The 63,289-nt window shown below is 38.6% G+C and overlaps 2 protein-coding genes and 1 pseudogene across 3 annotated transcripts; 1 reads left to right on the top strand and 2 right to left on the bottom strand.

The window, feature by feature from the left end:
- Positions 1 to 15,953: 15,953 nt before the first annotated feature.
- On the top strand, positions 15,954 to 21,960 carry LOC114775163 (elongation factor Ts, mitochondrial-like). 2 transcript variants are annotated; one of them, XM_028966454.1, is made up of 6 exons: positions 15,955 to 16,135; positions 17,060 to 17,197; positions 17,296 to 17,424; positions 17,940 to 18,059; positions 19,256 to 19,337; positions 21,192 to 21,960. In XM_028966454.1, the coding sequence occupies exons 1-6, from the start codon at positions 15,968 to 15,970 to the stop codon at positions 21,560 to 21,562; spliced, it is 1,008 nt and encodes a 335-aa protein (XP_028822287.1). In that variant the 5' UTR covers positions 15,955 to 15,967; the 3' UTR covers positions 21,563 to 21,960. The 2 variants fall into 2 exon arrangements, with proteins under 2 accessions (XP_028822289.1, XP_028822287.1); XM_028966456.1 differs by lacking the exon at positions 17,296 to 17,424 and having other exon boundaries at positions 15,954 to 16,135.
- A 3,586-nt stretch (positions 21,961 to 25,546) lies between these two features.
- On the bottom strand, positions 25,547 to 60,609 carry LOC114775164 (SWI/SNF complex subunit SMARCC2-like). Its single transcript, XM_028966457.1, has 10 exons — positions 60,547 to 60,609; positions 58,853 to 59,108; positions 54,524 to 54,685; positions 54,362 to 54,423; positions 52,610 to 52,715; positions 48,696 to 48,859; positions 40,662 to 40,796; positions 39,692 to 39,962; positions 31,209 to 31,289; positions 25,547 to 26,244 (listed from the first exon to the last, which is right to left on the bottom strand). Exons 2-9 carry the CDS (start codon positions 59,097 to 59,099, stop codon positions 31,231 to 31,233), a joined length of 1,206 nt encoding a protein of 401 aa, XP_028822290.1. The 5' UTR covers positions 59,100 to 59,108; positions 60,547 to 60,609; the 3' UTR covers positions 25,547 to 26,244; positions 31,209 to 31,230.
- On the bottom strand, positions 32,689 to 32,808 carry LOC114775165 (uncharacterized; annotated as a pseudogene).
- Positions 60,610 to 63,289: the final 2,680 nt, after the last annotated feature.

The following is a 63,289-nucleotide window of genomic DNA, read 5'->3' on the forward strand; positions in this document are numbered from 1 at the left end:
CTTTTGTGGAACTGTGATGGTATCCCTGTTTTCAAGAGTCACTGAATGGCCCATTCAGTGTCAGATTATTGAACTGAACCCAAAAGATCGGAAAAGTAATGTTTGCATACCATGTATTTGGTGTGGTGAGGTGAAACCCAACATGACAACTCTGTTAACTCCATTTGTTGATCAGCTACAAGAATTGGAGGAAAATGGAATAAAATGGATAGACACACAGAACCAACAGCATTCATCTAAAGTGCATGCCCTGATCTGTAGTTCAGATTCAGTGGCTCGTGCTCAAATTCGTAACACAAAACAGTTCAACGGAGAATATGGCTGTGACTCGTAATATTCTCGTAGTTTAGATGATAAGCGTGTAAAACGTAAAGCAAGAAAGTCGTAAAGGTTAGAAATTCTTTGCAGTTACAATCTTTAGTTCAGATATCCACAATGACATTCTTCCCGTCCACAATTTTCGTCATTTTGTTTGCAGAGAACTTTAAGGAAGTTGTAGAGAAAAAAACTAAATGACTAAACGTAATGTTTAGGGCTGCAACAACGAATCGATTGAATCGATAAAAATCGATTACTAAAAGAGTTGGCAACGAATTTCCTAATCGATGTGTTATGTTGCGCGGCGCGGAGACGTTTGATTATTAAAAAAAAAAAAACTTTATTTGAGCGCGGGGCGGAGTGAACACACTCGGTCTCTCTCGTGCACAGATACTAGCAGAGTTTGGCGCCTCATAGACAGCGCGGAGCAAAAATAAAAAAAAAAACGAGCGGAGGTAGAGGACAGATACATGGCGGAGGCAGAGAAATCTGCGCGAAAATATACAAAAGCGACATGGCACGGGAGCACCACGGCAATGATCCAGCGCCTGAAACGCGTGTTTGATGAGGAGGAAGGGAGTTCAGCAGCAGGGTAAGTCGCTACAGAATCCTACTTTTGTTCCGTTTTGAAGTGAGGAACGTAATGTCCCTGGTGCTGGTGTTTACTCGTTATCCAGCTTGACAGGCATGACAAGTTAGCGTTAGCGCGTTAATAACAGTAGTAAAGCAGGGGTGCTATAGTTACTTTGCATTAAAAGATTAAAGACATGTTTTTATTCACTAGCCGTTTTTGGACCATTCATTTTTCAATCTGTTGTCATGTATAGCTACACTGCCAAAAAAAAGCTTTTCTTAACTAGTAATTTTGTCTCGTTTCCAGTCCAAATATCTAAAAAATCTTAAATCAAGATTACTGGCATGAGACAAGAAAAGACAAGAAAAATGGCATGAGAAAATTAAGTGATGCTGTCATGATCCGGACCGGCAGGGGTTACTCCGGATCCGGAGTTCGGACCGGAGTTTCATGTTCGTCCTGTGTAATGTCCTGTTGTCTATTTATATAATTGTATAAAACTATCCTGTTCGTGTCTGTTCGCCGTCGGGTCATTGTGCGTGTTGATGTTCCCTTGTCTCGTGTAGTTTGTATTAAACCCCTGTCGTGTGAAATTGTGCGAATGCGTCCTCCTTCATCGCCATGTCCAGCCCACCCGTGACAGGTGCTTAAAACTTCTGTTTGAGATTATATCTCATTAAGATTAGTTTTCTTACCCCATTGGCAGATAATTTTGCTTGTTTTAAGCAATCACTTAATTTTGAGATGTTTTTTCAGAAAACAAGACAATTTCTTATGCTATTTCATGTGTCTAGTGAATGTATCTTGATTTAAGATTTTTTACATATTTGGACTGAAAACAGGAAAAGTTTAGAAAAGCATTTTTTGCAGTGGATATTCTGTGCTTTGTCCCATATAGGTTATTATTGATAAATATATTTGTGTGTTGTACTTTTTAATTTAATTTTAAAGTTATTTTATAGCACTTGGTCATCTTAAGATGTGTTTAAATGTGGTGTATAAATGAACCTTGCACTTACTACATTGATGGTAATAATTTAATGAATAAGCTTCAAGTGAGCTTGAGAGAGAGAGATAGAGAGTGTGTGTGTGTGTGTGTGTGTGTATGTGTGAGAGTTTGTGAGTGTGTGCGTCTGCGAGTGTGTGCATCTGCAGTGTAGCGTAGAGAACAAGTTCTGACATTCAAACAAATCCTGTTAAATTTTCTGATTTGTATTCTTTATTTTTTTATAAATGATTTATCGTTCTGGCAGCTCAGGTGGAACTTTATTTAAAAAAAAAGTCTATATTTGGCAGATGTAAAGCATACATGTGTATGTTTTTTGTGTTAGTCCATTTTTATTTTATTTTATTATTATTATAACAGCTCAAGGAGCAACATGTTTGTGCACTTTCTAAAGATTTTGGTTCTGTTATTGAATAAAGGGTTGGAAATTAATGCTTTTCTGTTTTTTTGTTGTTTATCCGATTCTGTGATTAATCAAAAAAAGAATCGACAGATGAATCGATTATTAAAATAATCGTTAGTTGCAGCCCTAGTAATGTTATGAAATTAATGTTAACAGGGAAGCAGTTGAGTCCATGAGACATGCACATAGCATGTAGCTGCATAAGCATATATTGAATAGGTACAGAGCGGATGCGGGGTGACAGTTGTAGAACATGGACTCTTTCAAACAAAGCAAGAGAAGTAGATGACTGGAGGAATTCCATGGTGTAGAGAGAGAACTTCAGGTTAGAGGTTAGACACCACCTGCATTACATTCCATTTACAGAGTCCTTCGCTGACTCCTTGTCATTCAAGTCAATGATGAGGACGGCAGAATTTATGTGAGAGAGACAAAAATCTTCGAAAGTATGTGAAAGTGAAGCTAGGGAGTAGGATTGGAAGGTACACACCAAACCAGTGAAGATTGGTGATGGTGACTTGACCAAATTGGTTTTATTTGATTCGGGCAAAGAACCCTTAAAGAAGGTAAATGGAGCATTTCCAGATTTGCTTGGTGGGGATTTCATCTGAGCTAATACTAAGATAGGTGAAACCATGTCAAACTACATTTTGAGGTGCACTTGTTGTAATCTCTAGTGGTGAGGTGTGTCCTGACCCATCTTCAGCAAGGAGAGGTCTCTGTCTGGAATGCCTGATACCACTTGGAGATGTTGGGTGCCTAATTCATTGAAATGCTGATGAAAATAGGTCCCTGCTTGAAAAAAAAAACAGTGAAATAATCAGCTTGTTTATTGCTGTAACTGGATTTTGTTGTTTTGGAATTTTGGTTAGGCTGTCATTGTATTTAGCTGTTGTGTATCCTGTTCTGTGAAGAAAGGATTTTATGTTCCTATAGGACAACAGTCACTATCCATTTGTGCATTGTAGTGATGGTAAAAGGAATTGGTTTCTGTGAATTCTGCAACAGAAAATACAATAAAATTCTTGTTTTGTGTAACAAAAAGTAAAAAAAAAATGTAACTTTAATTTATACAGGAATCAGGCACTAGAAAACATAGACAGGCACCAGGAAGTGATGGATGCATTAAAAGGTATCTGTAATGAAAAGAAACGTTCTATATATTTGTGTATGTTTCATTTAGATTACATGATATATGTATTTGGTAATTAGAAAGTTGTCAGATATCTATGGCTGATGTCTTTTTTTACTTTTATACAGAAATACCCACCCTTATCAATTGTGTTAAGGAACTTACGACCACTATGAAGCGATTGCTACCTTCTTTCGACAGTGATACAAGTTCAGCGTCCTCCAGTCCTGCTCCAGAAATGGTATGTTGGGCTGTGCTTTCCTTTCTAAAAGAATGACTTGTTTTTACTATAGGCAGTATCTTATGCCATAAAATGAGCCCATGATTCCAAACAAGATGATGCTCAATTATGCTTCCTTGGCAAATATCTGCTACCAAGACAATGTAGTTCTGAGCATTGTATGCTTTGACAATTGCTGTTTCGTTTCATATTGTTATTTTTTGTCTTCACAATGTTATTTTTAGCTTTTGGTTACCGGACTCTACTTTGTATAGTAATCTGAGTATTTAATTTTCCAATCACAGGTTTCCTTGGGCTACTCGGCAGTTGTGGTGAACCGAAGATGTTTTAAAAGATTGAACAGAACAAGGATGTCCCTTTTTTGTCCCAGGATTTAGCTGTTCTACTCTTTGGTCGCAACATTTTAGCTTCCTCAAGCCTTACAGGCAATGGAATCCCTTAGATTCTGAAAAGTTGAATGCTCTTGTTGGTATGTATTGAATATATCATATATTTCATTATTATCTATGGATTTTACGTCTTTGTCATGACCGACGTTCAAGGATTGTGAGTGTGTAAACTGACTAGTGAGTTAAAATAATGCATTAATTTAAAACAATACATTTGCCTATGCTTCTGTCTAAGTTCTAAGTTCTGTCTAAGTAAGTGGCAAACTCAGATGTTACTGTATCTGTAGGGAAAAATAAAACACATTTGTGTTTTATTTTTCCCTACAGATACAGTAACATCTGAGTTCCCAGGAACAAGTGTGTCTGAAGTGAGAGCTGTCATAAGACGAAATTTTGTTTCAAAGAAGAAGATGTAGGTTAGATTGTGATTGTGTTTTGTTTTCACTCAAACACACACACAGATCAGACCAGTGTGCACCAGTGTTTACATGCATGTTAGGCATGTTACATGTTACTACCTCACATATATATATATATTTTTGTTTGCCCATTATTTTCCAACTAATGGGCCTTGCCTACTTTTCACTTTTGTCATTTGCGGTTGTTCTTTAGTCAGTAGAGTCACAATGAAAGTGTGTAAGATTATTTTGATTGTGTTTGGTAGCAGTTGTTAAAGAATACACTAAAGTAAGAGTTTAAGAACATTTTAAACAGTCTAAAGGTTTTTCTGTTTAGTGATAAATGTACTTAAAACATGCTATTTTGATACACTGATAAAAAATGTAGTTTGCCATTAAGTGCTAATAAAAACATGTTAAGATTTGATTGTGAACAAATTGTGTATTGTAGCAATATTTTGAGACACCAATAAAATACGCTTAAATATACTAAAGTTGAGCTAATGTGTTTCTTTTTATGTCATTTTAAATGTATTTAAAGTGAAATATGATAAAGGCTACATTTTAGTGCAATAAAGATACTATTAGTTGTTCCATTTTAACACAAATTAGTGTATTTAATTTTAAATTAAGTTGTGCTTAAGAATTTCTTAAAATGCACTTAATATACTAATAGCTGTTCCAAAATAGCACATTTAAGTTTGCACTTCTACAGCATGCTAAAAGTTCAATAAGTATAAGGCAAAAAAATACAACTAAAGTACATTTCTTTTTGACCTGGGTAAGTAACTACTAATATGACACTTAGCATTTTAATCCCTATATCTGATGAGGATATGTATCCTGTTCCACTTTAATTTAGTAAATATAAGTGATTATGGTTATACGCATAGTAAGGCAAATGCTGTGTCTTTTTAAAATGTTAAAAGAAACTGTGTGTGGCTTGAGTCAGAGGATGTGTGCGCTTTGGAAATGTCCTTTCCACACTACAAGCAGATGTCCTTCTTCTGGTGCATACACAGTAACATTTTTGTTACTTACATTAGTACTCTCACTGCCTAGCTGCGGCCTTCTCCCTTGGTGGGGAGCCATTGTTGCATTTGCAAAGTGACCAGTTCTAATGACAGCTCTTCCACAAACCGTTGAGATGCTTCTATAATGCCTTGGTTACAGCTCAAATACACATTTAGCCACACCAAAAACTAGGTGAAAGCAAAGACATGCAGAATGAGAACATGTCAAGGACCACTGCCTGGTCTTGTGAGAGAGCTGTAAAATGCAGTTTTGGCCTGACCAGTCAAAGAGCCATCCAGTTCTCCCTCTTCCAAGGAAGACTGCTAGTGGCCTCTGACATAATTTTGCTCTATCCTGTATGACTGCTTTCAATTAATTTGTCCTAGGGAGCCAATCTGGAACCAGGGCAAACTGGACAAGAACCAACTGTTTGGAAAGCTGAAAAAAAAAACAGCTTGCCTCCACATTGCATAGTAACCCTTTTGAATGTCCCTGCAGGATGCCGATGCTGATATTAGGAGGGAGTGTGTCCTTAAATCTCTTATCATCTACCTTGGAGAACGTGTTGAGGACCTGATAAAAGAATACATGGTATGTGTCCAGATCTTTTCTGTCTCTACATGAGATGCAACTTAGTTTTGGGTAAACTTGTCAGCTTTGCTATTGGATGCAGTGATTAATCAGTTCAGTTCAGTACTTTATTGTTCCACAAGGGGAGCCATGGCACAATTCACACATAAACAGTGCAAAAAATAATAAATAAGTTAAAATTGTAACGAATAAAAACATGAAAATCATTCATCTACATTAAAATGTGGCAAATTTGGTCAGAGTTGATTAAGAGCTTTGATTGCACTTGGGACAAAGGAATATTTGTACCGAACCATCAGCGTTTTATCAATGCTTAAATGATTCAGTCATCTTAAAAAATAGTTGTTGCTGGCCCTTCTTGCAGATCACTGCAGTGTTTTGATTGACGCTGAGAGCATTGTCTATAATGGTTCCCAGGTACTTGTAACTGTCCACAGTATCCACCACAGATCCCCTGATAGTTGTTGGTACAGCAGGGTGGGGAGTTTTCCTGAAGTCTGTACTGAACGATTAATTGACTAAACAATGACTAATCAAGTATTGAATTTATGGACCAGTAATTTGATGATCTATTATTTTTTTTGAGTCTCTTTTTTCTGCAAAGAATGAAAAGTCAAAATTCTATGAATTCCAGTGTCTTCAATATGATTATTTTCTGGCTTCTGTAGTCTATGATAAGAAAGTGGATATCTTTGGATTCTGGGCTGTTGGTTTTGTCTTCTTGGACTTCTTTACAGACTAAAGGCCAACCACAATAATCACTTTAATTTGACTTTTTTTGTGTCAGTAGCAGCCTAATATTGGCCGCAAAGTTGATTAAAATATGTCATTTTCAATGAAGTAACAATCTTTCCTGTATTTTGTATTTATGTGCACATAATTAAAGCAACAAATATAAAAGTAATTGAATGATTATGCAATTTAAAACGAATTTAGTCAAACAATTAGAGTCTGTAACTAATCAACTTTCAAAATAGTCGTTAGTTGTAGTCCTAGATTTATCAGGTGTGCCAGACTGCAGTTGTTCACTTACACATTTTGTCCCATTTTACCTCAAGATGTCTCAGAAAGATGAAGCAGAGCAAGAGCTGGAGAGAACCACTATGGCGATCTTCATATTCAGAGAGAACTCGAGCCTTCTACATCAGCCCCAAGACATCGGGATCATCATCAAGTCCTAAATGAGTTGCCTTCTGTGGCTGCTGGAGTGGCAATGCTCTTTGGACTCTGTTATGCTCTTAACATGAAATATCCACAGGGATTCCGTTTCACCTTTGAGGCTCTTCATAAGATCCTTATGGAGCTTGATTGCAACAAGATGACCGTCAAGATTCGTAAACTGATTTGTGAGCTCCACACTGCACAATAGTATGTATGGCATGCTTGTGTGAGATTGTTTGCTCGTGTGTATTTAAGTATCCTGTAGTTCTGACAGGCTCCTAGCCAGCATTTTAAGAGAGAGAGAACCTCATTGGCACTTAGTGCACTTTTCCAAGTGGTACTATAGCCATTTAAGACTTTTCTGCGTTGTTTGGCCTTGAGTTAATTGGCCTTAAGTTTTTGTATTTGTTTTTATTTGGTCTTATAGGGACATCACTGATTCCAGAAAGCAACATTTCATTTATAGTTTGGATTGGCTAGAGCATGCATGTATTTAGACTTAGTACTTAGACTTAGCTTGGAAGGCAATAAATTTTTTATTTGTCTTGCATATAAATATGCATTTATATATTTGTCTTAAGTTTATATCTGTGTTGAAAACACTACAGCAGATTCAAAGTTCAAAGACAATTTTTGATAACAAATGTTTATTTTAAAGGGAGACTTCAGTTGCCATTAGGTGATACAAATGAAGTTTTTCACATTGTATGGGCACTGTGTATTAAAATGTTTAGAAACAATAAACAATTTTGAAATAATCTATTGGCCAGTCTTGTTTTTTTAAGGAAAATGCTAATTATTTTTGAGGTACAGTAAAATTAAAAAGTGAAAAATATAGTTTTAATATATCTAAATAAATTAACTGGTGTCAAATAAAAATTAATTCATGTTAATTTTGTTGAATGTAAAAACATTAGGTTGGGTCAATTTCAAAATATTAGTTTGGTCCAATAACTACAATATGGTTGTATGTGAAGAAATTTATTTGGATCAAGTAAAAAAATTAAGGTTCGGTCAAGTGCAGTAATATGATTTACAAAAAATCAAGTCATCTTAAGTGATTCAATTTAGTTTCTCTGAAGTCAAATATTTTAGATGTGAAAATGGGACATCAATTTTTTTAGTTTTAGCACAGTTATTCTTTTTACAGTGAAGGTCAAACACAGTTTTGCAGAAACAAAGCTAAAAACATATAAAAAACATTTTTTTATTTTCTTTAAGGACACTATTAGTTTATGATGTTCTTAAGTATTTCAAAGTGTTAGATGTTGAACATGTTGATGGGAAAGTGTTTTTCCAAAAGAAAGTCACTTTTTCAAGGTCAAACATGTTTTTGGAGAAAACTGGCTGAAAACACATGAGACATGCTGATTTCTATGTTTTAAGATAGTTGTTTAAGAAAGTTGTAAAAAGATTTGAATGCGCTGTTCGGGATCAACTTTTTCATGTTTGGCCTTTCTCATGCTCATAATTAATTTAAAGCACTAAGTTCAAGTTCAAACATAGTTTTAGAGAAACAAAGCTCAAAACACTTGAAATTTCAAATTTTCTTTAAGGATACTGTTAGGAATTATGTTCTTAAGTATTCAAAGTGTTAGATGGTTAAAATGTTTTTTAAAAGAAAGTCACATTTTCAATTGAAACGTATTTTTGCAGAAAACAAGCTGGCTGAAAACACATGAGACATGTCAATTTTTTCAACGGTTTGTTGCTACTGGTCCATTTGAAAATCCCTTAAGCTTTAGTTGCTACAGTGGTGGTGGCTGAGGTGACCCTCTGGTTCATTTCATGCTAAGTCATCATTTAGTAGTTGCCAGGAACCAGGATTTATCTGCTGGTCTATTCACTTTGTCTCTGTAAAAACACATTTGACCTTGAAAAACATAGTTTCTCTTGAAACAACTTTTTCTCATCAACATATTATGTCTAACATTGTCAAACACTTAAGAACAGGATAACTGAAGAAAAAAATGTATGTCAAATCTTTTGGGCTTCTATCACCAAGTGTTCTAAAGTGATTTTCAGGGCGTAAAACGGCCAAACATGAAACAGTTGCTTTCAGAAAGCTCACTGTAAACGTTTTACAACTTTCTCTTTCTTACAACACAGAAATGTAATTTCCTACGCAGAAAGCTGAAGAAATCAGCATGTCTCATGTGTTTCTTTGGAAAAACAAGTTTGACCTTATATTTTTTGTCATACAACACTTTTCCATTAACATGTTACAAATCTAACACTTTGAAAGACTTAAGAACAACTTATCTAACAGTTTCCCTGAAGAAAATTTGAAATATCATGTGTATATTCAGCGTGTGTAAGACCCAAACTTGGAAAAGATCTTTCCGAACAGTGCACTCTAATCTTTTTACAATTTTTTCTTTCTTACAACATAGAAACTTAATTTCCAAAACAGAAAGATATCAGCATTTTTACTGTCTTTTCAGCATGTATGACTTTCTTGTGAAACAACACTTTCCCTTTAACATGATACATGTTTAACACTCTAAAACACTTGAACGGTGAATTTCTAACAATATTCTTAAAGAAATTTTGAAATTTCATGTGTTTTCAGCGTTGTTTCTGTAAAACTACGTTTGACCTTGAACAGAGTGCTTTAAAGTGATTTTCATCCTGGACAGCACACTCTAATTTTTTTTGCTTTTTCTTTTTCTTTCTTACAACATAGAAACTTCATTTCCAACACAGAAAGTTGAAGAAATCAGCATGTCTTATGTGTTTTCAGCTTGTTTTCTGCAAAAACACATTGCAATATTTCTAAGGTGAAAGACTGAAAAAAGATATTATCTACATAATATTAAATGCGAAATGAGAGACCTGGTTCAATAAGGACACCTAGATCCTTTACTTCTGCACTTGGTGAGATGCAGGAGGGCTATCCATGTTATGATGTAGTCAGACAGCTTATGTACAAGAGCTTTTGTCTTGTCAGGATCCAATAGAAGAAATATGTCAAGAATCCACTGTCCTTAATGTCCTTCAGACTTTTTCTCTTTTTGGACAAATCATCACAAACCCTGCACTGACACCACTTGCAGGCTCACTCTACCCTGGAAGGGGGTCCCTCTCTGTATCACTCAGACAAAGGTTTCTTCCTTTTTTTCTTTCTCTCTCCTAGAGGTTTTTTGTGTGTGGAGTTTTTCCTTGCAGTGCAGTTGCATTTTGTACTAATTGTAGGTGAGCTAGAGATGTCTGGCTGATCCCAAAAAACAATGAAAGCATGAAACTGTTTTCAGATTTCGTTTGGAAAGGACTGTCTTAAGTTTGGTCAAGCAAGATTTTACAGTATTGTTAATAGAGGTGGGCATAGATTAATTTTCTTAATCTAGATTAATCTCACTGTGATTTTGGAAATTCAAATTACTCATTTGAATTCTGCCGAAGGCATTCAGAATATGTGTGCTACACAAATAATGACTAAAAGTAAGTCTTTGAGAATGGGTTTCTCAAGCCAGGTGGTGCATTAGACCAGGGGCTCATCTCCTGTTTCTGCGTTGTGTAACTTTTTGATTTAGTTTCTTCAACCGCAAATGATGAGCTGACACCCAAGAGATTTTCTGTGCCAAGTGTATTCTGTACAAAAAGCAAGGTCGCGTCAGAACATCGCGTCAGAACATCGCGTCACACATCGCGTCTTTCTGCACCTCTCTCTACAATATACAGTATTAAAAGAACATAAATAACACACATGCAAAATATTCCTAATATGTACATGAATTAAAATTAAAGAAATAACTTTTTGCACACAAACCCCACGCACCTCTCACAGCTCACGCCATGTGTCCAAGAGACCTGAAACGGGCCTCAAAAACAAAATAAAAGTCTTTAGGAAATAAGAAACTAAAAGACACAAGAAAGAAGAAATATACTTATAAATCTAGTGTAACCATTTAAATTCGACACAATAGCTTGCGTAGTATAGACCCAGCTCCCAACCCAACTTTGTGAATAGATTCACGGCAATATTTTTTTTATCGCCCGATAAGAGTCTCACGTTAACGCAGCACATTAACGCCGATAACGGCCCACCACTAATTGTTAACCTGTTCATCCATTTCAATGATTTTTCACAAGGGGATAAGGAAGCTAGGTCAATACTACAAAAAAGGTAACCACTACCAGAAATGTATTACACTAATCATCATCAAATCAATCTACTTGCATATTAGATCCACTTCCTACAAAGTTTCTTAAGCACACAATGATATAAATCTAATTCTTAAAATGATTAATTCTTTGCTTAACACTGGTCACGTACCCAGTTGCTCCAAGGTACCAGTCATTAGACCCCAGATTAAAACACGCAATCTTGAATCAGCTTTCGAACTATAGACCTATAAACCTTTCGTTTACACCAGAAATTTGAAAAAAGGTTGTGTCCCAGCAACTGTGTGCTTACCTACACATCAACAACATTGATGAAGTATATCATTCTGGACTTAAACCTTATCATAGTACTGAGACAGTGCTTGTTAAAGACCTGCTGTTGGCCTCTGATCAGGGCTGCATCTCACTGTTTGTCCTGCTTGACCGTAGCACAGCATTTGAAACTATTTATCACGCTATTCTCCTCAAAAGGTTAGAAAATGTTGTTGGGATTAAGAGAATTCCTCTTCTAGTTCAGGTCATATTTGTTTTATCGGTATCAGTTTGAGGACATTAGTGGTTATTTGTCTTTACATAGTAAAGTGCCGTGTAATATTCCACAATGTCTTTAGGTCCATTGCAATTCCCCTCATACACGTTACGTTGTTCATAAAAACATTATTAACTTTCACTGCTATGCCGACGACACACAGTTGGATTTTTCAGCAATGCCAGGTGAGAGGCAGCAGCTGAGTAGAATTCAAAGTCAAAGTAGACTTTATTGTCATCTCTTCTGTATATTGTACAGATATACAGAGAGACAAGAAGACGTGGCTCCAGTTTACACAGTGCAACATAAAAGTAGACAATAAAAAACAGATGCGGCACATGGATTACAATATATAAATAAATAGGACACAAAATACACATTAAAAAGTGTTAAAAAGTGACCAGTGATATATACATGTTTACCGACTGTGCAAATAAATAACAGTAATGACAGTACAGTTATTGGTTTCAGTGCAACATGAAGAGGTAGTCCGTATATCAGCATGTGCATAACAGCAGCAATGAGGTGTAAAGTGCAGAGGTGCAACAGAGTTAGTCAACAGTGCGAATGTGTGTGGGGGGAAGTATGAGCGCAGGTAGTTTGTTCAAGAGCCTGATGGCTTTTGGGAAGAAGCTATCACGCATTAACATTAAGGACAGTGGATGCTCAACATCTTTCTTCTGTTGGATCCTGATAAGACAAAAGCTCTTGTACTTAAGAGAGCTGGCCTCATGCAGCCAGACATAAGCTGTCTGTCTGACTACATCATAACATGGATAGCCCTCCTGCATCTCACCAAGTGTAGAAGTAAAGGATCTAGGTGTCCTTATTGAACCAGGTCTCTCATTTCTCATTTAATATTATGTAGATATATTTTTTCAGTCTTTCACCTTAGAAATATTGCAAAGATAAGAAATATGATCTCAATGCACAATGTAGGAAAGTTTGTTTAGGTCTTTATTAATTCAAGCTTTGACTACTGCAACACATTACTGTCTGGATGCTATAGTAGGTTTATGAGTAAACTCCAGCTAGTTCAGAATGCTGCAGCAAGAGCTCTAATTAGAACCAGAAGTGGGTGTGGGAGTGCAAATGCATGGACAGATAAATGAATCCAGATCGATGGACACATTGATGAGTCCATATGCGAACCTGGGTAAGTTCGTTTGACTATGTATGTTGACACTTGTGTATATAAGTTACTGTTAAAGTTGGGGTTAATAATGGGACAATTTGTTTTATTACTTTTCTAATGTGTGTTTTTTCCATGTAGCCAATTACCCCACCATACTGCAAGAAGCACCCGGGTCCAAGGGGGCGCCTGACGCTGAAATTGCCACCGCAAAACCTCTCTTCATCTTTCACAGCCACCCAAGGATGAAGGGCCTCATTTATAACCGTTGCATATGCACATTAGTACATATATGATATTTCCTTGTGCTAGTGAGTAATACACCGTACATTTGTAATAGTGAATGTATAAGTAAAATATATAATTTGAATTGAATTTGGATAAGTGGTGGCCGTGATCATCAAGTGGAATTATGATCTTTTGAAACTGTGTGAAACATTCAGTCTGAAAACGTAATCACATTTGTGCATAATGTAACATAATGATTGTGCTGGCATTTTTAGAAGCCAATGACATAATTAGAAGAGAACAGGTGTTCAAGGACCATTTTTGGCCATTCCAGACGTGTGAGCACCAATGTTATGAACGATTTTAAGCACAAATATTCAAATGGAAATTCAAATAGCAATTGGCAATATTCAATCAGAGCATTCAATTCAATATTCAATATTCTGAACATGTAATTTGATACTACATTTTGCAATTAGCAATTCAATATGCAAAGTGATGATGTAATCCTTTTTTATTTCAAAGTATTTTGAATAATAATTAGTGCCATGTGCGATGTGCAATGTGCAATACCGCTGATCTCTTCAATACCAAGTAAAATTCAGGTTGGTATCAGTGATACTGATCTGATACTGATACTTTATCCACATTTCAGCTGCTGAGTGCCTGTTAATGAAGTGCTTTTAATGGTTTTTAAATCACTCAATGGACAAACAACAAGCTTGTATGGTATACATAGTGGTCTTTTTGGTCTTCTCTTTCTTTCCTGCTATCTTTTTCTCTTTTCTTTTTAATTTTTCTGTAACATTGGTACCATTTTACATACAACATTTCCATGTAACTGCAGTAGCAATCTACTTGTGGTAATAAAATAGAAAATGTTAATTCCTTCAACTTCTATTGTGCCATGCCTCTGTATGTCAAAGCAACATCAGATGATTTCAAATACATCGGTATTAATTAATGTCAGTTTAACAAGGTCAATGCAATCTCTAACCCTTCACCGCTCAGCTGGATTCTATTTTTGAAAAAGCCAAATAGCAAACAAACAGAACATCCTACAATTAATCTTAATGCTACATAATGAAATCAACAAGAAACAATGACAAATCTGACAAAATGAATAACTCAACACTGTTAGGGGGCAGTGGTGGCCTAGCGGTTAAGGAAGCGGCCCCGTAATCAGAAGGTTGCCGGTTCGAATCCCGATCTGCCAAGGTGCCACTGAGCAAAGCACCGTCCCCACACACTGCTCCCCGGGCGCCGGTCATGGCTGCCCACTGCTCACTCAGGGTGATGGGTTAAATGCAGAGGACAAATTTCACTGTGTGCACCGTGTGCTGTGCTGTATCACATGTGACAATCACTTCACTTTAACTTTACTTTATTACGGTTTGAGAAGCGATTTGCCTTGGTTTGTTTCAAATGTCACAAATAAATCAATAGAAGCGTTTTTTGAAAACATAGCATACTTTTATGTTCAAAACGTAATCTGCATATAGATCTTTCTTTATTCAAAATAAACTTACACTGCTCTATTACTACATGCAGAACAATGCAAATTCAAACACCACAAAAAAGCCCAGCTATGATAGCTGAAAGACCTTGGCAATCTTACCACTGATAGATTTATATTTTTTATGCATTTATTCTAAGCAACGGGCATTTGTCTGCTTATTAAAATCAGATTCGTGTTTATTGGCCACATACAAGGAATAATATGTTTATACTGTTTAAAAATATATATGCTAAATATAAATATATGTATGAGTGTACATAGGACTATAAGTGTGTATAACAAATATACCAAGAGTGTACATAAAGTGCAGCGCAAACATAAAGTGCAGTGCAAGCTAAAGGTGATTTGCAGTGTGACAGTTCAGCTGCTTAGGAGGGAGAAACTGTTCCTGTGTCGGGTGGTCCTGGTCTGCAGGAGAAGCACAGGACAACCTCAATGACCGCAGTGTAGAACTGGATCAGCAGCTCTTGTGGAAGACTGTACTTCCCCAGTTGCCTCAGGAAGTACATCCTCTGATGGGGCTTTTTGAGGATGGAGGAGATGCTGGTTTCCCACTTCAGGTCCTGGGAAATGGTGGTGCCCAGGAACTTGAAGGTCTCCACAATAGACACCGGGCTGTGTGATATGGTGAGGGGGAGCAATGTTGTGGGATGTCTCCTGAAGTCCACTGCCATCTATACAGTCTTGATGCTCTGACCAGATGCTCTAACGTTATTTATTCACAAAATTTCGCAACATACAAGACGATAAAATAAACTCTTATGAAATGTTATGCATTGATTCTTCGTGGCTCGCTATTACAGCCGTACATTGCGCAAAAGTCCGGCATCTTCGCTCGTACCGTCTGAGAATACTGCTTGAATGAGCTTGGAACCCCGTTCAAATATGGCGGTGGTATTGACGCATGCTGAGAGGCTGAATGCGACGTCTAATGAATATGTGTAGGGCACTACGTCGGGTCATACGACTGGTTTTGTGAGTGGGTGGGACCAGCCAAGAAAGGTTTATGATTGGACAGTCGATGTGACGTATTCAAATGGCATGCACATGCGCCGGGAGGCTGGGTCTCAGGCATTGTCAAAAATTTCATTAGATTTGGTGCTAGGCGCTTTTTGGAAAAAAAGTCGTTAACGGAGTATGAAATAGGGATAATGCTGCTAAATTGGCGACACTGCGCCTAGCAGCCCGATACGATTCGCACAAGATTATGTGCCAAAAATGCGCATGCGTAGAGTCTATTTTCACGCTGACTCATCCAGTGCGCAGGCGCGCAAAAAACGTTTCAGTCCTGACCTCCTTGTCATTGACGTTTGAGGGAAATCAGACGATGTTTTTACACGCTGCAGTACAGATGATCGGACGCGGACTTGTGAAGGTAGGCGTTCAGATTACTGTTGACTGTTGTAGGTAGTCGTGTGCTAGAAGTGTTCTGAAGGCTTCAAATGTCTTTTTACCGAATTTCAGGAAGTAACACGTGTGTGAGTGTATGCGGTTGCTGCTCTGACAGCAGAATATATTCTGATAATTTAAAATTTAACCATATACACAAGAATGCACCATTGCATCTGTGTCATGTGTACATTTATTTGTTTTCTTATTGGTGTCATGTTGAGTTAAAAGTGAAGAAATATGAAAGGTTGTAAAAGTTATGCCACTTTATAATCTGCTTTAATATAGATACAGCAAACATCACACCAAAACAACTTAAAAACAAACAAACAAACAAACTGTTTTATTTGTGAAAATGATGTACAGCACCTGCCCTTTTAGGCACATGTGGGCAGCAACATATTCTTCTAATTATCTATATGTATCTATATTAAAGCATATTAAGACATAAATGACACAAAGACAGACTTAACTTAACTTTAAGTTAGATGTTTTAGATTTTTTTATAATTAAAGTTTTTAGATTTTGCTAACAGCATTTTTTCCCTTGAATTAAGTCAGTCTTAATTCAGCCTATTCAACCTACTTTAACTTGTTCACACCAAAAATTAAACAGAGAATATGTCAGCAACTGTGTGGTCTATTAGCATAATTGTAAATTTAATTCTAAACCATAACGCTCCTGAAATTTCTCCAGAGTATAGTAATCAGCATATATGTCAACTGTTGACCCAAAACTTGGTAATGTATATTACCAACCCCCAGCTTGCAATCTTTAATGTTAATATATTGTACGTTTTTTCTTGATCTGTGTGTTTTAGGATTTTAAGAGATTGTGTCTCCAGTTCGTACAGTAGTTGTTTTATCACTTCATTTACAGCTGGCTGTTTTGTCTCTCTTTCTTCTATCAGCATGTGAACACCCTTCACACCAGCTGCGGGCGATTGACAACTGATAAGGTGCTACTGATGAAGTTGAGGAAAAGTACAGGATATAGCTTCATTAACTGCAAAAATGCACTTGAGAAGTTCAACAATGACATCACACAGGTAGACTGAAAATGGTAGAAAAAAAAAAAAAAGTGTGACGAATTAGACTGCTGAGTGTTTGCAAAACAAAATGATTATGAATAGTGTGTGTGTTTCAGGCAGAGATCTGGTTGACTGAACAAGCCCAGAGGGAAGGGTGGATTAAGGCCAGACGATTGGAGGGCAGGCAGGCAGGGGAGGGGCTTATTGGACTTTTCACACAGGATAGGAGTGCCGTCATGGTGGAGGTACAAATGCTTACTTACACACATGTAAAACAGCTGTGAAATTGTGGAATGGACCACAGCAGATAGGATGAGTTTCCTCCTTTTCCATCACTGTTAAGAGCTGAAGGGTGGACAAGATAAAATGTTACATTAAAATATTGTCTACTAAAGTACAAGGTGATTCGGACATGTTGATTTATTAGACGCCCTTATCCAGAGCGACTTACAATTAATAGTTACAGGGACAGTCCCCCTGGAGCAACTTAGGGTTAAGTTTCTTGTTCAGGGACACAATGGTAGTAAGTGGGATTTGAACCTGCGTCTCCTGGTATACTTGTGGTGATTATTTTATCCCAATCTTCCAAACTTGCGCACACATACACTGGGTCCATAGATTATGAGTAGGATGCAGCAGATAACAGAGGATGTCTGTCCAAATTCCAGACATATAGACTGCCCTCCTTTAAAATTAACATTGTGACATTCTAGAGGAATTTTCTAGAGGAATTTTTCTCTGTGTCTCTGTCTGTGTTTAGGTGAACTCTGAAACTGACTTTGTGGCAAGAAACAAGATATTTCAGCAGCTTGTGACCAATGCAGCTCTCACTGCGCTGGACCATCATCAAAACATCATTGACACTCAGGGTTACACAAAGGTACACAATCAAAACAGGATTATCTTGATGTATAAGTGTTGCAGCAATGTAAATATAAAATGGATTAAATCATGGTGGCAAATAATACTTATTATACTTAAAGCTGTGTTTTCTTTATTTTCAAGACCATTGGTAGATCCTAACTGAAGGCATCAAAACTATGAATGAACACATGTGGAGTTATGTACTTAACAAAAAGTGGAGACCTGGCCTCCACAGTCACCGGACCTGAACCTAATCAAGATGATTTGGGATGAGCTGGACCGCAGAGTGAAGGCAAAGGGGCCAACAAGTGCTAAACACCTCTGGAAACTCCTTCAAGACTGTTGGAAAACCATTTTAGGTGACTACGTCTTGAAGCTCATCAAGAGAATGCCAAGAGTGTGCAAAGCAGTAATCAGAACAAAGGGTGGCTATTTTGAAGAAACTATAAAGTACAGGGTGGGCCATTTATATGGATACACCTTAATAATAAAATGGGAATGGTTGGTGATATTAACGTCCTGTTTGTGATACAATAGTATATGTGAGGGGGCAAACTTTTCAAGATGGGTGGTGACCATAGTGGCCATTTTGAAGTCGGCCATTGGATCCAACTTTTGTTTTTTCAATCGGAAGAGGGTCATGTGACACATCAAATTTGTTGGTAATTTCGCAAGAAAAACAATGCTGTGGTTTTAACGTAACTTTATTCTTACAAGTTTCTGACCACTTATGAAATGTGTTCAATGTCACCAACCATTCCCATTTTATTAATGTGTATCCATATAAATGGCCCACACTGTACATAACTCCACATGTGTTCATTCATAGTTTTGATGCCTTCAGTGAGAATCTACTAATGTAAATGGTCATGAAAATAAAGAAAACACATTGAATAAGAAGGTGTGTCCAAACTTTTGGCCTGTACTATATAAACTGCATTCCAGCTGCTTGTCTTATTTTTGGACCCCCCTCTGGTGTGTTTTATTGGTTGTCTAGTGGTTAGGATTCAACACACTCACTGCTGCAGTCTGGGTTCGATTCCTGGTCCGCCAAGGGTTGTGAAAGTTTCCCATTTATTGTAAATTTCCCCCTTGTGGGACGAGATAAGATGATCCTTTTATTAATCTTATCTTATCTCTTGTGCACATCCAAGGGCCATGGAATTCACACTGCTTGTGTGTGTCTGTGTGTGTTTTGTTTCTTCCCATCAGCATGAGCTGAGCACACAGGACCTGTTGAAGTTGAGTATGAATAAAGGATCTTCATTAGCAGAACTCCTTGCTCTTACAATAGGTAAGGGTTAATCGTTGAGTATCGTTGAGTAATCGAGTAATTGAATAACAATCGTTGAGTGTTAGGTGTGCAGATTATAGACTAGCCATGGACAGCATGTTTTTGAAAATGGATTTACCTGTGTTGGTTGCCTTTAAAAACAAAAATGTAACATAACAGCAGCACTCAAATAAATCAACAGTGAGGGTTATACAAATAAGTTTGATAGAGAATCACTATATCAAAAATACATTACATTTTTTTTATTCATTTAAGGCTATGAGCATTAGAATAATTTAGATATATCAATAAAATAATGTACAAAATCTTTACTCACTTTCTATTTTGAGCACTTCAATGCTGAGATACTCATTGTCATTTACAGTAAAAACTTACTATTAATTTAATAAATTAAAATTAACAGTCTGAAATACAGCTTAGATACTGAAAAAGGTTGTCAGTTTTATATAAGGATTTCAATATGATTTCTTTGATCTGTTTATATTTTCCCAATGCATGAAATGTGGCCATTGGGGAGATGCGTGATATCATACAGGCAGTGCACAGACTGTTAGGGGTACTGACATGAAAACCATTTTGTTTTTAAGTACCATATTTAAAAAGGTTCATTTTAACTGTTTCACCACAGTCAAACTGGTCAAAGACCTTTTCAGCCTAGCAACACTGCTCTGACCAACATACACTACTCACAATATGTTAGATATATTGTCAGAGACTTAGTGGAGGTCATACATACAGTGTTTGTTTCACTTCAGACATTTTTGGGATAGGAAGGCAATTGTATTGGGGTGATACACACCTCATTTTGTGTTGGCCAATTGTGTGCCTTTGGGTTGGTAGCAGGCAGTCAGATGCTCGTGAACTCGTGTCTCAAAGTGTCATCAGCAGACTTGCATCAAGACACAGAACTACTGGCAGAGTTCATGACAGACCCAGGAGTGGAGCCCCACGAGTGACAGACCACAATGATGACCAGTACCTAAGGAACTATGCACTCCGGCATTGTTATTCAACTGCGACGCAGCTGCAGGCTCTGTTTACGAGATGCGAGGGTACTAGGGTTTCCAGACAAACCATTCGCAACCAACTCCACTGCTTTGGCCTGAATGCCAGACGGCCGTTGCAGGTGACTACTGACAACAAGACACCGCTGTGAACATTTGCAGTCGTCACAAGACCATGTAACCTAGACAATGCAGCAGTGGTCTACAGTCGTGTTCACTGATGAGTGTCGCATCAGCGTTGCTGGAGAATGCGAGTTGAGTGATATGCTGAGGTCAACATGGTCCCCAGGGTTTTCTTTGGTGGAGGATAAGTCAGCGCATTATTTGGTTATTGTACATGGCTCAGTCACTGTATGTTCTTACCTTAGAGACATCATAGAACCCATCATCATTCCCCAATTCTGCCAGCACACCCCCAAGATTTTAATGCTTCACATTGGCAGAATTGTCACAGCTCAACTTCAGGAAATTGGAGTGCCACATACGGTATGGCCATCATTGTCCCCGAACCCCATAGAGCACGTCTGGGACCAGTTGAAGCAGAGACTGAATGATTGTACCCCACCCCCACGTGACTTGGCAGAACTGCATGTAGCATTTGTGGATGAGTGGAACGCATTGCCTCACATCAATGCATCATGACGATAAATATTAATCTAATGAAAATGGTGTTCAAGGGGAACTTTTACTTATTTCATTGAATAACAATATCCCAAACTTATTGTGAGTAGTGTATGTTTAAGTATTCTATCTCAGAACAAAAACAGTTCAAAGAAATCAGTGACATTCATAATAAGTGTATGTGAACTTCTTTAATATAAAAATATAAAAAAACTTTTGTTTTCTGCAGGATGCCTGGGTGAAAACCTCTCAGTGAGAAGAGCAGTGTGCTTGACTGTGCCTCCTGATTGGTTAATAGGCACCTATGTGCATGGAGAGGTGGGCTGTGCCCAGGCTGATATAGATATGGGTCGCTATGGAGCATTGGTGGTTTTCCAAGGAGAATGCTCTCTGGGCAGGAAGTTGGCACAGCATGTGGTTGGGGAGGCACCTATCACCCTTGGCAACATGGAGGAACAATCCTGCAGCCAATCAGAAACTAGGTTTCTGTCTCAGACATTGCTGTGGGAGCCCAGCCTCACAGTGTCCCAGTTTTTACGACAACAAAATGCTCAAGTGTTCGACTTCATGCGCTTTCAGTGTGGAGAGGGAAGAGCTTGAACACAAACACACACACATACGTCTAGAATGATCCTGTATGCAGGTTACTTCTCTTTCATTCGTTCCTGTATATAGACTATGCATTTTTATTTACTTTGGATGTCAGTCTACTCCGGCTCTATCACTACTACTATTAGTACTACTATTTTTCTGTTTTGTTGATCTTCAGCAGTACACACATCTCCAGGAAATGACTGAAATAAATAATGAATTACAATGTGTTAATATTTTCAAAAATTTCTGTTGTCATCATTAATTACTCAGTTTCCAACACAACCTGAACAGAATCGGTGATCGTGCATTATGTACACTGTACGATACACGGCCAGACTCGAGGAATTATTGCATGCAAAACACTTTTTCCAATCACCGAAATAAATTCACGAACAGTGAACCAATAGCCTGTAAGATCGTGTTTTCTTACCGATCATTTACCGAACGATTCCTTGACCCGACACACATATAAATGCAATTAAATATACGTGTCTTACTCACTTCCACACAATTGTTATATATGTAGTAATGTCAGTCGTATTTTTGCTCACCCTCTTCACCCGCGGTAACCCCCCCGCCAATGCATAAAGCAAATTTTCTGCATCATGCATTGAAACGATATTTCTTATTTTTGCAATATTTCTGTGGTGAAAGAATGCTATCCTAGTCACATTATCTATGTGCGAATTGAATGAGAGACCTGCATCAATGATGACACCTTCAATACTTGGTGAGATAGAAAGGCTATCCAGGGTTATGATGTAGTCAGCCATCTTATGCCTGGCTGCTTGAGGCCCAAATACAAACGCTTCTGTCTTGTCAGGGTTTAACAGGAGAAAGTTGGTAAGCATCCACTGTCTAATGTCCTTCAGACAATTCTCTATTTTGTTCAGCTGCTGCCTCTGATCTGGCATTGCTGACAGATACAGCTGTGTGTCGTCAGCATAGCAATGAAAGCTAATACCGTGTTTGCGGATGACGTCACCTAAAGGTAACATGTATAGTGAAAAAAGTAGCGGACCTAGGACAGGACCTTGTGGAACGGTTGGTTGGTCAAATATGATCTGAGTCCAAGCAAATTATTTGTGTTATGAGTCGATAGTGACAAGGCATGATAAGTAGCAAGAGAGCAAATACACCACACGTGCGCCACACACACACACACACACACACAATCACTGATAGGTTACATCTCAAAACATGCTTTCCCAATACATAAGGTAGTAGTAATAAATGCTACAGATGGACTACATTTACATTTACAGCATTTATCAGACCCCCTTATCCAGAGCGACTTACAACCAGTAGTTACAGGGACAGTGCCCCCCCTGGAGCAATTTGTAGTATGTGGGATTAATACTTGAATTGTTTATTTATATTTTCTTTTTACTATTTTGTACCTTTCTACTTTTTTTTTTCTTTAATCTCAGATGGGCTATAGCAGGGGGTACATCCCTTTTCCCTTTTTGTATTAAATAAAAAATTTATAGTATATAGTATAGCATATAGTATGCGATTTCGGACGCAGCATAGATTTCATTTATTGCAACTCTTTGCGTTACAGATATCGCGTATACTGTTATCGCGATCAGATGAGCAAATGTTTTAATTAGCCACCCGATCAATCATTGAGGGTTGGGATATTTGTCATGGCTGTTGCCTTGACTAAACATGAGCTGTGCTGCATTGCTCGTATAGTTGTTTTTGGTGGCAAGCTGTCATTCTATTTTTTATTTTAGTCTTGTCAAGTTTTAACCTGTCAACTGAGCATTTTATTGTCATATTTTAGTGAGAATGATCCAAGAATGTTTTATACTCAACGAAAAAATTGGTGACATTTGAGTAGTTTTAGTCAATGAAAATTGTATTTTATGGTTGAGAAGATAATCACAGATTCCTGACACCCTGGGCACAAACATTTTGATGTGATGCCCTCTGGCAGACAATATACAAACCTGCAAAGTAGGATCTGATGATATATGAACAGTTTCTCTCCCCTTGCCATAACTCTCCTAAACAACTAAACTGTTACCATATCACAATTGCAACTTGGGGGCTCCTCTCACTCTCTATAGCCAAGAGAGCCCCCAAGTGCTAATAGCATAAAGTCGAACACTTGGAGGAATGGTGGACCAAAGAATATTTCCATTTTTGGATTGGAAATTATGCTTAATTTCAGTAGGCTCCTCTTCCTTACTTGATTCTTCCTCATCAGTTGAAATAAAGACTTCATCATTTCCAGTTGTCTTCCTCTGACACTTGTTCTTCATCTTAATGTCTTCCTCCTCCACAGAACTGGCTATCAGGTCAAGAACCTCTGATGTTTTTCTTTATTGTGCTTTCTAAGAGTGAAATATGATTTTGAAATATGCGCCAAGAGCTATAAACTTTTTTGGAAAATGCAATAGTTTGACCCATTGCACCACTATAATTGGCAGGGTGAAATTATCACCAAGTGATAATTGGTGAAATAATAATTGGTGAAATTATCACCAAGTTATCACCAATTATCACCAAGTGATAATTTCATGCTATAAATTTGAATAAACCACACATAATTTAACAAAAAATGTCTATGTTTTTTTCCAACTAGCATAGTCTGGAACAGTCCATGTAATTTTCAGGTGATATGGGAAAAAAGGAAAAAATGTGTCAAATAAGTTTTTTTTAAAAAGGTATTTTGTTTTAAAATGACACACACAAACCATCAAATAAATAGACATTTATAAGAACCAATTGATCACTGATGTGCTTAATCTAAAACACTATGATCCCTTCTCCATTCATCATAATGACTTACTGTAAGCCTTTTTTTTTCTAACTGAAAAAATTTGAGCAGGTACATCCGTCATCATAATGACTTAGTGAAGGCTTACAGTAAGTCATTATGATGATGGATGTACCTGCTCAAATTTAGCTATACTCTTTGTCCAGCCTCCCTCATTGTTAGACCATGGTTGAGCGCATGGTCAACCAAAGTGCCTTTGATCTTATCAGAGATTTGTTTCCTTGGCTTTCCTTGTCCTCATCCTCTTCCTCCTTTGTTTCCAACGTTGGCATCCATTGCTCCAAAAGAGAATAGCTTACCTGTTGCCCTTTTCTAAAACTCATTTTTTAATTGCAATTATTTTGTGATAGGTGTTTGTCCATGTGATGTGTTTGGATGCAGTTGCAGGGCAAATGACCTTACTTGTGCGAAGCACAGGGAATTGTGTGTATTGTTCTGAAAAAATGTGTTTTTTTAAACTGCATTTTGAGTGTATAGCAGGAATTGTGCATGAAGTTTAGCAGAATTGGTCAGGGGGTTGGTGCATCAGTTATATGCTGTTGTCAGTGTCTCAGGTAAAAAAAAATCTGGAACTTTTAAAAAAGGTTAAAAAGTCATCACAAGGGTTAAGATACCTTAATTTACCTTCTAATGTGTGCTGATTTCTTTCATAAATATTGCAAATATTAGACATGCCCTTTCTTACAGGTTACCAAAATTATTATTAATGCTTTATTGCATTATGACTATTGTCATAAAAATCTGTGGTATGGCTCCAGCTATTTAAATAAATGTATTGCTATCACACTTTGCACCACAGTCCACATTGTTTTGCAAATTGTGTTGTATTTAAGTGTATTTAAATATTTCGTTTTTACAATTAAACTAAGGGCTTCTGTGGCTAACTGAAATCAATGTGATACCTGTGATAATTAGTTTGTCAGGTTTCTGCCAGACAAGTTCAATGAATGCAAGAATTTTGAAATGGATGTCAAATAAGGGCCCTATATTACAATGTAACTTGTTAAAATGTTTAAACAAAATAATTATACATGTACATACAATTATATCATTCAAGTTATATTCTAATCTTGATGACTTGATTTTACTAAATAGTCGATGCAAATGTCAGGAAAAATATATAATTTACATAATAATTTGCAACATGGTATAGCTGAATGTGTATGTTATAAGTGTGTAATATGCAACACAAAACAACATGGTTCTCATAAGGATGTTTTTATGTTCACATAAGACTTTAAATAAACACTAATGCATAATCATCTGTAGATTATCATTATAAAAAGGCAGAGGAATAAACACAACAATAAACAGAAAATATATCACTAAACATCCAAAACGTTTATATGTTTATAAACCACTTAATACTGTTATGTTTGTTTTGGTGTGTGTGTGTGTGTGTGCAGCATGTATTTTGTGTAGATTACTGTGTGCATGACATCACCACTAACCAATAGGATTAATGGCACAAGGCAGATGCAGATCGGTCAACATAACCAAGACTATAGAGCATGCACACACACTCTCTAATACTACAGCATATGAAACACAGGAAAGGGGTACTTCCATAATACAAAAACATGGGGTGGGGGTATTGTTATTTGACCTGTTAACTGAAATATATTTAAATTACAGTTATATATGGACGTAAAGTGCAGACAATTAAGATTTATTTGACTGTTTTCATATCCAGAAAAGGTTTACGAATTTCAGCTCTTTAATATGTGCTGTCTTCCAAAAGTAACCGAACAATTGACTCAAAATCTATTTCATGGGTGGGTGTGGGCAATTTCTTCATTATTAACATAAGTACAGAAAAGATTTGGAGTTGAGTCCAGGTGTGGTATTTTTCTGTGAATATGGGGTCAAAGCTCTCCATTCAAAACAGGGCATCCTTAGGCTGTAAAAACAGAAAAAAAATGTCAGAGAAATTGCATAAAAATTCAAGAGAATACACAGATTTATACACTTTCAGCAGAAAAATAATGAATTGGTGCTCAGCTACACAAATAGGTTTGGACGTTCATGAATAATAAAAAACTTTTTTTATCCAAATGAAGAACACTCTATAGGAGAAAAATCCAAGTACAGAGGGTTCATTGCAAGGTTCAAACTGAATATGAATGTATTCTGTCGCAGAAACTCAACACAGGCTTTCCAGTCTCAGCCACGTGTGAGCATCCTGTTCAAACTGAACAAGAGCTTTACAGTTTAATGTTGTAATATTCAGTGGGAAGATTATTCTGTGGAGCAGGGCACGTTTTACTTTTACTCAAGTAGATTTTTAGAAGAGCATTTTACTGGAGTAGAGTTTAAGCAAGGAAAAGATACTTTTACCTAATTACATTTTTCATTACATAATATCATGTAGTTAATAGTGTACAGGGAGTGCAGAATTATTAGGCAAGGTGTATTTTTGAGGAATAATTTTATTATTGAACAACAACCATGTTCTCAATGAACCCAAAAAACTCATTAATATCACAGCTGAATGTTTTTGGAAGTAGTTTTTAGTTTGTTTTTATTTTGTGTGCAGGTGACTATTACTGTGCATAATTATTAGGCAACTTAACAAAAACAAATATATACCCATTTCAATTATTTATTTTTACCAGTGAAACCAATATAACATCTCCACATTCACAAATATACATTTCTGACATTCAAAAACAAAACAAAAACAAATCAGTGACCAATATAGCCACCTTTCTTTGCAAGGACACTCAAAAGCTTGCCATCCATGGATTCTGTCAGTGTTTTGATCTGTTCACCATCAACATTGCATGCAGCAGCAACCACAGCCTCCCAGACACTGTTTTCCCTCCTTGTAAATCTCACATTTGATGATAGACCACAGGTTCTCAATGGGGTTCAGATCAGGTGAACAAGGAGGCCATGTCATTAGTTTTTCTTCTTTTATACCCTTTCTTGCCAGCCACGCTGTGGAGTACTTGGACGCGTGTGATGGAGCATTGTCCTGCATGAAAATCATGTTTTTCTTGAAGGATGCAGACTTCTTCCTGTACCACTGCTTGAAGAAACTGGCAGTAGGACTGGGAGTTGAGCTTGACTCCATCCTCAACCCGAAAAGCTCATCTTTGATGATACCAGCCCAAACCAGTACTCGGACTGGAGCTCTCTGCCCTTTACCAATCCAGCCATGGGCCCATCCATCTGGCCCATCAAGACTCACTCTCATTTCATCAGTCCATAAAACCTTAGAAAAATAAGTCAGAGAAAAATATCAGAGATATTTCTTGGCCCAGTCTTGACGTTTCAGCTTGTGTGTCTTGTTCAGTGGAGGTCGTCTTTCAGCTTTCTTACCTTGGCCATGTCTCTGAGTATTGCACACCTTGTGCTTTTGGGCACTCCAGTGATGTTGCAGCTCTGAAATATGGCCAAACTGGTGGCAAGTGGCATCTTGGCAGCTGCACGCTTGACTTTTCTCAGTTCATGGGCAGTTATTTTACGCCTTGGTTTTTCCACACGGTTCTTGCGACCCTGTTGACTATTTTGAATGAAACGCTTGATTGTTCAATGATCACGCTTCAGAAGCTTTGCAATTTTACGAGTGCTGCATCCCTCTGCAAGATATCCCACTATTTTTGACTTTTCTGAGCCTGTCAAGTCCTTCTTTTGACCCATTTTGCCAAAGGAAGGAAGTTGCCTAATAATTATGCACACCTGATATAGGGTGTTGATGTCATTAGACCACACCCCTTCTCATTACAGAGATGCACATCACCTAATATGCTTAATTGGTAGTAGGCTTTCGAGCCTATACAGTTTGGAGTAAGACAACATGCATGAAGAGGATGATGTGGACAAAATACTCATTTGCCTAATAATTCTGCACTCCCTGTATACATTCTAACTAACATATACATTACTTAATACCTATGTTTTACAAGTTTTGTAAATAAAAGCAAATCTCAAAAAATACAAGTTGCTAATTATACTGTGGTCAAATGCTACGGAGTCTTACTCAGCCTCTGAAATTGAAACTCTGTCATTGTGAAATACTGCAGAACAGTACAATGTGCACACAGCAAAATGTGTCCTCTGCATTTAACCAATCACCCTTGGTGAGCAGTGGACAGCCATGAGGGGCACCCATGGAGCAGTCTGTGGGGACGGTACCTTGCTCAGTGGCACCTCAGTGGCATCTTGGCAGTTCATGGTTTGAACCAGTGTTACACAATAGTCTGTGACCATTGTACCCTAGGAACACTGTTTAGTTGATTTGATCAGATACCAGATTATGTATTTGAATTATTATGCATTTTAGACTATTTGGTTGGTTAGGGTTATTTCTAATCCATGATATGTGGTTGGTAAAAACTAAATATTGTTTAACAAAATTTTTAAATATTGTCTGAAAGTAACGTATTGCAGTTGGCATATTTACGCAAGCATTAACATGTTAAAAACATATACATGTATATGGAAATGCATATATCTAAATGAGAAACGCAAAGGCTGACACTGACAAATGAAGATATGTGTGTTACGTAAAAAGTGTGCAGGGCTCGTGTATTAAAACTGGGTCACAAGATATGATGGTCACAGAATATGGTGCAACAGTGGCAACTTTCTGATTATGGGTCTGCTTCCTTACTCGTTAGGTCACCACTGACCCAGTGGCCATCTGGTGGCCTACCAAGGAAACACCAAGTTCAAGATGAGTTTTATTGACATTTCAGCTACATACATGTTAGACAGTACTTTGTGAAATGAAACAATGTTTCTCCATAACCAGCTGCTACATGTAACATTTAAACATAAAGTGCATTTGTGCCACATCAACAAACTGGGCTACATGAAGTGCTAACATAGACACACAGGCAGTGCAAGACAAGCAGTGCAGAAGTAACAAGAGTAACATTAATTAAAACATTGCATAGTCTGGCAGTGAGTGCCCAAATGCTTCGGTACATTTTTTCAGATATTAAAAGTGCATGAAAGGAGTGTCCTTCACAATGCTGGTTGCTTTTCTGATGCAACGTGTGGGGGAAAGATGATCTTCTCAGCTGTCCTCACTATCTGCTATAGGGTCTTGCCCATACACCAGTCTGTCAGTAGTTGCACTACTTCTCTGTATGCTGACTCATCATTCTTGCAAAAGCAAGCATTGGCAAACTTCATAATTTGATGTATGATGTGATGCATCACTGCACAGTTGTGTGTCAGCAGGGTGAACAGCATTGGACTAAGCACACACCCCTGAGGAGCTCCAATGCTCAGTGTGGTAGTGCTGGAGATGCTATTCCCGATCTGGACCAACTGAGGTATCTCAGTCAGGAAGTCCAATATCCAGTTGCAGAGGGAGGTGTTCAGGCCCAGCAGGCGCAGCTTCTCAGTCGGGTGCTGAGGAATAATGGTGTTGAATGCTGAACTGAAGTCTATGAATAGCATTCATGTGTATGTGTCTTTATTGCCCAGGTGGGTGAGGATCAGATGCAGGGTGGAGGTAATGGCATCATCCTTAGAGCAGGTTGATCGACAGGCAAATTGCAATGGGTCCAGGAGGAATAGCAGCAGGGTCTTCATATGTTTCATGACCAGCCTCTTTAAACACTTCATCATGATGGGCGTGTAAGTGCAATGTGATGGTTGTCATTAAGACATAACACTTTTTCACTTTAGACACATTGAAATGATGGCGGTGCTCAGTAAAATATTAAAAAAAAAAAATCTGTCAGCTGGTCTACACATTCTCTGAGCATCTTCCAGGAATGTTGTCAGCTCCAGGTGCCTTTCGTGAGTTAACTCACATCTGCTGTGTTTGCGTACTTTCTGCCTGTGTGCATGCTTTTTGCCCTTATCCAGAGTGCCCTTATCCAGAATGACTTACAATCAATAGTTACAGGGACAGTCCCCCCTGGAGAAACTTTGGGTTAAGTGTCTTGCTCAGGGACACAATGGTAGTAAGTGGGATTTGAACCTGGGTCTTCTGGTTCATAGGCTTCTAGGCTACTACCCACTAGGCTACTACCACCTGTGATTAGGGAGCCGCATGCAGCTTTTTCATCCTTACACTGTGGTTCCCTGTGACTTAAGAAAATAAATAGTTTTATAGTTTTTATACATTTTTTTGTCTCAAGTTAGGGTTATTTGAAGATAATTTTGGTCTTGTAACATTAAAATGCAATGTGTTTAATTTTTTGTCACTCAAAATCATAAGTGTCATAAACGCAGTATGTACATGCAGACCACCCCCACCAGAGCTGTTTGTCAGTTTGTTCAATTAGACTAGCATTTCAAAATCCTCTGGGGTGGGTAGACAAATATTATTTTTTTAAATAAGATTTTATAAAAATCCGCACACTAGCCTAATTTTTTAATACATAGCATAAACCTTCTTGGTAAGGGAGAAGCCATTGTCCACAGACACACTGTGTCAGTGTCCACACATAACACACTAAACCTGTAATGTGAGTATCTGCAGCCAGGTTTCCATCCAATTGTAAAGTGAAAATGAAAATTTTAAGATATAAGATACTAATAAAATCTATGAAATATTTCTGGTCACATGGTTTGAATTGCTTCACATTTACAAATTTATGAGGCCAAGATATTGCCATAGAATTTTTATGAATTGAATGGCTTATTCAGTAACTGAATATGGGGGATTTGCATTAAAACATTGGATGGAAGCTTAGACATTCCTGCAATTTCATGTTACAGGACCTGGACATATTCACTTGAAACATGTATAATGCTCTTTCTTCCTTCCTCTGTTCCCCCTTTATGATGAATATGGAGATCATAGGTTTGAAAAAAAGTGCTAGGATTTGGCTACTGGAAGTGCTGTACTTGGTCTTAATTTAAATTTCTGGGTTCTTTATTGGTTAAATCATTTACCTCTTCAATTAGCCTCTCCTGGTTACTGTGCAGTGTGCAGTGGTGTGCTGCAATGGTGATGTTCGGCTGGAGTGGAGGAATCTACAATAGAAAAAGTAATTATTAACATTAGGGGAATAAGAAATTAATATCATGCATTAGGCATACCTTGGTTTTGGAACCATAGTTCAGTTTGGAATAATATATTTTCAGTCCAGCAGGGATAAAATGAAATCTATAAAAAAAAACTGACCACAATATTTTAACAACTTTCTCCGTTAATGTTACAAATAAACTACACACAATTATGATGTAATTAACATACCAAACATATAAAAAATGTTTATTAAGGCAGGAGGAGGAGCACTGCCTTAATAAGTTGTCATGGAGGACTTTAAGAGAATTGAGGTGGCAACCTGTGAAGCTCTAGTGAACTCCATGCCCAAGAGAAATAATGCAGTGATGGAAAATAATGGTCGTCACATGAAATATTGACACTTTGTGCACATCACCGCTATGTCAGCACCTGTGGCAACACTGAAAAATAGAGCCCCCATAGAAGAACCATTCAGACATTTATGAGAGTGACCAAACCACATTCTTAAATGTGTGGCTTTAATTTTATACATTATAGATTGATAGAGATTTTTTCCCACATCCACAAAAAGTGGTATAGTGTGCCATGATGAATGTTGCACTTATAACAGGTATCAGGATTAAATGTATTTAATTTTTCAGGGGAGAATTGTAAATTGTATCATTCTCATTCCTGTATTGTATTTGGCAGTGTGTTTTCAAACAAATTTGCCTTCACTCTATGGGTGAAATCTCATACATCATGAATCCAATCTCTTCTCTCACTATCTGTATTATCCTTATGCATTTGCGACCAGCATGTAATAGAACTGGTCAAAACGATTATTTGTAACATATGTTTTCTAGGATGGAAATGAAGGTTGTTGTAATGAATTATTTGATTAAGCAATATAAGTTGTAGAAACTTGAAGAAGAGTTTCTTGTATATCAAAAAGTGCTTTCAACTCATTAAATGACAAAAGATTGTGATTCCTATATACATCTTACATTTTTAAAATGCCCTTGTTTGACCATATTTCAAACCTCATGTCAGATATGATTTGGGGAAAACAGGACAATCCAGATGGGTTGTCTAACATTTTCTGAACTTTGTGTCAGAGTATGATGAAGGTATTCCAATAAAGTGAAAATAAATAAATATAAAGTGAAAGTGATTGTCACGTGTGATGCACAGCAGCACAGCACACGGTGCACACAGTGATGAAATTTGTCCTCTGCATTTAACCCATCACCCTGAGTGAGCAGTGGGCAATCATGACAGGCGGCCCGGGGAGCAGTGTGTGGGGACGATGCTTTGCTTCAGTATCACCTCAGTGGCACCTTGGCGGATCGGGATTTCATCCGGCAACCTCTGAGTACGGGGCTGCATCCTTAACCGCTAGGCCGCCACTGCCCCAAAACATAAAGCTTACAGCACCTGGTATTCCCAGGCAGTCTCCCATTCAAGTACTAACCAGGCCCAACCCTCCTTAAGGCTTCCGAGATCAGACGAGATCGGCGTTCTTCGGCTGGTAAGGCCATAAGCATGGCTGGTATGGCCGTAAGCAAAATGGATTAGTAGTGTTTTTCTTCAGTTTTCTTATGGGTTGCAGAGTATAACTAGGTATTTGGCCTCCTATTGTCCCAAATACAATTAGAGAGAGGTTTTTCTGATTTAGAAAAAATGAATGCAGGTGGGGTATAGTGAAATCGGGTGGTAGTAGCCTAGTGGGTAACACACTCGCCTATGAACCAGAAGACCCAGGTTCAAATCCTGCTTACTACCATTGGTGTTCCTGTGCAAGACACTTAAACCTAAGTTGCTCCAGGGGACAGTCCTTGTAACTACTGATTGTAAGTCACTCTGGATAAGGACATCTGATAAATGCTGTAAATGTAAATGTAAATTGATTGAACGACATATAGAAATTTGGGTAAATGGGAATATTATGTTTATTCTTCCCAATATAGATATCAGCTGAGTCGTCCATCTACTGATACCTTCTGACAATTTTGCTAACATGGACTCATAAATGACTGAACTAAGATTGCGTATATTTGGGGTTATTTTGATACCCAAGCGTTTAAATCTTTCTTTGCCGTTAATGATGATATTCAAAAACCCACTGGTCACTTTAAATCCAGAGATCTCACCATATTGCTTAATAAACTCTAGGAATGTAGAGCAGGAATTGATTTTTACAAGCTCTGACAGGAATACAATAGTATCATCTGCGTACATTGTTATCTTGTGTTGTATGTCCATAGTCATATAACTATGTATTGATGAATGAGATCTAATCGCTATTACTAATGGTTCCATGGCTATGACGAAAAGTAGAGGTGAGGTCGGTGACCCTTGTCTAGTACCTCGAAATAATTTAAAATGGTGAGAGATGAGATTATTGAAATCATTGCAGTGGAAATCATCAGCATTATGCAGTGTAATCAATTATTATTTTGATCCATCACCAAAGCTTTGAAGTAAATGGGGCCATTCAACTCGAACGCTTTTCTGCATCTGATAGGATAGCAGTGTCAGGGAGCTCTTCACAGATATAAACTTTGTTAAGCACTCTCCTCAGGTTATGGAACCACATACACGCTATGTATGATGGTTGGTAAGACTCTTTGTAGTCTCATAGCAAAAAGTTTACCACACCACACCACACACACACCATACCATACCGTACCATACCATACCATACATTTATAAAGAACTTTAACACAACAAAGGAGCTGACCAAAGTGATGTACATTAAATAAAATATTTAAAATGTTAAAATTAAATTACCAGGAACAGGACAGACATGGACAAAAAGTTAATTAAAATAAAGAACTAAAAGAAATTTGAATTAAACAACACATAAAACACTGCATAAGAACACTGCATAAGAACCACCTCACACTGGGTTAAAAGCCAGGGTGTAAAAGTGAGTCTAAACGAGATTTAAACACAGTGATTGATGGAGCCTGCCTGACACTGATTGGTAGGTCATTCCATAGATGTGGGCTGGCCACTGCAAAGGCCCTGTTGCCTCTGAGCTTGTATAATGACCTAGGAATAGACAACAGTCTCTGGTCTGAAGACCTGAGAGAACGGGGTGGAGTGAAGGAATTGGACTAAGTCTGATAAGTAGACTGGAGCCAAGCCATTCAGTGACTTAAAAACAAATAATCGAATTTTAAAACAAACTCTAAAACAGACAGGGAGCCAGTGTTGTGAGGCTAAGATCAAAGTTATGTGATCTCACCTGTTTATACCTCTAAGAAAACATGCAGTTGCATTTTGTACTAATTGAAGGCGGGTTAAAGATGTCTGGCTGGTCCCAAAAAGCAATGAATTACAGAAGTCAAGGCAGGACGTAATAAAAACGCGAATCACTGTTTCCAGATTTTGTTTGGAAAGGACTGCTTGAGATTGGCTCGGTGCCACAGATGAAAAAAAGCAACAACATTTTAACCTGTGCATCAATTTTCAGAGTTAAGTCCATTTTACCACCTAGGTTTGTAATCAATGATTTTTTCAGAAGGGGCTAGGGAAGTGAAGTCAATATGGACATGGTCACCACTACCAAAAAGCATAGATTCTGTCTTACTCTCATTTAGGTCCAGGAAATTTAAGACCATCCTCCCTTCTTGACATCAGTCAAACAGTTGAAAAGAGGTTGGATAAAGCACCCCTTGTTACACTTAAGGGGAAAATAGACTTGACAGTCATCTGCATAGAAATGAAAAGAAACATAGCTCCAAGAAGATGTAAGTATAACAATAAAAGAGAATAAAAGGACCCAAAATGGAGCCCTGTGGTACCCCTCACGGAAGCACCTTTGAAGATGAGAAAGAGTCCTTAATAGAGATGCAGAGGTTTTTTATCACACAGATATGATTTGAACCATTTGAGGGCTCGACCCAATGTTCCAGCTTTGAAGCAAGAATAACATGATCAATTGTATCAATAGCAGCTGTTAATTCGAGAAGCACAAGTAATACAGAGTAATCAGAATCATTTGCTAAGAGAATGTCATTAAAAACTCTTAACAGAGCTGATTGTCAACTTTAATGTGATTTAAACCCAGACTGCCCTTATTACACCTCGCACTGCACCTCGTATACTCCGAGCCTCCAGTACTGCTCACCTGGTCCCTCCATCTCTGAAGGTAAAAGGAAAACATTCATCTAGACTCTTCTCTGTCTTGCCCCCTCGGTGGTGGAATGAACTTCCCTTCGAGGTCAGAACAGCTCAGTCACTGAGCACCTTCAAACGACAGCTCAAGACCATCCTCTTTAAAGAATATTTAGATTAAATTGTTATTTTCTTGTTGTCAAACTTGTGTACAGAATCTACAACAAAGTGAATAAAATAGATGTATTTATAGTTGGGGTCCTAGTGAACCGGAATTGATCTCTTCATCGATGGTAACTTAAGCACGTTGTAAGTCACTCTGGATAATGCCATAAATGTAAATGAAAAAGTTCCAGGATTGCATTTCCCTTAAAAAAGGGCTGTAGCACAATCTTCTTTATTTGCCAGGCCAGCGATTTACCTGGTTATTCACCCTGGTCATAGAAGGTTTGTTTCAATATTATTAAACAAAGAGAGCTTTTGGAATTTAATTCATTCATTGTCTGTTTAAATTTATTCATTTTCAAATTGGTGAATCTTATAATTTGTCCTGTAATATATACCTTAAAGGCTTCCCATCTAATGGATGCAGTTATTTGGTTTGTTTTTATAAATAATAGAGATCAATATGTTCTCCGATAAATTTTATAAAGTCCGACACTTGTAACCATTTAGGATGTAGACACCAATTGTTTATTCAACTATCCCACATTATAAAATTTGAGTATGAATCGACAAAACAATACTATCACATACAAAGTTAGTGACACTAGGCAACAAACATTTAAACCACCAGCCAGTATTATTCTACCATGAAGTTTGCTAAGAGCAAAAACAAATTCTCAAAAAATAATGGATTGTCATCATTGGGACCATACACACTAACCAAATGTATACCTCATAAAAAGGTACCCTCAACCACCAAAAATCTATCTGCTTTGTCAAAAATAGTATTATAAACCAGAAAAGGTACTGATTTATGAATTAACACTATAACCCCTCTAGAGTAGGAGAGGAAACAGGATGCCAACACATTGCCTGGCTATCTCCTTTGCACTTTCACAATGTCATCTCTAAATAGGTGAGTTTCCGGATAAACACTATTGAAGACTTGAGTTGTTCAATATGGAGTGGAATTGGGAATGTCACAAGTCCAGTGTCTCGGGGAGCCATTTCTCCAAGAATGCTACTGCATCATTTCCTTCCATTTTCTCTGACATGTTAACGATTTGCAAGTTGGATCAGTGCAAATGTTTTTTTGCTAGTTCTTCATTCTTGCCTTTCTCTGAGGTGACTGCATCTTTTACATTGCTTATTCTCACTTCTATTTCATCCGTGCATGCCATGAACTCCTGCACATCTCTCTTTAAGTCCTGAATTTTTTCAAGACCACATCAATTTTTGTGGAAATATAATTTATGATCCAAAGAATCTGAATTATGTCCATATTATGGGCCTTTCCAGTATCCTCTTGCACTTGTGACTTGGGGCTAGCATTACCTGCTGAATTAGCCTGGCTGCGGAATTGTCTGGCATCTGAGGCATTGTCTTCCTCATTCAAAGAAAACTTGGCTTTAGATGGTATAATTGAACAGAATATGTTGATAAATCGGCACAAGTGTTAAATATCACTATTCAGGATCTGTACCGTGAGCTGACAGAGAGAAGTGTACTCAGGGCCATAACACAATTGTAACTCCCACAAATTATGTTCTGGACATACCTCTGTACAACCACCATATTTTACTGTTGATATAATATTTTCTTTGTGAAATGTGGTGTTAATTTTATGCCAGATGTAATGGGACACAAAAGTAAAACCTTCCAAAAAGTTAAACTTTTGTCTCGTCAGTCAGTCCGCAAAATTTTCCTAAAAGTTTTGGGGATCATTAAAATAATTTGTCAAAACAGAGAAAAGCCTTAATGTTCTTTTTGCTCAGCAGTGATTTCCATCTTGGGACTTGTCTTGGGCCATTATTGCCCAGTTCTTATGGCGGAGTCACTGATCTTAACTGGGGCCTTAAACTTTTTAACATGGTCCCGCCTTCTTATCATGGCTGGAACAACAGAGAGAAAAGTTATTTATAGTGGAAAATCAAAATAAAAAAATAAGTCTAATGTGTAGCCATACTGCCGCAGAATTTTTTTTTTGTGCACCAAATGGCCAAAGTAGCGTATTTTGCTTTGTTCAGCATCACTAATAATTCAGGTTCTTCTTCTTCTGCTTCCGATGTGTTCATATTGCTTGTGTAGTCTGAGTAGTTAGGTCACAGACAAGCATCGGACCGCACAGTGTGCGCACATAAATCGTGACCTTTTTTTTCGCATGTGATATATTTGTACCCTTTGAGTTAGGTGTTTACCCCACGACAGGAAATGACAAGGAAAAATCACAGTGTAAATGATGGAGTCATCATAAATGATTACACATCATTTACACTAACCTTACACTAACGGAGTCATCATTTACACTGAGGCTAGAGGTTAGAGAGGCTAGCGGAAGCAGCAAATTTCCATTGTTCTTCTCAAATTTTTAGTCTTGTAGAGAAATGTTTCTTTCTCAATCCCACAAGCACCACTGTCAGCCTATCCTGTCTGCTGCATAGATCTGACTGGTGGAGCCAGACACAAAATAAAACTTATTTATCCTAAACACATACATCACTGCTACCAGGGTTGGGTAGTAACGAGTTACATTTACTCCATTACATTTACTTCAGTAGCTTTTTGAAAAAAAAAAGTACTTCTAAGAGTAGTTTTACAACGCAATACTTTTTACTTTAACTTTAGTACATACTTAAATAAGAAACTGTACTCTTATTTTGCTACATTGGGAAACACTCGACTTGTTACTTTTTTAAACCATTTGCCAGCAGTAGATCTAACACATTTCACCATTCAGACGTAGCAGCAAAAATCACAACACCATTTCAACAATCAGACATAGAAATGCAGTCATATGGCCACACACATGGCAGAGTAACACAAATTTTCATATAGACACTTTTTGCATTGGTAAACATTTTTTTAAATGGTGCCATGAGCTAAGTAGACCACTGTACATTTTGGAGTAACGCAACTTGTACTCGAACAGCATTTTTGGCTACTCTACCCACCTCTGACTGCTACTGCACTTTCTGTACACTTATATTATTTCTGTAACCAAGGTAATAATCTGTAAGAAGAATAACAGAGACCACATGTGTGCTTCTTGTGCTTTTACTTAACCATACTGCAACATCATCAAACAAATGCAAACTAATACTCCCTTTGGTGTAAGGCAACATCGCAAAGTGCCTATGCCAAATTCCACCACATTGGCCAAACTGTGGACCTGTTAATATCTAAAGTAATGTGTCTGAGGTATGTTCAAATTCCTCAGATTAAATTAAATTGGCTAAAAATATGGGTCTGCTTCCTAAGATGCTAGGCCACCACTGCCCCGGTGTGAAGACAAACCCGTCATAATTTTGTTGAATTAAATTTACTTAAAATTGATTAAACAACTTCTGGTCAGAACAATTTAAGTTACTAATATATTTATTATATTATTTATATTTATTGCAGTTTAACTTCTGACAAAATAAATTATATTTAAACCAAAATTAGTTTTGTCTTGTTTTATCACCGTAGGAATAAAAAGGTGGTTTGACAGTGATTTGATTTATATTGATATAAATCGACAGATAATGTAAAAATAAATATAAAATGCAGAAGACATTTCTCATATCGCCTAATACCACCCTCAAGATAGTTCATTGTAGAGGTCCTGTAGAGCTTTGCACACATTGCTTTATGCTTGCTCAGCAGTACACCATGGGACGTGTTATTTTGAACAGGACCTATCTAGCTACGCAGAGTCATCAGAGCTGTCATCATACCAGCATTAGTATTCAGAAGGGTGTGAGCATTCCCTTGTGTTTGAGGTGAAGGAATGGAAGGAAAAAGGGTTGTAGAGGTTGAGACAAGTCTGCACGATGATTCAATTTTATGTGAACGAAGGCTCATGCAGTCAACAGGCTTCATTGGCAAGATGACTTTAAGATGACTTTTGGATGAGTGCAGTTGCGGGGAAATGTTTGGTTCCCCATTACAGAGCACAACCCAAAGCTAGAGGTGTTTTCTCATATGTGTTTACTCACATTGTCAACTGGTCTGAGAGCCCCTACAGTTTAGCCTGGAACTACAAGGAAGCCCAGTTATCACGTGAGGCACTGTAGGAGTCTTGGCGGTAGGGAGGCAGTACTGGTAAAAAAAGACTTTCAATAGAAAAAACAACTGAATCTGTCCTGTTTATACTTACCATGTAAGGTAGGTGCAGTTGTATTTGCCGGTACAGTGTGTGAGATTGGTGGTGTGTGTGTTTGTACGGTGTTCAATGATGCCTCATTAGGTGCGGCAGGACTGGAGACAGGTGGTGGTCCAGACTGGGGTGGAACCTGTGGAGGGGGGTTGCTGTGTTGACTCTGCAGCTGTTGGAAATGTTGCTGCCGAGCTCTCAGCTCAGCATATTTCAGTTGCTCCATATGGAATGACTGACGGTCAGCCAGCAACTGCTGCCTTTGGTACTCTAACTACACACAGAAAGAAATACAACAACAACCTTAATCACATGCATATAAACAAAGTGTTCTGCAAACAGTCAAGATATTTGAAATGGTAACTGGTAATTACTGCAGCAACATGTTATTCTTAACTGATTATTAAACAAAAATGTTCAGAGACATTTGATGGTTTAGGAAAAGATGCCTCTGCATTTCAGAAGGATGGAATTATTGACATGTATCAAGCAAAAATAAAATGGGTCAGACAAGACACTGATAGTTTAAACACTTAAACACACATAGTCAAATTGTAGAAAGTGGACAAAAGAGTGAAATTAAGATTATTTCTATACTCTTGAACAATTAATATAGTCTACACTGACATTGCAAAAATCTTTCTAGCAAAAGCCACAGTAATAATCTGCCATAACAAATTTGGAGCCCTAGGCAAGGTTTTAGGTGTCGCCCCCAGAATGCAGCACCAAACACTGAAGGGAGTTTTACCACGATTTAAAAAAACGACATGAGAAGGATTAAACAGCGTTTTCACTTCTACTACTATTTAATAGGCTTTGCCATGCATGTAAAGTCATGTGGGCTTATTCTTTTCAAATAAAGACACAGTAATACCAACTAATATTACTATTTTTTTTTCTTCATCTGTTTGTGGCACCCCCTGGATGGATGTCACCCTTAACCCTTAAGATTTAGGATTTTCAACAAACGCACTGCCTCTCTCTCACGGTCCATGATGGTCTCCAGCTCCTCAAAGTGTCGCAGCTTAATCTCCAACTTCTTCATTTGTGTTTCGACAAGCAGGGCTACCAGGGATTTTATCTTCCTTTCCTCCACAGCAGCCAGGTGCTGTCAGGAAAAAAAAGAGATAGACCTGATCATTATAAACACTCACCTAATACAGAGTAGATCACAATTTGCAACCTTGAAAGGGGATCCCTCTCTGAATTACTTTGTCTCAAGACATTTTTTTTCTACATGTGAGTTTACTAGAGAGTTGTGTCTTGAGGTGGTGTAGCGTCTGCCTAGGATCACAGATGGCCGATCTTCAAAGACCGTATTAACCTTTGACACTTACATATAAATTACAAACCTGGACCCTCATTCTACACTTAGATGGAGGCTTGATTGCCCACAGTCTTCCCCCACTATCACAAGGATGCTAAACAGATTGGGGCTCCAAGCTTCAAAGCATTCCAAAAAGACCTCCTGCCTGGCCCCACCCTTGCAATACACAATCACGCACACACTTAAACACATTTTCTGTATCTTGTGCTAGGAATATGCGATTATAAGTGGATCCTGTATATGCATACATTGTGTGTACGTTCCCTTGTATGAATTATACTAGTTACAACTTTCTATTTCCATTAATTGCCTGTACTTAAGTGCATAAGTGTATCTCTACTTTCCTACCTCCTAAAGGTCCCTTTCTTGGTATCAGAAGGAACATCTCTTTATTACTGAAACAGTGATGCATACTATGTGATCACAAAATGCATCATACAGTTTCAAAAAGGTAGAAATTGTTCACTGCAGTTTCTCTCTGGGCCAGCAATAAAAATTCCAAGGGGTCGTAAAACCAAGACAAAGGAAGTTTCTCCCGCCAAAAAATCACACTTGTGATTGGCCATTCAGGCCACATGGTCACAGCATCAAAAGTGATTCTCCCAGGCCCCGCTGGGCTCAGAAAATCTTTCTTACTCCTGAGACACGTCTTTTCAACACTTTGTTAAGCTCATCTCTTGGGCTTAATCTTCGGCAAGTTTACCTTGAAGTAACTTCAAGGAAGACCTCCAGCTCACGCCTAAAGGTCGAGGATCGTCACCCTATCGCATCAGGACTCTTTTGCATGAAACAAGGACCAATGCAAGTAACGTTTATAACTATTTAGGTGCGTGTTTAAGCTTGAACCCCTTTTTAAGACGAACCTTGATTCTCTGACGATTCTCATTAGGCTGTAGTTAATTGATGTGAAATACTGCCATTCTCTTTTCCTCACTTTCTGTTATCCTGTATGTATATGTTTGTTTAATTGTTGTATGTTAGCTATAGCCTTGTTTATTAAATTCTTTAAATTCACAATCGTTTGTTTCTGTGTGCTGCTCACAATCTGGAGTCACTGAACGTTGATCCTTTAAGCTACATGCTAAATTACTGCTAGCACTGCAGAGTGGGAAAGCTACCCTTCCTGGCCAGAATTGATAAATAATTATATTATCTGCTCGGTGGATGGACAGATCAAGTAATTGTAACATTGATTCTGCTCCAGTTTATCCTAAACTCTAATCTAAATGTTTATTATTAATTATAACCAGTTATAATTAATTATAAATATTTCCCTTTGAGCAAATTCGTTACAATGGTCTAAGTTTAAAGAGTGTCGTCTGTACTTGCTATAGAGCCCATTGAAACATACTGCTCTACAAAAAATAGTTGTTGATAATTGACACTGTGTTTGGGTTTTTAACTTCACTAGCAGCATTAACAAAAGGCCAGAGTGAACAGATCTGTCCATTCCACAACTGTGGAGCTGTCACTGCACATGGTGCAGGGAAGGGTGCAGGTACTCAAGTTCAGAGGGGATGAGGAAGGATATCATCCTCGGAAATAAACAGTCAATAATTACCATTCTAAAATGAACATTTAGCAATGAATGCATAGGTCTATTGAGTAAAATACTGTGAGCGAGAGCACTCTGAGCGACAGTCTTTTTTTTTATGTATTCCTGCCACACAATGTAATGTTCACACTGAAATATAATTTGTAGGCTAATATGCCACAGCAGCCAATATCTTTCAGACCGCTGCACAGGAGTGCCTCACTATAAAACAAGTCTCTGCTGGGTCCTAGAACCTAAAGTAAGGTGAAAGTGAAGTGACTATCATTGTGATACACTGCAGCACAGCATACCGTGCACACAACAAAATGTGTCCTTTGCTTTTAACCCATCACCCTTGGTGAGCAGTGGGCAGCTGTGTGGGGACTGTGCTTTGCTCAGTGTCACCTCAGTGGCACCTTGGTGAATCGGGAATCAAACCGGCAACCTTCTGATTATTGTGCCGCTTCCTTAAACGCTAGGCCACCACTACCCCACCTGTAATTTACCAGCCAATCAAAAAAAGAAAAGACAAACAAAATATAAAAAAATCATAAAAAAAACAAACAAACAAACAAACAAAAACGGTATTGTATCTGGGTAAAATACAACAACACTACCAATGAAAAGGCACCCTGGAATTTATTATTATCTCTCTCTCCAAATAGGTTAAATAATTTTATTGAATTGTCTGAGCCATGTATAAAATCTTTTCTCCCACAAGTCTGAGCAATTAATAACAACAACAACATTACAAATAATAAAATTAATAATGAAACCCCGCAATTCCTGCTGCCTATACGACCCATGACAATGGATGGGACTGGCCAGGGTGGGAACAGGGTGGTGGCGGGGTTTAGTGGGATGTCACTCTTCCCTGTCATTAAAACCTGAGAGCTAATTATCATTCAACAAGCTCAAGTTGATAATCTTCATAATCTTTTTGCAGTTACAATTTTTTATATTGCAATTGGTGTAAGAAGACATTAATGTCTAGTTTCTACACTAGCAGTGGAATTTATTGCAATGCAAGGTGGCGCCATCTAAAATCTGGAGTAGGGCTCCAAATTTGTTAGGGCCAGCCCTGGTAGTAATAATAATAATGATCCATAACCTTCCTATGTGATCACCAAGGCACACCCCCTTTCCCCCTCCACTACCATGAGCCAACAGGGCCAATAATCAGCAGGTTCTCTTTTAAAGGTAACCCAAGAAAGCAGCATAAAAATGTTGTTATATCGACAACGTTATTTTTTATTTTGTGGTAAAACACTGTTTTAGTTTGTGGACATCAATGGTTATTCACATAGTAAAATAGATTTTGATGTTTCACAAGGTTCCGTCCTAGGTCCATTGCAATTTTCCTTATACATGTTACCTTTAGGTCATATCATTCGCAAGACGGTATTTGCTTTCACTGCTATGCTGACGACACACGGTTGTATTTATCAGCAATGACAATCGATAGAACAGAATAGATTATTGTCTGAAGGACATTAGACAGTGGATGCTCACCAACTTTCTTCTGTTAAACCATGATAAGACAGAACGTCTTGTACCTCAAGCAGCCAAATGTAAGCTGTCTGACTACATCATAACTCTGGATAGCCTTTCTATCTCACCAAGTACAGAAGTAAAGGATCTAGGTGTCATCATTAATGCTGGTCTCTCATTCAATTTGTAGATAATAATTGTAGATAATATCACTAAAATAGCATTCTTTCACATTAGAAATATTGCAAAGATAAGAAGGATTTGTGCCTCTATAGAGCGATTGAAAACACATCCTCGGAAATATATTATGGAGGTAGCAATGCCCAGTTTGTACGAGGGCATAAGGAAAATTGTAAAAAAATATTTTTTCTTTTTGTGGAAAGAGCTGGACTTTGCTAGCCACTGAATCTTACATTATATAACATCGCCCCACATTAATGAGGCAACTACTTTTCCACGAGAGCCATACTGGCAGTAACATTGCAGAGCTGCAGTAATGGACAGCAGAAGTCTGCATTTGATTAAAGCATTTTAAATGCTTTAATCACACATTGAATTTAGCTTCACAGCACGCGGTAAATCTACCCTCTTCAGCCACGGAGGAGTGAAAAACAAGTTGCTTAACTTGTGTTGCCTCAACACAAATTGGTCACTCATTCTGTATCCATGTTTATTTGTGGTTTTATGTGGGGGTATAGTGGACACATGTAAATAATATTTGAGGTGAGTTTATTAACAATATACTGACAGAACAGTGTTCACTGATGATAATGAGTTTATTTTTTCAGCTCAGTCCTCTACAAGCACTACAGCAGCCTTAGATAACTGACTATTTATACATCTTATTTTCAATCTCATGCATTTTATCTTAATGTTTATGGTGTCCAAATGCAAAGACAATATACAATATAGTTCTGTTCTGAGTTCAAGATCCAAGATATCCAACCTACTGTGTATTGAAATAATGTTTCACACAGACCCCCCAAAGTGCAATTATAAAATAAAGAAAACCTATAACGTGGGGCGTGCTTCCGGGGACATGGAACCATACAAGGCTGCGTCATACAGCGTCAGGAAAGCAATGAAGGAGGTGAAGCAGCACTACGGGAAGAAACTAGAGTCACAACTCGAAAAGAGTGACTCTAGGAGCCTTTGGCAGGGACTAAGAATGATCACGGATTATAAAGCACCAACATCCTGTATGACGAACGTGAACGTGTCTCTGGCAGACGAGCTGAACACATTCTATGCTCGCTTCGAGGCTGCAGCTAAAGACGCTAGCGATGCTAAGGCTAGTGGCGCCTACAGCTGCAGACAGGAAGACACTGCCAGCACCGAAAATGCGTTAATCATCATCGAGCATGACGTGAGGAGAGCCTTCAGGAGAGTGAACACCAGGAAGGCAGCAGGACCAGACGGCATTTTGGGGAGAATCCTCAGAGCCTGCACAGACCGGCTAGCAACTTTGTTCACAGAGATATTCAACCTCTCTTTATCTCAGTCAGTGATCCCCACATGCTTCATGGAATCCATCATTATTCCAGTCCCAAAGAAACCCCATCCTGCCTCCCTCAACGAGAACCGCCCTGTAGCCCTAACCTCAGTAGTGATGAAGAGCTTTCGGCTGGTCAGAGACTCATTTCTTCATTACCGGACACACTCGACTCACTACAGTTTGCCTACTGTCCCAATCGATGCACAGACGACGCCATCTCTCATCTCCTCCACCCAGCACTCACCCACCTGGACACTCGGAAGGGAAATTAGGTTAAAATGCTTTTCATTGACTATAGTACAGCATTTAACACGATAATCCCTTCCACACTCACCACTGAGCTGCAGCACCTGGGACTCAGATCATCTCTCTGTCAGTGGATCTCCAACTTCCTGACTGGGAGACCACAGGCAGTAAGAATGTGTGGACATGTCTCAGCCAACATCACTCTCAGCACTGGAGCCACCCAGGGCTGTGTTCAGAGCACCCTGCTGTACTCTCTACACCTATGACTGTGCAGCCACTACAAACTCCACCACCATCATCAAGTTTGCTGAAAACACTGTCATGGTGGGCCTGATCTCTGACAACAACGAGACATCCTACCTGGAGGAGGTTGGAAATCTGGAGATTTGGTGCCAGAGGAACAATCTCCATCTGACCATCAGCAAGACAATGGAGTTAATAGTGGACTTTAGTACCAAGCAGGAGAGGAACTAACGGACCCCTGTCATCAAAAGGAGCCCAGTGGAGAGAGTGGACAGCTTCCTCGGTGTTCAAATCACGCAGGACCCGTCATGGTCCTGTCACATCAACACCGGGGTGAAAAAGGCCTGGCAGCGTCTCTTCCACCTCAGACGCCTGAGAGATTTTAGACTGCCCTCCAAGGTGCTCAGGAACTTCTACTCCTGCACCATAGCATCCTGACAGGAAACATCTCAACCTGGTATGGGAACAGCACCATGCAGGACAGGCGAGCCCTACAGAGGGTGGTTCAATCAGCTGAACACATCATCTGTACCAAGCTCCCTGACCTTCAATCAATCTACAGCAAGCGGTGCTGGACCAGGGCCAGGAAGATAGTGAAGGACCTCAGCCACCCCAACAATGGACTGTTCCCTCTGCTGCGATCAGGAAGCGATTCCGCTCCCTGAAATCCAACACAGAGAGAATGAGGAGGAGCTTCTTCCCACAGGCTATTCGAGCTCTCAACAATCACAACACTTCATAGAACTCCAATAAACTCCAGCACTTTCACTTTCAATCACTTCTGGACTCAATCCCCCCCAGAATCCTTGCACAAACTCTTTACTCGTGCACAATTTTTTTTCTTCCTTTTTTACTTTTCACTTTGTCCTTCACCCTACCTGTTACACATATTTTATGTTTTATGTTAAGACATAAAAGTGTAATATTTGGCTATGTTTGCAATATTTGCAATTCTGTGGTCTGTAGCAGTCGCTAAATCATTTCACTGCATATCATACCGTGTATGACTATGTATATGACAAATAAAATTTGAATTTGATTGGAGTAGAGCAGCAGAATGCTTAAATTATGAAGCACATCACATCAGATGGATTGATCTGGCAAAAAGAGTTCAGGTGGTATGTCACAGAGTACAGAGGAATTGTGCAACTGGGAAGAGTAGAGCTGAACTTTTGTTCAACAGAAAGAAGAGGGGCAAGTTGCCTGAAATCACATCTGCACACATGGACTTGGAAGTGACCACAATTCCCCACCACCTCACCAAAGCCACCAGCATTGTAAAGGACTCTACACACCCCTCACATGCAGCCTTCACCCTCTTACCATGCAGAAAACAGTACTGAAGCATTTGGGTCCTGCAATAGCTTCTTTCCACGGTGCCTCACACAACAGATGTTCCAAAGATGTTCCACTTTGGATTGACAAACACATACAACCTCTTATGTTTAGAAAACCTTATTGTACTGTTCCATTTTGTACAGCATTATTTGCATTATTTTTACTTGGCATTATTCATTTCACTGGTTTAGCACTATATTTGTTGTCTACATGTTACACATCCAGCACCATCGTTCTAAACACACTGCTTCATTAGGTTTATGGATGACACGACTGTGGTGGGTCTCATTAATAACAGGGACGAGTCTAACTACAGAAGCGAGGTGAGCCGCCTGGCCACGTGGTGCGGACACAACAATCTCTCTCTGAATGTGGAGAAGACTAAAGAGATTGTTGTTTACTTCAGGAGAGGAAATACTCAGCATGCTCCTCTGACCATCAACGGTGCATCTGTGGAGAGAGTGAGCAGCACCAAGTTCCTGGGTGTGCACATCACTGAGGATCTCTCCTGGACAAATAACACCACTGCACTGGCTAAGAAAGCACAGCAGCGTCTCTACTTCCCCCGCAAACTAAGAAGAGCAAGAGCACCAGCCCCCATCATGTACACATTCTACCGAGGAACCATCGAGAGCATCCTGTCTAGCTGCATCACTGTGTGGTTTGGAGCCTGCAATGTGTCCTGCCATAAAACTCTCCAACGCATAGTCAGAGCAGCTGAGAGAATCATCGGTGTCCCTCTCCCCTCCCTCCAAGACATCTACAGCACACGGCTCACCAAAAAAGCCCTCTGCATAGCAGCCGATCCCACCCATCCAATGCAAACTTTCTTCAGCCTGCTGCCATCAGGGAGGAGACTGGGGAGTCTCCAGGCCAGGACCAGCAGACTGAAGGACAGCTTCACCCATCAGGCTGTCAGGAAGCTCAACTCTCTCCCGGCTCTGCCCCCACTCCCCTCACTCCCCTCTTCTGCTCCACAAACTTTCTGAACTCTAACGCACACACACAAACTGACAGTGCACCAGTCACTCTGTGCAGCATTGGTCTGCCTCTACCTCACTTGTCACTTTTACACTTACAAGCTCTGTTGCACTACATTGTTCACATTGTTTACATGGTTTGCACTCTCCACCATGTGCCCTTATTTGTATATTGTGTTAAAATTTTATTTATACCTTTGTATTTAATGTTACTTTAATGTTACTTGTAAGCACCATGGGTCTGATGCAATTTCAATTCTCTGTATGTCCTGTACATGTGGCAGAATTGACAATAAAGCTGACTTTGATGTTTTGTTTGCATTAATGTTATTCTCACACACACAAACTCACACCTTGGCTTTGACAGCAGCAGCAGCAAGGGCAGAGGCAGCAGCAGTTGCCAAGTTACCCTCTCCCATGTCCCTCTCCACCTTGGTCTTTCTCTCTCCATCATTCTCTGTATCTTGCTGCCTCTCCTCTGACAGGCTCTTCCCATCCCTTTCCTTTTCACCTTCGCCTGTAAACAGAAAAAAACCAGTCTGTAAGGCGTAGCCTAAATACATGTTTTGGGAATATTACTGTAAATGTTACAAAGTGTTACTTTGTTACAAAATTTGTTTAGTAACAAATAACATACAGAAAATCATTCATGCACAGAACCAATTACAGACTGACAGAAAGTCAAAAGCAGATATACACTGCTCAAAAAAATAAAGGGAACACTTGTAACACACAATGTAACTCAAATCACACTACTGTGAACTCAAACTCTCCACAACACTGTGTCCACAATTGACAATCAATTTCACATGCTGCTATGCACATGAAATAGACAAAAGGTGGAAATTATAGGCAATTAGCACTTCTCAATGTCTTCTGCAGGAGTTGACCGCAAGCCACTTCTCAGGTCCTATGCTTTCTGGATAATGCTTTGATCACTTTTGAATGCTGCCGTGCTTTCACTATAATGGTAGAATGAGGCTCAATTAGTGCAGCTCATCCAGGATGGCACATCAATGCGAGCTGTAGCAAGAAGGCTGTCTGTCAGCGTAGTGTCCAGAGCATAGAGGTGCTACCATGAGATAGGCCAGTACATCAGGAGATGTGGAGGAGTCTGTAGGAGGGCGACAACCCATCAGCAGGACCGCTAACTCTGCCTTTGTGCAAGGCGGAACAAAATGACCTGCAAAATGACCTCCAGCAGGGCACAAATGTGCATGTGTCACCATACAGCACATTTGCCAGAGAACACCAACATTGGCAAATTCGCAACTTGCGCCCTGTGCTCTCCAGAAATGCTGTTGGGTGTTCCTCCAACATGACCAGTTTGGCAGTGGGTTGGTAATGGTATGAGGTGGCATTTCTTTGGGGGCTGCACAGGCCTCCATGCGCCCGCCAGAGGTAGCCTGACTGCCAATAGGTAGCCTGACTGCCAATAGGTAGCGAGACGAGAGCCTATGTATTAATTAAACTATGTAAAGAACAAGTATTTAATAAGATTATTTCATTAAATCAGATCTAGGATGTCTTAGTTTTGTGTTCCCTTTATTTTTTTGAGGATACCTGTACAGTTACAGGGACGTTACCTGGCACAAGGGTACCTCAGTGGTACCTTGACAGTTTGGAATTTGAACCCACAACACTTCAGTTACAAGTCCGCTTCCTAACCTGCTAGGCCATCACTGCCACCACTGAACATTCTTAGCACTTTGTAATCTGCCAGTATTTACCTTATTTAGCACTACAAAAACACCAAACTCCTTTCAATACCTATTAATTAACATCATTATAATTGATCAATGCAATAATCAATAATCATAATATCTTCCACCACATGGTCATTTTACTGTAAGACCATAGTTATAAATCACTAAACCATAAAATATTTTACATTCAAGTTCACTTTCCAAATACACCTGGCTGTTCACTGTCAAAACACATCTGACATTTTTCTCCAGCATATCACCTTCCATGAGGTGCTGAAGTAAGATGGTTAAACCAAATGCAGTAATCAACTTATAATCACTGCTTTAATAAACTGCTCCTCCATCTTGGTTTCAGAGCCATTTTCAATGCTTAGTTTTTATTAGTGGCATGACAACGCAAAGGTCAAAGTTCAACAAAATGTATCTTTGACCATAGTGTGCACAGAAAGTTCATATGCCAATATTTATTTGGGGTGTATTTCTTTTTTTCCATATTTCTTTGACATCTTTACCACAATGGTGAATGCTGACTAGAAAATATTGTTACCTGTCCTTTAAATGGCAGATGCAGATATATTTAGATGTTGAGCTAGACTGTCTGTGTTCTGTATCCTGATGCCAAAAGCCATAACAAAAGGGTTGATACAGTGGTGCCCAACCAGTTGATCACAGGAAAAAATTCAATCAATCACAAAATGAGTCACAAGCATATGCCAATGTTATTTGTAGAGTCTGCAAATACACTCTTCACTGGCTATAAAGCTGAAATAAGTGATAAACATAATAAATATGAAAGACATGATAGAGATTGTGTGTTCTGTTTGGGCCAGAGGCTTATTCCATGTTATTCCATGCTCATTTGGAGAAGACAAAACGAGAACACACAGACCTGCTGCTATTCACAGATGTTAGAAGCAGGGGTAAATGTTTGAGTAGATTCACCTGTCTGAAATAAAATATTTCCTAAAACTATCCATCGATGCAGGCCTCTCATTCAATTCGCATGTAGATAATATTACTAGGATAGCATTCTTTCACCTTAGAACTAGATTACTGCAATGCATTACTGTCTAGATGCTCTAGTTGGTGCATGAGTAAACTCCAGCTATTTCAGAATAATGCAGCCAACATAGTTCTAACTAGAACTAGAAAATTCGACAACATCAACATTCGACGACCCGCCAAGCTCCCCCACCACCTGGGCACCACACACCGGTCCGCGTTCAGAACAGCTTCTCCCCCCTCAGCGAGGCATCCGCTGGGTCCTACAATCCACCGGCTCTATAGTTCGAAACGTGAGGATACCAGCACCAGCGAATAAAACCCTGTGTTTTCCTGGAGCCAGAGCGCCCACTACCGCACATTTAAAATCGCTGGCAAAAAATAACCGCAGGTACTCCAGTATAGCGATTCACGTCGGCGCTAACGACGTCTGGCTACGCCAGGCGGAAATAACCAAAGATTATTTTATAGAGATGCTTGAACTGCCTAAAAAAATGTCAGATAAAGTAACCTGCTCTGGCCCATTACCGCAGTTTCGGCTTTGCGACGAGACCTGTAAGGCTCCTCGATATAAATCGAGTGGTGTCCAAAAAATAAAGTGGGTTTTTATTAATAACTGGCCAACATTTAGGGGGAAGCCTGGTCTTTTTGGGCGAGATGGCATCCACCCCAACTGGGCGGGCACCACTCAGTTATCCAAAAACTTAGCTCATAGTCTTAGAATCTTCTTTGGGGGCTGGCAGCAGACAGACTGGCTAAACCGAGTGTCTGCCATTTTTGCATAGAGTCAGCGTGTACAACCCAGCACAATATTGACACTGTGTCTTCGCTCTATTAAAACAAGAAATTCTACAAGAAACATTAATAACAAAACTCATAAATATGATGACACTGTGTCTGTTCCACGGGCTGGACTGCAACTTACTACCCGATATTATCATTCCTTCTGAACGTACCACCAGCACCCCCGATATAAGAATAGGATTATTAAATTTTAGATACCTTACACCTAAAACACTCATTGTCAATTAAATTATTACAGATCAGGGGTTTGATGTACTGTGCCTGACCGAAACAAATTTGTAGCATTGAACGAGTCCACCCCTCCTGGATACAGCTATGTACACCAACCTCACTTAACTACTTGGGTCTCAAGCAGCCAGACATAAAGGGACAGATGACAGTATTTCTATTGCTAATATTATTGGCATAATAGCTCACGGTGAGTTAAATTTACTTGAAATTTGATCTTTGCACATTAAAAATTTGATTTAGCAGAGGTTCATAACTGTATGATCTTACAGTAAAATGAGGCTTGAAGCCTCTGGTGGCTGCCAGCATTCATTCATAATTTACAAAAGTGATAAAATGTAATTTGCTAAATTATTTTAAATAGCTATTACTGAAATAGCTACATTACTATTACATTTTAAATAAGTTAACTTGCAGTAACAAATATCAGTATACACGCTGAGTATATAGATATATGTTGTCATTATTAATGACACTATTAAAAGCAAACTAATAAATGTGTGTAAGATATGCATGCATAATTATACTCATTTCAGATTCTGGCTTCTCAGCCTCTCTCTCCATTTCTCCTTCTTTCCCTTTCGCCTCTTCTTTCTCTCCATTCTTTTCCTGTGCTGCTCCTTCCTTGCTTTCCTGAAAATGATAGTTGAAAGACAAAGAAAGTCAACCCCCCACATGCATACATGTTCACGCACACAAAGAATGAGTGTATAAGATTATTGAATTAACTTTTGACAGTATAGTTAATAATATTCAGATTACAAACATCAGATGCACATGCACTGTTTTCTTTTAGAAATCCAGAATAACTTGTGTCCTCCACACACTGCTCTCCGGGTCCTTTTCATGGCTGCCCACTGCTCACTAAGGGTGATGCAGGGTCACTACTCAGCAGTTTAATGTATAATGTGTCAGCGACTCTGCCGGAGTTCAGGTCTGGGTGCCCACTGCGTGTTGCGCAGCCTAACCTTTTCAAAGACATTATTATTTTTTCGGACAGATTCATAGATTCATTTATTTGCCATGCATTTCCAATACCAGTTTTGGGGACAAGGGACATATAGTGTCGATTCAGGCCACAAGCCAGCACGACTCTCATTTATTTAAAACCCAGAAAAACATGCACATCATTTTACAATTCAGTGTAGATGCGGCGCAGATACACTGCGCTGCTGTAATAATCTCATTGTATTTCATATGTCAAAAGGGTCTGTGTAGAAAAAAAAGTGTCCAAGTTTCAGCATTTATAATAAAACGTTCACTTCTCTTTACAATGCTGCACAGCATTCTAAATTTATGTTTACATTTTGTCTACAATCACCTACAATAATTTACATTTATGGCATTTATCAGACCCCCTTATCCAGAGTGACTTACAATCAGTAGTTACAGGGACAGTCCCCCTGGAGCAATTTAGGGATAAGTGTCTTGCTCAGGGACACAATGGTAATGGTAGCGGGATTTTAACCTGGGTCTCATTCAATTCGCACGTAGATAATGTCACTAGGATAGCATTCTTTCACCTTAGTAATATTGCAAAAATAAGAAATATCATTTCAAAGCATGATGCAGAAAAGTTGGTCCATGCATTTATTACATCAAGGTTAGATTACTGCAATGCATTACTCTCTGGATGCTCTAGTAGGTAAAATAAATCTCATAATCAATGACTCACAATGCAGACATGGACAACTCTACATTGATACAGTGCAGAACAAAATTAATATACCATAATGACATTGCTTGGTGATTTTCTGGCGGTGGCATTAAAATTCTAGTTAAAAGGTAGTGCCAGAAGTGACCGTGGCTGTCTGATATGAGTACAGTGCCACTCCGGGTAGGAGTAAGTAAGGCCTCGTTCACATGGACAATCAAAATGAACATGATATGAGTTTTTGCTACATTTTGTAGTTTAGTGTGACAGATGATTTAGTTAATTGGAGGTCACTTAACGTCACTTGTTTAAAGTTTGTCACAATTTTGGCAGAAACTTACGCTTTGCAAGCAGCAACTGAACACTGGTGCTGAACTCCCATGTGGACACATTGATTTGCTCCAATCAGCAGAAAAACAATCTAGTTCAGTCCATACTCAGTCCAAAAAAAAGCCTGGTTCAGGCATCCTTGTGATATGATTTGATAAAATGTAGATAAATGAATCATGAATCATAATTGAATCATGAGACCAGTGAAGCTTCACACCTCTAACCAGGAGTCAGCTCTGTATTCTCAAAGTCTATGATCATTACTGAGAATAATTACAGAAGCGTGCTCACTGACCTTATTCTCTTTCTTGTCCTCATTTGCTTGTCCTTCAGTCTTATTCTCCTCAACACTCTCCTCTACAGAAGAAATACCCAAGACACCCCATATCGCACATTAACGTGTGTGTCCACACCTTCATAAATAAATACCCACTCCCACTCTTGATCCTTTTCTGACCAGGTTTGTCTCCCTCCTCAGCACCAGTGCCGGCAATGCCACTGCCCTCCAGCCCATAGAGGGGGTCAGATCTTCCACTGAGCCGAGCAGCCTCCTCCACCCGTCGCACATGAGCCTCCACAAGTGCTGCAGGCACCTCCTCCTTCATGCGAGAGAACTCCTCTGAGGAGGAGGGATGGAAGGATGAATTAACAACAATAATCATGTGAAAAAAATTGAGACCCCACTCCTGGACATAGACCCAGTCAAGTTGAATGAGACAGCTTTCTTCAGAGTGCTCTTCAGAGCACTTTCTTCAGAGTGCTCAGGACATAAGATTGGGCCAAATGTTTACCTTCCAAGACAATGACCCTAAGCACACAGCTAAAATAATGAAGAAGTGGCTTCACAAAAAATGGAGAGACCTAAAAATGGATGTCCACCAATGTTTACCATCCAACCTGCCAGAACTGGAGAGGATCTGTAAGGAGGAATGGCATAGGATCCCCAAATCCAGGTGTGAAAAAAGACTCATGGTAGTATTAGATCAAAAGGGTATTTTTACTACATACTGAGCAAAGGGTCTGAAAAATTAGGATCGTGTAATACTTCAGTTTATCTTTGTTAATAAATCTGCAAAGATATCAACAATTGTGTTTTTTGTTAATATGTGGTGCTGTGAGTACACTAATGAGGAAAAAAACAACTTAAATTATTTTAGCAATGATTTAAAAAAAAATAAAGGGGGTCTGACTACTTTCTGTATCAGTGTCCTTCATCATCCATAAGTGGAAAAAGTTCAAATCCACCAGGACTATTCCTAGTGCTCTTCTGGCCACCTAAACTGAGTGATCAGGGGAGAAGAGCCTTACCATGAACTTGATCTCCAGAGGTCCTCTGTGGCCAGAGGAGCACCTTCTAGAAGGACTAACATCTCTCCAGCAACCTACCAATCAGGCCTGTATGGTAGAGTGGCCAGATGGAAGTAACTTCCTAGAAAAAGGCACATGGCAGCCTGCCTGGAGATTGTAGAAAGGCACATGAAGGACTCTCTAACCCTAACCACAAAAAAATAAAATTCTCTGATCTGATATCAAGCATCACGTTTGGAGGAAACCAGGCACCATACCATCCCTATAATGAAGCATGGGACAATGGAAACATCACCAAACAATGACCCGAAGGCGAACAGACACAAACAGGGCAGCTTTATACAATCATTCACAGGTGAACATGATCAGAAAACATTACACAGGACAAACATGAAACTGACCCGGAGTAGCCCCTGCCGGACCGGATCATGACAATAATGAGTAGCTTCAGGACAACTCTGTGATTGTCCTTGAGTGTCCCAGCCAAAGCCCAGACTTGAATCCAATTGAATATCTCTGGAGAGATCTTAAAATGGCTGTGCACTGACACAATCCAACCTCATTGAGCTTGAGAGGTATAGCAAAGAGGAATGGGCAAAAATGGACAAGAATAGGTGTGCCAAGCTTTTGGCATCGTATTCAAAAAGACTCGAGGCTGTAATTGCTGCCATGTATGTAGAATTCTGAGGAAAAATGCATTCAATCCATTTTGGAAGAAGCCTGTAACATAGCAAAATGTGGAAAAAGCGATGCGCTGTGAATTATTTCTCTCTGCACTGTATAGCAAAGGAAACAAATTGTTCTTCGAATATGTGTTCCAAGTATTGAATACCTTTACCACTTTATTCTGGGAAGTTTATCATATTATTGTTTTGTAGTGTGTCTTGAGTTGTTCCATAAGGGATTAAAAACTGATACTAATTTTTTTTAAATCATACATTTTGTTTGACATTTGAGCTAATGAGTTGTAGATCTGAAATCTACAGGGTGGTAGTAGCCTAGAGGTAACACACTCGCCTATGAACCAGAAGACCCAGGTTCAAATCCCACTTACTACCATTGTGTCCCTGAGCAAGACACTTAACCCTAACGTTGCTCCAGGGGTACTGTCCCTGTAACTACTGATTGTAAGTCGCTCTGGATAAGGGCGTCTGATAAATGCTGTAAAATGTAAATGTAAATGAAATCTCTATATTATTGAATAGTGATGTCCAGCCAGGGCTCATTGTAACCACTCCAGATGATCCAAAATATGGCAGCCCGTTTCATCTTCAATCAGCTAAAATACACCCATGTTACGCCTCTTCTCACCTCTCTCCACTTGTTTCTGGTAGCTGCTCGCGTTGAGTTCAAATCCTTGATGCTTGCCTACAGGGCTGTAATGGAACTGCACCCTCCTATATCAATACAATTCTACCTAGCTACACTCCTGCACGCTCTCTTAGATCTGCAAATGAAATGAGACTGAAAATTCCCTCTTCACGGGGTCTCCGATTCCAATCAACTCTGTTCTCTGTTGTTGTCCCTGGCTGGTGGAACAACTTGCCCTCCTCCATTCGACTAGCCGAGGCTACCACCACCTTTAAAAAAAAAAATATATATAGATATATATATATATATATATATATATATAAGATATATATATATATATATATTATATATATATTTTTTAAGTGGTTACACTAGATTTATAAGTATATTTCTTCTTTCTTGTGTCTTTAATTTTCTTATTTCCTAAAGAATTTTATTTAGTTTTTGAGACCCGGTTCAGGTCTCTTGGACACATGGCGTGAGCTGTGATAGGTGCGTGGGGTTTGTGTGCAAAAAGTTATTTCTTTCATTTAAATTTATGTACATATTAGGAATATTTTGCATGTGTGTTATTTTGTGAATATTTTTTTTATGTTCTTTTAATACTGTATATTGTAGAGAGAGGTGCAGAAAGACGCAATGTGTGACGCGATGTTCTGACGCGACCTTGCTTTTTGTACAGAATACACTTTGCACAGAAAATCTCTTGGGTGTCAGCCCATCATTTGTGGTTCAAAAAACGGAATCAAAAAGTTACACAACGCAGAAGAAGAACCGCTACACTATGATGACTTTCACCTTGATATTTTAGCACAGATGCATACCTAGCCGAATTGTACTGTAGGGGGCGAGAACGAGTCTTCGAACTGTGAAATTACCACATCAAACATGACGTGGTAACATGGATGCAGCTATTTAACTGAATAAACAGTTGGTAAACACAAGTACATCTTATTGAACATAATTTATTTTCATCACCAATTATCATAGTAGAATAGCTTTCTCAAGCAGTTTGTGATGCATTTTGGAAACAGGAGATGAGCCCCTGGTCTAATGGGCCACCTGGCTTGAGAACCCGTTCTCAAAGACTTACTTTTAGTCATTATTTGGGTAGCACACATATTCTGAATGCCTTTGGCAGAATTCAAATGAGCCATTTTAATCTAGATGAATGTAGATTAATTTAGATTACAGTGAGATTAATCTAGATTAAAAAAATTATCTATGTCCACCTCTCTCTCTCTATATATAAAGTATATATAATATTTTTTTCTTTGTCTAGCACTTAACAACTCTGAGCATGCTCTTTGCTGACAAGTCAGGCCTTGTCAGGGCTCTTAGTTTTTATAAACTCAAAATCTATAGAAATCGAACGAGAATTGATGTTGTCTTCCTCATGTAAGTTGCTTTGGCTAAAAGCGTCTGCAAAATAAAGTAAAGTAAATCTAGGCAGGTACGTTTTAGCCACCCTGAGAGGTGTTGAAACCTGTTGGCTAAGTGGTAAAAGTTAGGTAGATCTAGTCCTCCTTTGTCCATGGTCCTTTTTGTTATTGGGGTCTAAATATAGCTAATTAAATTGTAGTAAATGTATATATTTTCTGTAGTATAAAATGAAATATCCATTAACCAATCATCAAACTGTTTGAGCATGTGTACATGTACACTACCATTCAAAGGAGTAATTTAGAAATTTGTCCACTCTAACATTGTACATGTTGTAAATGACTGTGGTGGCTGGTAACAGCTGCTAATGATGGAAAATCTGTATAAATTTAGACAGGCCTACTATCAGAAACAATTGGTCTTCAGTTCCAATGGAATGATCCTGTGTTCACTAATGCAGCATCTATGATTTGATTGATTACTAGAAAACTGAATTTCGCAATGATCTTAGTACCATTCAAAACACTAATTAAACAAGCTATAAAAATTGCAGAAGACAGACAGACAAAGAGATCCAGTTGAGTATCCAGTGCATCAGAAAAAGTGGGTTGAATTGTTATTTCTTTTTCACTGTTTTTTCTTATTAATTTAGAAATAATATCTATTCAAATTTGACATGAAAAAAGAAATTTCAAAATGAACTGTAGTTCATTTTATGTGATTTTTATATGATGTTGTGCATTATCTAAATTTTTGTGTGCGTGTGTGTGTTTGTATGTTTTACCCAGGGCTGACTTGGCGGCAGCAGAAGCTACTCTGGGGTCAACAACAGAGGCCAGGAAGGCAACTGTGCTCATGACCGGGTTTCCTGCTTGGCTGAATGGGGCAGGTTGGAAGGCCAGGGGGCCAAGAGGTGACCCCTCTTCCAGATATGGGTCCTCGATTGGCAATCGTAAGAAGTGCAGGATACACTCATCCTGTGTCCGACTACCCACATGCTCAGACACTTTATTCCAGTCATCTTTGTGCATTTCTAAACCCTACACACAACACAGAGAAAGAACATTTAATTAGAGAGAATAGCACAGTCCAGGGCCTTGAATGGTCCCTGAGTTGTTCCTGAACATCCTAAACCTTTTGCCACCTGAGGGTGACTTATTGTTTGACCTGATGGTCTTAGGATCTGTAGTTGTTCAAGAAAGCCCAAAGAGACGTTCCAGACTAAAATCTTTCTTAAATAGTCACTGAGCTAATTGGACTGATTTTCTGAATGCTGTTTTTATGCTAATAAAAGTTTATGTGCAGACAGAGAGAAGCTACCAACTGTAGTCAAATAATAACAAATGAGGACTAAACAGGCTTTAGCCTTGGATAAAAAAGATTGTAAAACCTAAAATCATTAAGTGGATGTACAATTGAAAAAACTGTACAGTGTAATTTAGAAATGTCCTCTATTTTGAAAGAAAACAATTGTTTTGTCCATCAAATTGATTAAAATAATATCAGCTTGATCAAAACAGTCCAGACATTGTGCATGTTGCAAATATCTCTGTTGGCTGGTAACAGCTGTTAATGATAGAATATCTGCATACACGAAGACAGTCCTATAATCAGCAACTTCTCGAGTTCCAGTGGAATGCTGACAAGACTCAGCATGAAATGTACCAGAGAGTCACCACAGCCACCACCACTGTAACAGCTAAAGCTTCAGGGATCTTCAAATTGACCAGTAGCATTATAATGGACATGCAATGTACCCCATGCCACTGGACAAAAAACGAATCTGCACTGTCCAGGACCTTTTTTTTCTTTTCATAGACAAATCATCACCAACCCTGCACTGACACCAATTGTTGGCTAACTACCCTGTAAGGGGGTCTCTCTCTGACTCATTCCGGGTGACCTTGTTTCTTGTTTGGAGTTTTTTATGTGGAGTTTTTCCTTGTGTGCAATTGGCCAAGTGTAGGTGGGTGTCAACTGTAGGGTCTGTCAAAGCCAATGGGACATGCTGTATGTGATTATGGAAATTTATAAAAATAAATGTTGTTGTTGTTGATTATGTTGATGCGGTGTCCACAAAGTCAATGTGTATCTCTTAATTGATTATTAGAAATCCCCATTCTGCAAGGCTGAAAATATTGATTAAACAAGCAATAAAACTGGCCAAAGTCAGACTAGTTGTGTATCTCATACATCAGCAAAAGTGGGTTCAATTGCTACTTCTTTGTCAATTACTATTTCATATTATTTTAGTAATCATTTTAATATATGTTTAATTTTGAATGTATGTGGGTTTAATTCTAAATAAATTCAAACATGATTCAATGATATATATTGTACAATCGTTCCACTCCGGAAAATGAACATTTCTAACAAATCATTGCTATCCCAGAACTAAACTTCTTTTGACAACTGTAGCTGAATACTAATAACTAAATGGTAGACATGAAGCTTGCATTGTGATTGTGTGTATACCACCTCCAACAGAAGTAGTGTCTCTTGCTCAGTCCACTCTCGTGTAGAGCTGCCTGCATTTTTATTCTGTGAGACAGAAAATGGAAGGGTTAACATTCCCATTGCTGATCTGATTTCCGTCAATTATTTCATAAGCACTTATTTTCTGCTTTTTGAGAGGAGATATGTTTTGGAAGCAAGACCTAGCACACATTCAGTCAGTGTGATGTTTTGGACAATGTTCTGTTAGGAAACCTTTAAAACAGATTTCACATGGATCCATTTCACTCTACCTACCTAAACATTGTTGCTAAAAAAGTACACTTTGAGGAAATGGTATTTTCTGATTGCAGTGACCTTTTTCAGTAGGAGGATGTGCCCTACCACTAGGGATTACTTGATGATTTTTTTCAGTGGTGGCCTAGTGGTTAAGGAAGCGGCCCTGTAATCGGAAGGTTGCCGATTCAAATCCCGATCCGCCAAGGTGCCACTGAGGTGCCACTGAGCAAAGCACACACACACACACACACACACACACACACACACAGCTCCCTGGGCGCCTGTCATGGCTGCTCACTGCTCACAAAGGGTGATGTGTTAAAAGGGGACACATTTTGTTGTGTGCACTGTGTGCTGTGCTGTGTTTCACAATGACAATAACTTCACTTTCGAATATACTTGATGTATTGTGCATGCTTTTTCCCTTGCAGTGTGATATGGTTGAATTAATATTTTTAAAATGTTGTGATATTTAGGCTATATCACCCAGTCCTACCTGACACAACAAAAATAGGTTAAAAAATGTAATGATTTGAGGAACAAAACAAATTTGAAGGGTCTCTGAGATTTGTTACATTGCTGATATTCACAGGTGCTGTATGTTTAAAATCTCAGTTACTCTGAATAGTTAAGTGAAGAGAAGATGAACTGATGAACAAAAGACAAAGTCAAAGATGACACATTTGTTAAGATTAATGTATCATTTTGGTTTTGTTAAATTATGGAAGAAACATCATACATAGTTTAGGCACAACCTATACATTTAAGTTGTCAGACACCTTTGACCAAGGTTCATTCAATCTTAAGTACATCAAAATTCTAAGAATGGTGTGGTTTTGCTACTACCCTCAGGATTCAACCTGAATTAGCAAAGGGGGTTTCCTAAACCAGATAGGAGCTGTAAGCATAAATGCACACTGCACCAATGTGAAAAAAATACAAAGCTATATCCTTTTAATTTAAGAGTGTGAAGCAGATATGTGCACCTTCACACACAATTGTTTTATGAACAATTATATGCAATAGTCACATTTGTACATGACTAGGGTAGCCCAAAATACAGCACATCACATCTATTACATTACATTTGACAACTGATATACCAGCATCAAAATGACTAAAAAATAAATATGACCTATTCACATATGTGTGAGTGAAGCAGACTGAATTGTTTATATTGCAGCATATGTATTATTATGTTTGTGCTTTTGAAAACGTACCACCCTGTACCTTTTTAAACATACTGCAGCTATAGATAATCGCAACGACTCTAGGCATACCATTAGATTCCAGAATAACCAGATTTGATGAGTGTGATGCCCAGGCTTGAAATTGATTACTACAATTATAAGTTACTCTAATGAAAATGTAATTGTAGAACAACGATTTCTGTCATATCCTGACCAGACTTTCATGTTCATTGCTATCCCCACTGTGTCTAGTCTACATCCAGTCATTGTATTTTACTGTGTTTTTACGTGAGTGTCCATGTGCCCTGTTTTGTGACCAACTAGATTCTGTTTTTGGTTATCCTGCAAATGTGTCATTTTTTTTTTTTCAGCTTGTAACTCATTACTCCCCAACACTGGTGATCCAACAGCAATTTCATTACTTTACTTAGCAGACGCTTTTATCTAAAGCGACAAACAAGAGGACGACACCAGCAATTCTCATCAATTTCTATAGATTGGAGTTTATTGTGGAAGTGTAAGAATTTTTTTTTTTTGTGCAGTGTGTGAATGTGCGTGTGTAAGTGTTAGATTCGTCTGAAATACTTTTTGAACAAGTGGGTTTTCAACTGCTTCTTAAAGGTGGTAGTAGACTCTGCTAGTCGAATGGAGCAGGGCAAGTTCTTCCACCAGCCAGGGACAACATCTACAAAAGTTATGAGAATGACACAAATACTGGTTTTCAAAAAGTTTTCTGCTTTAGTGTTTTTAGATATTTTTTTCAGTTGTTTCTGCTGTGTATTGAAGTATAATTACAAGCACATCAGGTTTTGCAAAGTCAATGTTTGCAGTATGTCCCTATTTTCATGACCTCTGCAATTTTCCAATGGCATGCTGTCTATAAACTTCTGGGCCAAATCTTGACTGATGGCATCATGCTGGAACAGGCATTTTTTCTTTTACCAACCTGTTTTTGGATGGTTAGGAGAAGTTCCTTTACCATTCTTTATTCTGACTGTGTTTTCAGGCAAATTGTGAGTGAGGCCCCACACATGAATGGCTCAAGATGCTTTACTGTTGGTGTGTAGCGCTAACCTTTTTTTCTAAGGACAATAATTTTTCCAGATGCCCCAAACAATCTGAAAGGGGCTTCATCAGAGAAAATGTCTTTACACCCCAGACCTCAGCAGTCCAATCCCTGTACTTTTGGCAGAATATTAGTCTGTCCTTTGTTTTTCTTTAAGAGAAGTGGTTTCTTTGCTGCCCTTCTTGACAACAGGCCATTCTCAAAAAGTCTTCGCCTCATGTGTTGCAGATAC

This window comes from Denticeps clupeoides, unplaced genomic scaffold, assembly GCF_900700375.1.
Source record: "Denticeps clupeoides unplaced genomic scaffold, fDenClu1.1, whole genome shotgun sequence".
Classification (NCBI taxonomy): domain Eukaryota; kingdom Metazoa; phylum Chordata; class Actinopteri; order Clupeiformes; family Denticipitidae; genus Denticeps; species Denticeps clupeoides.

Excerpts from the sequence above, each read along its gene's own strand:
- LOC114775164 (XM_028966457.1), bottom strand. The coding sequence starts at position 59,099 with ATGCACAAAGATGACTGGAATAAAGTGTCTGAGCATGTGGGTAGTCGG. Across the intron at positions 54,424-54,523 it reads TGAGGAGGGAGACAAACCTG|AGGAGAGTGTTGAGGAGAAT; the intron begins GTCAGAAAAGGA and ends TTTCTTCTGTAG. Across the intron at positions 39,963-40,661 it reads TGGACCGTGAGAGAGAGGCA|TTAGAGTACCAAAGGCAGCA; the intron begins GTGCGTTTGTTG and ends TTCTGTGTGTAG.
- LOC114775163 (XM_028966454.1), top strand. The coding sequence starts at position 15,968 with ATGTGCCAAAAATGCGCATGCGTAGAGTCTATTTTCACGCTGACTCAT. Across the intron at positions 17,198-17,295 it reads TCAACAATGACATCACACAG|GCAGAGATCTGGTTGACTGA; the intron begins GTAGACTGAAAA and ends TGTGTGTTTCAG. Across the intron at positions 19,338-21,191 it reads ACTCCTTGCTCTTACAATAG|GATGCCTGGGTGAAAACCTC; the intron begins GTAAGGGTTAAT and ends TGTTTTCTGCAG.